The 67,591-nt window shown below is 42.0% G+C and overlaps 2 protein-coding genes across 2 annotated transcripts in view; both read right to left on the bottom strand.

The window, feature by feature from the left end:
* Positions 1-18,155: 18,155 nt before the first annotated feature.
* Positions 18,156-56,262, bottom strand: ISY1 (ISY1 spliceosome associated protein). The gene is made up of 11 exons (XM_077452147.1): positions 56,179-56,262; positions 53,991-54,013; positions 43,859-43,910; positions 43,487-43,552; positions 40,939-40,981; positions 39,374-39,486; positions 38,869-38,986; positions 30,635-30,757; positions 26,732-26,844; positions 23,085-23,171; positions 18,156-18,371 (listed from the first exon to the last, which is right to left on the bottom strand). Exons 1-11 carry the CDS (start codon positions 56,179-56,181, stop codon positions 18,264-18,266), a joined length of 849 nt encoding a protein of 282 aa, XP_077308273.1. The 5' UTR covers positions 56,182-56,262; the 3' UTR covers positions 18,156-18,263.
* A 6,381-nt stretch (positions 56,263-62,643) lies between these two features.
* Positions 62,644-67,591, bottom strand: part of LOC143926975 (uncharacterized) — a 23,241-nt gene continuing 18,293 nt past the window's right edge. The window contains exons 2-3 of the mRNA XM_077450992.1: positions 63,784-64,578; positions 62,644-62,999 (exon numbers count right to left, since the gene is read on the bottom strand). Of these exons, the coding sequence (XP_077307118.1) occupies positions 62,700-62,999; positions 63,784-64,554 (1,071 nt within the window). The 5' untranslated portion in view covers positions 64,555-64,578 and the 3' untranslated portion in view covers positions 62,644-62,699. The remainder of the gene's footprint in view (positions 63,000-63,783; positions 64,579-67,591) is intronic.

Raw genomic sequence — 67,591 nt, 5'->3', positions numbered from 1 at the left:
GAAACTGACCTGCTTTTGTAGACCTTATTCTATCTACCATATATTGATTAGAATCCTGGATTTTTTTTTTAGCTTAAGCAATATTGTACTTTAAGGCTGGGTTCACACTGCAGAGGTTACGAGAATCGGATGTGATTCGCACTGCACTGCAGTGCAAATCACATGCGATCTCTGTGCGATGCGAGTTCAGCCATACAGATAGTATGGCTGAATTGGCATCGCATCCGACCCAAACTCGCACAGGACCCTTTTTTGGTCCGCAGCAGAATCGGATCGCATGGGTGTTCACACCATGCGATCCGATTCCTGTCCGAGTTTGCAGATCGCACTGCGATATGCGAACTGATCTGGGGGTGTCATTAACATTTCACTGACACTCCCAGCAGTTCGCATAGGGCAGTGTGAAGTGCCGCTGGGAGGTATGCGATGCGGGAACCTGCTGCGGATTCACGGCGTTCCCGCATCGCTGCAGTGTGAACCCAGCCTAAAGTGCAATTACCGGTATTACCGTAAAATTATGTTTCAAAAGGCTGGGTTCACACCGGAGCGATGCGGGAATGCCGCAAATCCACGGCGGGTTCCCGCATCGCATACCTCCCAGCGCCACTTCACACTGCCCTATGCGAACTGCTGGGAGTGTCAGTGAAATGTTAATGACACCCCCAGATCAGTTCGCATATCGCAGTGCGATCTGCACACTCGCACAGGAATCTGATCGCATGGTGTGAACACCCATGCGATCCGATTCTGCTGCGGACCAAAAAAAGGGTCCTGTGCGAGTTTGGGTCGGATGCGATGCCAATTCAGCCATACTATCTGTATGGCTGAACTCGCATCGCACAGAGATCGGATGTGATTTTGCACTGCAGTGCGGTGCGAATGACATCCGGTTCTCGTAGCCACAGCAGTGTGAACCCAGCCTCAATGAGTTCTAGCACATGTAAACACAAAAGAATACCGGTACCCTTTTTTTTTTTTTTGTTAAATATAAAAGATGTTGCACCGAGTGGTGAATAGATACGGTACCAAACATACCGTACCATGCTTTAAAACGATGCCCACCTGTGGAATGGCAGCACACTACGGTAAATTTATATTATCCATAGACGGCGCCGGGGTCTGGGGAGGGGCAATGGGTGGGGCCAGGGTGGAGCTGAAGGGGGCCCCGTCAGGTAGGCTGTACGGGGCCCCATGATTTCTATCAGCGGCCCTGTCCGTGGACATCATCATCACAGCGGGACATCAGCATCATGAGGTGAGTGAAAAATCACAATGGTTACTGTATATTTAATGGGCAGGCTGTATACCGGTATGTGTCTGTGTTATCCAGAGCATTATTACAATGGGTACTGTATATTTAATGGACACAGGCAGGCTGTACGGTATATTTAATGGACACAGGCAGGCTGTACGGTATATTTAATAGACACAGGCAGGCTGTACGGTATATTTAATGGACACAGGCAGGCTGTACGGTATATTTAATGGACACAGGCAGGCTGTACGGTACCGTATATTTAATGGACACAGGCAGGCTGTACGGTATATTTAATGGACACAGGCAGGCTGTACGGTATATTTAATGGACACAGGCAGGCTGTACGGTATATTTAATGGACACAGGCAGGCTGGACTGTATATTTAATGGGCACAGGCAGGACACTGGTAGAATGTACGGTATATTACCGGTAATATGAGCCCTAACACAGGCTGCTCTTTGCAAACAGTCATGTCATCACTTTCTGTAATATCAGCCTGCATTAGGCCTCAAAAGGTACCCGAACAAGTCTTTTTTTTTTTTTATCCTGTTAGAAATGGATCCCAGTACTTCTACCGGTAATCCTGGACCAAAAGAAAAACGCAGGTCATTCGAAGCTGGTTTCAAACTTAAGGTTGTGTCAAGAGCAGAAGAAAGCAATAACAGTATTGCAAGTAGGGAATTTTGTGTTGATGAAAAACAAGTGAGGGAATGGCGGAAAAAGAAAGCTGACTTGGAAAAGATTCCAAAGGCAAAAAAAGCTCAACGTGGTTTAACAACTTCATATGGGGCTTTAGAGACTGAATTGCATAAATGGGTTATGGAGTGTCGTCAAAATGGTTACTGCGTAACACGCATGGGAATTCGCTTACGTGCCCTTCAGATGGCTAAAGATGACCTTGATGACCTTGATGAAAAAGTGATGTCATTCCATTCATTCATCATAAAACAAAGAAGGATCCATAACTATGACCTGGGAGATATTGGAAATATGGATGAAACACCTATGACCTTTGATCTTCCAAGCAACAGAACTGTGGCAAGTTTGGGAGACAAAACTATTTTTCTCAGAACCACAGGAAATGAAAAAAATCATTTCACAGTTGTTCTGTCATGTTTGGCTAATGGAACAAAGCTGCGGCCTGTCATTATTTTTAAAAGAAAGACCTTGCCTAAAAAGGTCAAATTCCCACCACGAATTACAGTGCGCGCACATGTGAAAGGCTGGATGGATGAAGACGGAACAAAAAAATGGCTGGAAGAAATTTGGAAAGAACGACCAGGAGCAGCCTTAAAGAAAAAACCATCATTGCTAGTTTGGGATATGTTCAGAGCCCACACATCTGATGGCATAAAAGAAATGGCAAAATCTTCTCAAGTTACTTTGGCCGTTATTCCAGGTGGGCTTACATCTGTATTGCAACCGCTAGATGTGTGTTTAAATAAACCTTTTAAAGACCGTGTGAGAAAGATGTGGCATGAATGGATGTCATCTGGTCAAGCCCGACTGACAAAAGGTGGAAATCTGATGAAGCCCGACATAGAATTGATAGCAAAGTGGGTTCGTGATGCATGGGAAGAGATTCCGGAGGACATGGTGCAACGCGCCTTCAAGAAATGTGGCATTAGTAATGCTATGGATGGCAGTGAAGACAGCGCTTTGTATGAGAACGACAGCAGTGATAGTGATGACTGCGAACTCAGTGATGATGACAATGTCTACGCTGATAATCTCACACCAGCTAATGCTGAAGCTCTGTTTGGACATACAGATGATGAGGAATCCAGTTTTGAAGGATTTTAACTCTTGTGTTTTAGCTTGGTTGCTGAATGAGCTAAGGTTTTTGTACTTTTAAAGTTATTGTTGATACCATATTGTTTTATTGACCCTCTTTACACTTTTATATTTTTTTACAGAGATAGTTTACTGTTTTTCTTTGAAATAAATATTCGAAAACATTATTGGTATCTATTTTTATTTTTGAAATTTACCGGTAGCTGCTGCATTTCCCACCCTAGGCTTATACTCGAGTCAATAACTTTTTCCAGTTTTTTGTGGTAAAAGTAGGTGCCTCGGCTTATATTCGGGTCGGCCTATACTCGAGTATATACGGTATATATCTTTTCTTTTTTTTTTTTTTTTTTTTTTTTTTTTATACAGGATGCTTGTAGTAAATGATGCTTTGAAAAAATAAAAACAAACTATTTAGATGTATAGTATGACAGCATTTCTCAACATTTTTCAGTCTTTGCAGAATTCTAAAGGGTGCGCTATCTCAGGGCACACCAAGAGGTGCGTCTGAGCACAAACACGCATGCGCAGTAGGGAACTGGGAAGTGAAGCCGCAAAACTTCACTTCCTGATTCCCTCACTGAGAATGGCACCAGCAGCAGCTAGGTGGACTCGCTCTTTAAAATCACGGCCAACCAAAACCCATGGTACTGAGGTACCCTGCATTTTAGCAGGTGTGAACGTATTTGCGTCATGCTGCAAAGGGCGGCACCTTTTTGTGTGGTGTGGGAAAACGCACAGTTTCTCACTTATTCCTGCACCACACCTGATGTGAACAAGGCCTGAAATGTAGTATGTGAGGCAGAGATCTGTGCTCAGCAGGTTGTGATGCAGAGTTGCCTTTTACCTGGAGAAATACACTCATTAGCCACTTTATTAGGTACACCTGTTGAATTGCTTAGTAACACAAATCACTAATGCACTAATTACAAATGCATGGCAGCAACTGCAATTAGGCATCTAGACGTGGTAAAAACACAATTTTAATGCACAACCATCTCTAGGGTTTACAGAGAATGATCCAAAAAAGAGAAACTGTCCAGCAAGCAGCGGTTGTGTGGATGAAAATGCCTTGTTGATGTCAGAGGAGAATGGGCAGACTATTTCGAGATGATAGAAAGGCAACAGTAACTCAACCACCTGTTACTACCAAGGTATGCAGAATTCCATTTCTGAACACATCAGACCTTGAAGATGGGCTACAGTAGCAGAAGACCACAGCAAGTGCCACTTCTGTCTGCTAAGAACAGGAAACTGTGGCTACAATTCGCACAGGCTCACCAAAATTGGAAAACAGAAGATTGGAAAAATGTTACCTGGTCTGCTGAGTCTCGATTTTCAGCTGTGACATTCAGATGGTGGGGTCAGAATTTGGTGTAAACAACATGAAAGCATGGATCCATCCTGCCTTGGATCAACAGTTCAGGCTGGTGGAGGATATTCTCCTGGCACACTTTGGGCCCCTTAGTACCAAATGAGCATCGTTTAAACTTCATGGCTTACCTGAGTGTTGTTGACCATGTCCATCCCTTTATGACTACAGTGTACCCAACTTCTGATGGCTCCTTCCAGCAGGATAATGCACCATGTGACAAAGATCAAACCATCTCACCACTGGTTCCTTAGACATGACAATGAGGTCACTGCACTCCAATGGCCTCCACAGTCACCAGATCTCAATCCAATAGAGCACCTTTGGGATGTGGTGAAATGGGATATTGGCATCATAGATGTGCAGCCGACAAATCTGCAACTGTGTGATGCTATTGTGTCAATATGGACTAGAATATGTAGTGTCAGTCAGTGAGCAGTATGTAATGATTGCTGTGGGTAGAGATGGGGGACACGGATTTCTGCGGGTGGGAATGGGTGGCACACAGATTTCTGCAGACAGAAATGAGTGAAGTAAACAAGACATATAGGAAAAAATAGGATTTCTATTTGATGTGCCTTTTCATGCAGTAAGTTATTTTTATTTTTTTTACTGCATGAAATGGACAAATATGAAAAGGCCTTTAAGTGCATTAATCTGTATTCACACAAATGGCCAGGGCCATCTTTAATATTGATTGGACCCTGGGCAAACATTTTCATGGGTCCCTGCCCACTCTTAGACATATAACAAATAGCAGGAAGACTCAAATTCAGTTTATTGCTGCAGATCAGGCTGTGATTGATTATCAGAGGTTACAGCATATCATTACCAGTCACTGACTGGTTGCTAGACTGACTGCACATTATTACTGCTCACTCATTAGTTGCTATAGATTACTGTTTATCATTAAACAATAATAGAAAATGCGCTGGTAGGTACACGTAAAAAAGCAGCTGGCAAAAATTGTCAAACTTTATAACAGTCGTAATTGTGCACATTGCCATGGTAATATATGATAATAAATAAACGTGACTCAAATAAGGTTAAACAATATAAAGTAAACACAAGTGCATACAGTATGTGAGGGAACAAAAAAATCAGTTGGTTTTACACTGTGGATTCTTCCATTTTGATTTTATGTGGAATTTCGTGCATTATATGGTTGCCATTAATGATACCATTGATTGGAAAAACGAGATATACTGTTGAACTCTAGCCAATCAATATGAGCCAGATTTCTGCTTGATGGGATTGTCATATACAGGCGGATTTGACTCTGTATATAAATTAAAAAAAAAATCAATCAGCGCAAACCTATTGTGAATCACACTAAATAAATAAATACAAAGTGATGAATATGAGACAAAAAAATATATATACAAAGTAGCTGCTATCACTAAAAGTGTTTTCATTCCACTCAAAATAATAAATTAATAAACAAACATTGCTCAATGAAGACACAAACTATCAAAACAATTCCAGTCCATGAACAAATGACTTATGAATAAAATTAAATGTGACAATTAAAGCGAATAATCCACCATTCTTGTGCAAATAAATCCGAAAAGTGCTTGTGCTCACCGCCACCTGTGTTTTAGGCTGCTCACCTCACTGTTTGACCCTGGTTTTAACGGGGTCAAACACAGCAGTTCCCCTCTGGGGATATCAAGAGACTGGCCTGACGCTGGCACTGGTAGCCCTCTATTTCTTACACATCGTCTGTCTGGTTCTCAAACCCTCGATGTGAATAACAATCAGCAAACATAAAAAAGAATGGCGAAATCTAGTGCTCTCCCCCGTATAAAAGCAGTTTATTTGCATAAAAAAAAATGAATAGGGGGCAAAGCCTACGTGTTGACGTCACACCGCAGCCATTCCGTATACTTTGTATCCATGCTTGTACTGCCAGCATGGCTTTTAGTGCCATTTTTGAGAGTATGTATACTCATATTTTTTTATGGGAATAAACTGCTTTTATACGGAGAGCACTAGATTTCTCCATTCTTTTTTATGTTTGCTGATCGTTATTCACATCAAGGGTTTGAGAACCAGACAGAGGATGTGTAAGAAATAGAGGGCTATCAGTGCCAGCATCACACCAGTCTCTTTTGATATCCCTAGAGGCAGGGCCGTTTTTAAGGCAGGGCAAAAGGGGCAGCTGCCCTGGGCCCTGTCATTGTTGTGGGGCCCAAAGCAGCTGCCTCATAATTTCCAACTACCCCAGGTTAAATTCCCTTGTCCCTTGAAGTTTTAGTCCTGTGCTGTGTCACGATATCTCAGTGTGAAATGCTGTTACTAATGCTGCCCAGCTCTGCCCTATTGTTGTGTACAGATGACTCACCTGCAGACCCTGTGTTTACATGTAAATAATCGTCATTAATATGTCAATAGCAGCAGCATTTTTATGTAAACATTTGAGGCTGGCGCCATTGATATGTAAATAAAGGCAGCATTCATATGTATATCATGCCCCTCTGCAGTGAGGAGATGATGTGCTGTAACCTCTAGCAACCAATCAGTGAGCAGTATTACTATGCAGTAATGTCTAGCAATCAATCAACAAGCAGCCAGGTTCTGCAACCTCTTGCAACCAGGCAGTAAGAGGTGGGGGCCAAGAAAATTTTTGCCCAGGTCCAATCATTATTAAAGACGGCCCTGCCCAGAGGGGAACTGCTGTGTTTGATCCGCTGGTAAAACAGGTCAAACGGTGAGGTGAGCAGCCTAAAACACAGATGGAGAAGAGTACGAGTACTTTCTGGATTTAATTGCACAAGAATGGTGGATCGCCTTAATTGTCACATTTAATTTTATTCATAAGTCACTTGTTCATGGACTGGAATTGTTTTGATAGTTCATGTCTTCATTGATCATTTGAGGAGCACTTGATTTAATTATTTTCATTAGTAGAGCAGCACTGTTTGTTTATTGATTTGACTCTGTATTAGTCTTCGTGCTCTGGTAGGAGTCCACTTCTTAGGGTTGGTGATGGTCTACGTAGTAATTACCAAAGTGGATTGTACACTTCCTCCCTGCAAAGTGTCACTGCAGTGTTTTGAAGACCTTATTTGGACTTTATGATTTTTTTTTTTCTCACATGTGCACATGTTTATTGTATATGGTTTAATCTTATTTGAATCAAATTTGGTTAATATCACATATTAGCACAGCAATTTACACAATTACTACTGCTTCTCATTACCGCTCACTGATTCTTTACCAGCATATAATTACTAGTCATTGATTGGTCACTAGAGGTTACTGTAGATCACTATTGTTCACCGATTGGTTGCTGGAGGATACCACACATCATTACCGCTCACTGAGCAGTGAAGCAATCCCAGATAATTGAGCAAGTAAAGCAGAAAAATAACCAAGTGATTAGATCCAGCCCTCAATACACAGCTCTTCACTATGGGTGCATTAGTCCCAATGAAACTGTCACAGATTGAGTTGTCTGGTTGCTCCAAGATTCCTCCAGTTGCCTGTTAGCATACCACTGCTGTTACTGGATACTAGCCTCTTGCATTTTTTTTTAACTGACAAAATCTAGAAAATTTACTGACATCGATATTTAAACAGTATAAACACAATATGTATAGTGCCTTGAAAAAGTTCATATCTCTTGAAATTTTCCACATTTTATCATGTTACAACCAAAACATAACTATTTTATTGGGATTTTTTTGTGACAGACCAACACCAAGTGGCACATAATTGTGAAGTGGAAGGAAAAGGATAAATGGTTTTCAACATTTTTTACAAATAAATATCTGAAAATTGTGGTGTGCATTTGTATTCAGCCCCCCTGAATCAATACTTTGTAGAACCACCTTTTGTTGCAATTACAGCTGCAAGTCTTGTTGGGGATGTCTCTACCAGCTTTGCACATCTAGAGAGAAATCTGTGCCCATTATTCTTTGCAAAATAGCTCAAGCTCTGTCAGATTGGATGGAGCACCTGCCTGGAGTTTGGCTGGGCCATTCTAACACATGAATATGCTTTGATCTAAACCCTTTCATTGTAGCTCAGCTCTGGCTGTATGTTTAGGGCCGTTGTCCTGCTGGAAGGTGAACCTTCATCCCACTCTCAAGTCTTTACAGACTAAAGGGTTTCCTTCTAAGATTATATTCCTGTATTTGGCTCCATCCATCAACTTCTGACCAGCTTCCCTGTTCCTGCTGAAGAAATGCATCCCCACAACACGATGCTGCCACCACCATGTTTCACGGTGGGGATGGTGTATTCAGGGTAATGTGCAGTGTTAGTTGTCTGCCACACATAGCGTTTTGCTTTTAGGCCAAAAAGTTCAATTTTGACCAGAGCACCCTCTTCCACATGTTTTCTCTGTCCCCCACATGGCTTCTTGCAAACAGTACCTCTTATGGCTTTCAACAATGACTTTATTCTTATTATTGCCACTCTTCCATAAAGGCCAGATTTGTGAAGTGCACGACCAATATTTGTCCTGTGGACAGATTCTACAACCTGAGCTGTGGCTCTCTGCAGCTCCTCCAGAGTTACCATGCTATCCTTGTACAGCCTGTCAGTTTAGGTGGAACGGTTATGCCTTGGTAGGGTTGCAGTTGTGCTATTTTCGGATGATGGATTGGAGAGTGCTCCATGAGATATTCAAAGCTTTGTTTTTTTATAATCTAACCTTGCTTTAAACTTCTCCACAACTTTATTAAGGTCAGGGATAGTGTGTTTCTTGGCCTTCATGATGCTGTTTGTTCACTAAGGTTCTCTAACAAACCTCTAAGGGCTTCACAGAACAGCTGTATTTATACTTAAATCACACACAGGTGGACGCCATTTACAAATTAGGTGGCTTTTGCAGGCAATTGGTTACACTAGATTTTGGTTAGGGGTATCAGAGTAAAGCGGGCTGAATACGAATGCACGCCACGCTTTTTCAATATATTTATTTCTAAAAAGTTTTGAAAATCATTTTCCTTCCACTTCACAATTATGTCCCACTTTGTGTTAGTCTATCACATAAAATACATTTACGTTTTTGGCTGTAACATGACAAAATAGGGAAAATTTCAAGGGGTATGAATACTTTAACCACTTTCAGACCGGACCAATTTGCTGGTCAAAGACCAGACCACTTTTTGCGATTCGGCACTGCGTCGCTTTAACTGACAATTGCGCGGTCGTGCGACGTGGCTCCCAAACAAATTTGACGTCCTTTTTTTCCCACAAATAGAGCTTTCTTTTGGTGGTATTTGATCACCCTGCGGTTTTTATTTTTTGCGCTATAAACAAAAATAGAGCGACAATTTTGAAAAAAAACGCATTATTTTTTACTTTGTTATAATAAATATCCCCCAAAAATATATAAAAAAACATTTTTTTCCCTCAGTTTAGGCCGATACGTATTCTTCTACATATTTTTGGTAAAAAAAAAAAAAAAATCGCAATAAGCGATTATTGATTGGTTTGCGCAAAAGTTATAGCGTTTACAAAATAGGGATAGTTTTATAGCATTTTTATTAATTTTTTATTAATTTTTTTTTTTTTTTACTAGTAATGGCGGTGATCAGCGATTTTTATTGTGACTGTGACATTGTGGGGGACCCATCGGACATTTTTGACACCATTGTCATTTATACAGTAATCACTGCTATATAAATGCAGTGATTCCTGTGTAAATGACACTGGCAGTGAAGGGGTTAACCAGTGGGTGGCAGTGAAGGGGTTAAGTGTTCCTAGGGGTGTGTTACTAACTGTGGGGGGGGGGGGGGGTTGGGCTTTCATTTAGTGAACACTGATCTCTGCTCCAATCACATGGAGCAGAGATCAGCGTCACTAGTTGCTAGGCAGAATGGAGAAATGCTGTTTACTCGGCATTTCCTCCATTCTGTCGCTCCGTGAGACGATCGCGGGGATGCCCGCAGCAATCGAGTCCGCGGGTCCCGCGACCGGACTCACGGGGGTCCCGACCAGCGCAGGAGCGCGCCGCCGGCGGCACGCTCCCGATGGCAGGGCGGCATTGAATATTGGATGTACCTGTACGCCAATATGCCTGCCCGTGCCATTCTGTCGACGTACATCGTCGTGCGCTGGTCGGGAAGTGGTTAAGGCACTGTAAACATGACAATACCCAGAACAAGCAATTGACCTGGTTTACACCTACAAAGTGAACACAGTGTGACCCTGGGATACAGTTTAAAAACAAGTTCCGCTAAGCATGCTGCAGAGAGCAGTGGGCATGACCAGATTGTGTATGAGTGGCTTCAAAGAGGGCGATTAAACAAAAACCACCCCTTGACCACCTACCTCTAAACGAACTTAGCAGCTGCTTCGTTGACTACACATTGCCATGATGTTGATGCTTAGCTTCTCAGTGACGCAATTTTAACTCAACGTGTGAAGTTTCACAAGCGCCATCCCCTTGTCCATTGAAGTCAGTCGCTGCAGCCACAAGCACAATCTTCTCCTGAATGCCTGCAAACTGCCACTACAAAGTAATCCACTGGGGATACCTTTATAGTGGAGCAGAAGGGACTGTGAAATAGGCATAGGCCTTTGTGGTAAAAGGTCCACTTTAAGCCACAAAGGGCTTGACCCGACTCTCAAATACTCAATTTATTTTGTGAACATACATTATAGCTTGTTTTGAGCCCGTGTCCCAGTATGGGAAACTGATGAGATTTTGGGGGTCGCTGCAGTCCCTGAAGCACCAAAGGGTTGTGCATATTATTTAATGATAGACATACTACAGGAGAGGGTCAGAGACTACAGACATGATACAGGAGATAACCAGAGACTGCAGATGTCCTACAGGAGAAGACCAGAGACTGCAGATGTCCTACAGGAGATGATCAACTAAGTAGCCATTTTGAAATTCTACCCATCAGCAATGAACAGCTATACAGTTGGTAAACAACAGGTCGGGGTTTAGGATAACAGTCCACAAGCAGTGTATGGGGGGAAGGACCTACCTAGACAATACCTGTAAGATAACCCTACAGGTCCAGTACTATCTTTCCACTTTCATCACTAACCATAATCTGACAGAGGTTCTGACTCTTCCATACTCTAATAAAAGTTTTGGTAGAGATTATTTAAATTCTGGGAGATGAGAACAAGTGGGGGGTGACACAGATCTCTAGAACCTTTCACATACACCAGCCCTGCTGGTAATAGGCAGATGTCAGTCAGGGCCTGTATAATATTTTCATAGGCCTGTATTGTCATAACCATTTAGAGAAAAACCAAACACATATCTAATACAATTTATTAGAAGAACAAAATTGAGTTTTTAGAAGCAGTGGGAGGGGAGGGGTCATTTCTCTGGCTTACCGTTCTCAGCGGGGAGCCTGGGAAATGATCCAACTGGTTTTCACAGAGGACAATCTGGTCTCTCCTCACCTTTATGATCTAGAAGTCCAGAAGTGACGTCATGATGTCACTTCCAGTCTAGGGTGGATGTAAACTTTTTTTTTTTTTTTTTAAAGCATCAGATGATTTTTTATTTTTTATTTTATTTGATGCTTTCAAAAGGGTAGGAGGAGAGGTGTTTCCATAAAGAGGACCTGTCATCCCTTATTTCTATCACAAGGGATGTTTGAAAAAAAATTAAAGGGGTTGTAAACCTTCACGGTTTTTCACCTTAATGCATCGAGGTAAAAAACCTCTCGTAGTGCACCAGCCCCCCCAGAAGCCCCCTTTTTCATGCCTGAGCACGATCGTTCCAGTGCCAGGGACGAGCAAACCTGCTCCAGCTGGTGTCTCAGGTCCTGATTGGCTAGATTGATAGCAGCACCGCCATTGGTCCCTGCTGCTGTCAATCAAATTCAATGACACGGTAGCCGGGGACGGAGCTGCGTCCTGCCGTCTGTGTCAATGGATGTAGCAGCAGAACATGGGAAGTGCACTTCTCTGATGGGGCACTCGAGAAGAGGAGGAGTCAGGAGCGCCGCTGAGGGACCCCAGAAGAGGAGGATCAGAGACACTCTGTGCAAAACCAACTGCACAGAGGAGGCAAGTGTTGGAATGATGACATGTTTGAGGAAAAAAAAAAAAAGCATGAACGCTTACATATCCTTTAAAAGGGACAGTGTATATTAATAAAATAAAGAAGTAAAAAAAGATTTTTATTTTTTTTTAAAGAGAAAGTAAACAGATTTTTTTTTTCTTTCCTTCCCTTCAAAGTAAAAGGCATAATTTGCTAGGATAGCACATTATGTGACACTTTCCTGCAAACAAAACCCACATCACTCCCCCCCCCCCCCGCTGGAGGCTGCATCCATCTTCCATCCAGGGCTGCGCACTCTGGCTGTGTGACTGGCCTCTGATGTAACTCCCATGCATGCGCACAATAGCCACTGGTCACAGGCTTCTGAAGAAACAGCATGGGCGGCTGTTCCTTCAGAGTGCATGTGCCGATGACATCATTGGTGTAGTATACAGTAAATATATCCTAAACGGCGCATTAGGAGATATTTATAGTACCTATAGGTAAGCCTTATTCTAGGTTTACTTCCTCTTTATGTGCCTCCATCCCTCCATGCTCGCGCACAGAAGTAAACACATACTTAGGACGCACACGCATATGTAAACCGTGTCCGCACCACTTGAGGTTTTGCCGCAAACGTTATAGTGAGCGCAATAATTCTAGCGCTAGACCTCCTCCAACTCTAAACTGGTAACCTGTAAAAAAATTTGAAGCATCGCCTATGGAGATTTTTAAATATTGTAATTCGTCGCCATTCCACGAGCGATTGCAGTTTTAAATTGTGACGTCCCATATCTATTTACTCTGTGTAACATCTTTTATATTTTACTAAAAAAAAAATGGATTATATATGGTGTTCTTTTTGCATGAATATTTATTTAACGTGTATTTGCTCTGTATTTTTTCCTTTAAATACTGCGCAAATACCGTGTGACATTAATTTTTTTTTAATAACTGCCATTTTTATCTCTAGGGTCTTTGCTTAAATACATATATTTTATGTATGGGGGTTCTAAATAATTTTGTAGCAAAAATAATAACTTTGTAGCAAATAATAATAAAAATTTTAACTTGTAAACCAAAAGTGTCAGAAGACCTGATCTTAAAGTAGTTATACAACTCCTGGCATTTAGATCAGAGAATAAACATCATAATTCAGCAATGGACAAAGACATGAACTGTGTTGATAGCCCAAGGCTGTTCTCTCCATATGTACTGAGTTACCATAATATGTCAAATAAAACGCAAAAGGTGAGCCAAAAAGAATCTCAACAGTACAGGCCCCCCAGAAGAAATGGTGGATGGAACCCGAGATGGACCAGAGAAGACAATACGAGGAGGAACTATGGGGGAAACGGCCATCATCGGAATCAAAGAGGGGAAGAAACACACTGGATACAAGACAGAAGAGCAGAAAACGCATACGAGGAAAGAGAGGAGGCCTCCAGAAAAAGAAGAAGGGAACAATAGGGGAGGGCATTTATAATTTAAGTAAGGCGGTTTTTACGGAGGAAGAACTCAGGGTGCTGGACATGGGCTTAAAGTTTGCCCCAGATAAGGGACTAGATAAATTTGAAACATATATAGACCTCCAAAGATTTGTGAGAAAACTTAACATCAAAAAATTCTTTGCAACCAAGAATCCACATACGAAGGAAGATACTAACACATTTTACCAGCACTCGCAATTAAGAAACAACTCAACCTTCAATCCCAAAGTCCAGCAGGATGAAAACATTAAGGTCTTCAAAAAGATGGTCGAACATGACCTAAGGAATATAGAGGTGAGAAAAACCAAAGGAAAAGGAATATGGGACACCATTAAATCAATTGAAAAGAGAAAGGGGATTATCATCAGACCCGCAGACAAGGGAGGCGGCCTTGTCATTTTGGATAAACAAGACTATGAGAAAGAAATGGAGAACTTGTTGAATATACCTGACACATACAAGAAGCTGAAGAAAAACCCGAAATCAGAATATGAAACTAAACTTAAGAAATATATCAAAAGAGGCAAAGACCAAGGCATTTTGAATAAAAAAGAGGTGAAATACCTATTTCCAAAGGCGGCAAAGACCCCAGTTATTTATTACGTCCCTAAGATCCACAAAAATCAAACTCACCCACCTGGGAGACCCATAATAAGTGGAATCGATTCTTTGTTTTCCAGGTTGGGGGCATATGTGGATGGTTTCCTACAGCCCCTGGTGACAAAAGGAAGGTCATACTTAAGGGACAGCAAGCAATTACTAGAGGACTTGAATGGAATCCCCATTAGTGAAAGTGACATATTGGTGACGATAGACGTGGAATCGCTATATACAAATATAAAACAAGAGGATGGCATCAGCAGTGTCGAGTGGGCATTACAACGACTATCGGATTTAAAACAGGAACAAATAAGATACATCATTGAAGGCCTAAGGATGGCAATGACTTCGAACTATTTCTGGTACAATGGAACTTTCTATACACAGACAAAAGGCGTGGCAATGGGGGCAAAGTACGCTCCAAGTGTGGCGAACTTGTTTTTGAACCGATGGGAGGAAGAACAAATTTATGGAGTGCATAGGCAAAATTTGAAATTTTACCGTCGATATATAGACGATATTGTATTGGTATGGGGAGGCACGGTAGAACAACTGCAAGACTTTTTTGGAGAAATCAATGACAATATATATCACATCAAATTCACAGGAAAGTTTAACACCCAGACTGTAGATTATCTGGACCTCCAAATTTACAAACATGAAGGAAATCTTGGCACCCGCACCTTCTTCAAGACCACAGATCGCAATGGGTACATCCCCACAAATAGCTGCCACCATTCTAGGTGGCTAGGGAACATACCCAAAGGCCAGCTTCTACGGCTATACAGGAACTGTAGCAAAATTGACGACTTTGATAAGCAGGCGGATATAGTCATCGAAAGGTTTAGGAAGAAAGGATATAAAGAAGAAAATCTCCGTAAATTAAAAAATGAAGTAAAACATATGGATAGGAAAAAATTAATTGAAGGCAAGAAAGTAAAACCAAAACAAAACCTCCATGACATTGCGTTCCTTACAGGGTATAACAGACAACATAAAGATGTAGAGCGTATTATCAAAAAACACTGGCCGATTTTACAAGCAGACAGCTCACTCCAGGCCATGTTGCCGAACAAACCACGGTTCATCTACAGGAGGGCTCCAACACTCCGAAACAAACTAGTAAAAAATGTGGTGGACCCACCAAAACAAATAAAAATTTCCGAAACCCTAAAAGGATTCTATAAGTGCGGAAATTGCCTCCCATGCAGAAATAGTAAAAAGACAGAAAAAAAGAAAACTACTTTTAATTCCACCTCTAATGGAAAAGAATATAAAATCAAAGAATTGATTACTTGTAACAGCTCCCACGTCACTTACGTCATTGAATGTCCTTGCCATAAGCAATATGTGGGAAGGACCACCAGGGAGTTAAAAGTCAGGATAAGGGAACATATTGCAAATATCAAAAAAGGCTTCCAGAAACACAGTGTTTCCAAACACTTTAGGGATTTCCACAATCGGGACCCTGGACAAATGATTTTCTACGGAATAGACAAAATAAGAGGCCACTGGAGAGGGGAAGACAAAACGATCAAAATATCCAGGAACGAAACGAAATGGATTTTTAATTTAGATACCCTCCAGCCAAGGGGAATGAACATAGAATTAGACCTCAATTGCTTCTTAACTAACTTTTAATAGTCAATTGCTTCTTAACTAACTTTTAACAGTCAAATGTTTGCCTCAGCATTAGATAATGCTGGACGAACATTCCGTAGTCGAATGTTACCCATACACATACATAACATTACAGGATCCCGATAAGACCTAACCACATATATAAGTAACCTATCTACCCCAATATTAACATCTCATGGCCCACACCTTCGGGTTCAGGTCGAATGTTATTCATTCAAAATACATTAGATGTGTCGGAATTACAACAAGACTGATCTAAATTATCTAAAAGTTCCCCTGTAGGAATCAAACATACAGTCACAAATATTACAATCACCTATAGGACGATGTTAAACAGACCTTCTTAGCACCTCCATATATATCTATTTCTTAAGAATTTTATTTTATTTAATTCCTTCCCAAAAAAACTTTCCTCTTGGAAAACTTTCCTTTGGAATAATTTCTCCATTTACATTCACATATTAGTATGCATAAAAAACTTTTTTAAACATAAAAAACCCCTTAAATAATTAAATAATATTAAAAAAACCCCTTAAATAATTTTTATAATTTTTATAATCTTTACAAATTTATGCGTTTTTTCAGTATTAATGTATACCCCCCTTTTTTATGCATGAATTTTTATGTAAGAATTTTTATATATGTATGAATTTTATATACGTGAATTTTATGTATGTATTCCTATACATACATTTATTTACTGTATTTTTAGTGTCATTTTTATTTTTATTCTCTTAATTATAAACGTCCGGTTAAATGGGAAAAACTAAAGAATGTCATCTAAACTGAGTATGGTTTATGGGTAGGCTGCAGTGCTCCAAGGCTAAGTATATCAGTCTTCCCTAAGGGCACTAGGGGGAGTAATGGCATTCATCCCCAGCAGAGTAAGGGCATCCCACACCCAAAATGGCGCTGTTATTTTAGCGCAGGCGTAGTGGAGCACTGCACCCTATTTAAGCAATAAGGTGCACCAATATGGCCGCTCCAGAGGACGTCGTAGTGACGAAACGCGTAGGGCGTGGCCACGTTGTGTGCACTCGTTTGAGACGAACGGCGGAGTTTTTCCTATATGCACATGCTTTTAATGTAAAATGTGAGTAGATTTTAATATTAATAAACGAACGATTTGGTTAAGAACGTATTACACTATGGATATGTCTTCCCTTATATAATTAACGTTGGATACCATACGGACGGAACAACGAAGCTTCACCCAGTGCACCAGCAGCAGCCAGAGAGCGACACAGTGGCTTACATTGTGAAGGTCCATCCAGCCCCACAGGGGCATTAACTCTGGTGAGAGCATTCACATACTATAGCACAGAGTGGCGCACCGGGGATGAAGTTCTCTAATTGAAAGCCCGCACTATTTGCACGAGTAAATCAAATACCCCCCATTGACTTTTTGTAACAATTACAACAATAGTCTGAAGAGGCAGCACTATCAAGCCAAATATTAATTTTGGACTTATATTGGACACAGATGCGTCTTCATGCGATTATTGGTTGAAAATATTGTCTATTCGCACATTTAGCGACTTCATGCGATTTTATGGTTAAATTATTTCTGATCCTTGGTTGTTCTGACCTTTAGTTGCTTTTTTGCACATTTTTTTGCACATGTTTGCACAATCTGTTTTACACTAACATACTGTTGAATATTAACATTATTTCCACTAATTTGCACATTTAATGAAGGTTTACATGTTTTTAGTAGGCTGATACGTATATGATAATTTAATACTCATTTTTTGTTTTTATTATAATGGAACATGAATGCTGACTCCACATTAATCACACACAATTTGTTTTGGATAAAATTGCTTTAGGATATTTTTTTTCACGGTATCACCAACAGCTTTTTTCCTTTTCTTTCTCTTTTTATATAAAAAATTAAACACTAGGATTTGATAAGTTAACTCACCTCATCACTAATAGGGTTTAGCGCCATAACCTTTTTATTTCACAAAAAGAATCTGGTTGCAATACCCAGGTCCTACTAAATGTCTAAAAAAAAAACAGACCGTCATACCAGATAATACAAAAATCAGTATATATTTTTCTCTCTCGAGTTTCTGTACAAAAAGTAACAAAACATGGGAAATATACAAGGATCTGAAGGGTTATTTTAAGTATTTACAATATTATATGCCTAAAAGTCGCTTGGCGTCTTCACTTTGTGCCATTAGGGCTTCGCTGGCATACTTCTGCAGGAGTTCCATTTTCTTTCGTCGGATCAGAGCTTCCTCAATCTGTACAAAACAAACAAGAAGGATCATTGTGAAAGACTCAATAAAAATCTCCATTTGCTACAGATTGTTACAAGAATTAAAATAAACCACAACTAGAAATAACATTTGGAAACACCACTTAAACAAGATTTATAGACAAAGCATACACATTCATTTTATAACAATAGCATTGTAACAAAAGTTATTTTTGATATTCCAATAGAAGCCTCTGTCCATTTCTTTGGTTTACTTTGATTTCTAAGGACTACATATGCTATGGCACCTTGGAACTAGAATTCCTGAACTGATTCTGCCTCCCAAAACTCCTCTCTGCCCCTCTGTAGTTCAGGCAGCTGGCTCTGTGTATGTGTGACACAAGCCATGAATAATCACAGGGCATAGTAAATACGTGTCACAGAATTCAAGTAAGTAAATTTGTGTGATTCTTCAAACCTCACAAAACTTCACCTCTTAGCGCCTCTGTAGATCAGAAGGCAGGCTCTATGAATTCTGTGACACAGCAGTGTCTACTCACAGGGCATAGTGAATGTGTGTCAGAATTCTAGGTTGTAAATGTGTGTGTGGATCTTCAATCAGATTAGGCTAGAAATAGTTGAATTACAAAGTAAGGATGAATATATGATTTTACATTTAGCCCAGAGATACATTTTAGGATTAAGGCTTTATTCACATGCCCTATGAGGTCTGAACAGTGGATTCTAGTAGCAGGAATCACGGAGGTTGTGGACAGCTGTCCGCCACAGATCACACGTATCACGTACATCCAGGCATGCAGTCATCTGTACATATAAGAATTGCTTTTAACCCCTTTCTCCATAAAAAAGGGAATGATCAGTAATCAGTTGTGCACAGGTTTTCCAACATGTTAGAAGTTCACTGTAAGTAATAGCGAGCACTTGCAACTAGAGTTGTACTGATACCACTTTAAGACAGAGTACAAGTACCGATACATTTTTTCAAGTACTCGCCGATATCGATTCCTGATAGTTTTTTTTAATGTGATGTGACAGTGGCACCAATTTGCAGCACTGATGAGGCGTGGACTGTGTCAGCCATTTTTATTTTTTACAAAGTGGATGGTGTCTTTTTTTTTTTTACAATTTTACTTTAAACTATTGATTTATTACAATGTTTCCTTTTTTATTACTTTGTTTTTAATCAGCCCTGTTGGGGGGGGGGCTTTGGTGAGATGTCTGGGGTCTAAACAGACAGACAAAGGGTGGAGGAGCACAGAGGGTGACCAGGAGGACACATGTGGGAACCGGAGCAGGACACGGAGGGGGACTGGACTGGCGCACACGGAGGACACACAGAGAAGGACTGGAGGAGGATACAGGGGACAGTCAGGGATGATTGTGGGGGGGGGGGGGGGGGGGGGAGTTACGATCACCAATCTCCCTGTGTGGCTTTTAATAAAGCAGCTACAAGTCGTGGGGGGGTCCTCCTAATGCAAATGCTGGATATCGGCACCGATATTGGTATAACCCTACTTGCAACATATTTATCTCTCCTTATGCTTTGCAATCATTTACTACTTGCTTTAACACTACTACTGCTGGACTTTAATAAATGTAGCCGTTGCTGAGATCTGCTTCATAGTTGTAACCTATACAAGAGCGCAATGAACATTTGCTGAAGGCACAAGATATTCTGATTTTCAGCTGTGATTTTTTGAGGAGTGCCTGCCCAATAGGTATATTGACACAAACCATCACTGCAATATATTTAGGCAGCTAGCCGATGGATGACATTTGCCATTAATTCGTTGTCGTGCTTCATATACCTAAAATGACTTCCAGACAATGCTGTCTTGTTTTAAAATGGTAACTGGTGGAGGGTTGATATTTGATGAATTAGGCGTTAATCATATGTCTTTCTAGGTGGTTCTGTACTAATAAAGATTTTTCAGTAAATAATTTAGTTGGATTCTTATGTTCATGGTAGTTGGTTTCAGTCAATATTTTTGCTGTCCTGCCTATGATGTCTATGTCATAGACTTTTCTTTTTACACATCTATCCCAAAAGCAACCCTTTCATAAATGCAGTCACATAATGCCTATGGAATAGGGAGATGAAGAATGCTTCATCTTCAGTTTCTGCTCAAGGATAGTGTATATATATATATATATATATATATATATATATATATATATATATATATATATATATATATATATATATATATAAAACTTGTCACTGACAGTCTCTATAGGACCAGTGATGGCGAACCTGGGCACCCCAGATGTTTTGGAACTACATTTCCCATGATGCTCATGCACTCTGTAATGTAGTTGAGCATCATGGGAAATGTAGTTCCAAAACATCTGGGGTGCCAAGGTTCGCCATCACTGCTATAGACACTGAAGCAATACGGGTTGGCTTACTAATCTGTTCAATTGTTAAAAGCTGGTTGAAATATCCTAAAAACGATCAAGTGTATAACCAGCATCAGATAAATATGCAGCCTCACAACTTTCATGGCATCAAGTGCAGACAATGTGCTAAACCCGACCAAAGATGGTTTGAATCTTGCTCAGTTCAGCAAGGACCTGTTCATTCGGACCATCTATGAGCAGGCTGAATATACCCAAGGCAATCCATCGAATGACTTGGGTACAACCAGCATGTCAGATTTTCAGCATGCGACTATTGCCAGCACCTATAGCTGTTGGCAAAAATCACTGTATTCCCGTGGCTGGGACGGCTCCCCATGTTTTCCCACCGGCAGAACACAATAGCCCCACGGGATGGATTCAAGTGAATTTCTTTCCTGCAACCAAAGACAACTGCACCATTTATGACCTAAGTTTGCTTTAATGAATTTTGAAATACTTACCTTAGAAGGAAGTCCTCCAGTGGAGCGCTGTCACCACTGACAAGGCTTCCATCTTCCTCCGCTCTCTTTCGGGTTTGAGTGATCCGAACATTTGGAGGGTGAATAAGCCCACCAGCATATATAATTTAAAACTGAAAAACGAATTTTTGCGAACCTCTTTTTGAAAATCAGTGTTTTGGCTGATTCTTGCTTCAGTACTTTCCGAGTCAACAGAACAAATTGTTCATATCTATAATTTCGAAACGCATTGGTTAACCCCACCTACTGGGAACCATCTACAGTTGTATACAGTTGATGGTGGAACTGAACAGCAAGTAGCTGGGGAATACCACTTCAATTAATCCATTATGTGCTTATATCATGGATACTTTTGTACTATATGTGATTGAAAAACATTTGAGTTTAGGAAAAAAAAAAAAAAAAAAAAAGAAGTATTGCTTTTATATTTCTCCTTTTTTAAGTGACAAAAAAGAAGATATTTTTAACATATATAAAATGTTTGAATTGCTTTAAAAATCCCATAAAATGAGGATACATACTGTGAAAGCTAGAGTATGTATACAGCGAGAGGACCTGGGGCATGTTTCCTTTATCTTTAAAGAGGAGGGCCGGTTAAAATAAAAAAATAAAAAAAAGTCAGCAGCTGCAAACACTGCAGTTGCTGACTTAATAAACACACTCACCTGTCCAGGGCGCCCGCGATGTCGGCCGCCCGAGGCCGACCCGTCCCTCGGCTCTCGGGTCCCGGCGCCGCCATTCCCTGTAAGGGAAACAGGCAGTGGAGCCTTATGGCTTCACTGCCCGTTTCCTACTGCGCATGCGCGAGTCCCGCAGCTACTGCGCATGCGCGAGTCCCGCAGCGCTTTCCGAATGGGACGCGCTGTGTTCTGGAACACACAGTTCCCAGAACACAGCGCGACTCATTACCCAGAAGACGCCGCGACGAAGACAGAAGACAGAAGATCTCCACGGAGGAGGAAGAGGAAGATTAAGATAAAGTGCCTAGCAACAGGCATTTCTGGTAAGTAAAAGAAAAAAATGTTTTCATTTTTTTTTTTATAGATTTTTTTCTAATTTTTAAAATGTTTTTGTTTTTCAGGGTGGCCCTCCACTTTAATGTTCTTTGAGTAATTGACCTAAAGGATCACCAGGATTCCCTGGCAACTAACAGTTTCAAATAATGGCAAGGATACACAGCCTACTGATTTAGATTCACATCACAGATCTAGCAAAACTATTACAATGAAAATGTACTCTCTGTTGGATACTTCATTCATGTTATATTAAAGAGGGGCTCCAGTTATTTTTGTGTTTATTACAAGTTAGTAGCTACAAAAAGTGTGGTCACCCGAACCGTTGCTTTTCTCCCTCTCCTCTCCCCGAAATTACAAATGTGGGCACACAGGCTGACCGCTTTCAGCTTCACAGCCGGGTGCGTGCTGCGCTTGCTGAATGGTCCGACAGTCTTCTGGGACCTGTGATGTATCCCGGAAGAGGATGGGAGCGAGAACTAGGCAATCCGAGTGGAAGTAGGAGCGGTACTTGGCAAAACTAGGTAACTGCTCCGGCCCCCCCCCCCCCCCAAAATAAATAAATAATAATATACCAAAATGTGGCAGGTGAGGAGGAGGAGGAGGAGTTATTTGAGCATAATTTGCCATTTTGGGTCGAGTGCCGCTTTAAAGACTACCACCACGTCTCCTCCTAAAGAATCCATACTGTATGTTTGTGTGTATAGAACAGATTAGGCATCTCATTATTGGAGACATTAAAAGATGCATTAGTAATCAGTGTATTCTGCTCATCCCTAACAGATCCATAGATTTGGGGCGAAATTACCTTATATGATAAGCTCAGTACACAAAAATACAGCTTACCTCTTTCTGAGATGGTACTGGTACATGAGCAATAAACTTCTGCTGTCCTTCATCCCTTTCATTTTCAGGGTCACTGTCTTCTCCAGACTTAGGAAAACAACAAAACAATGATCAAATTGGTGAACAATAGATTGGCATTTCAAACTTGTAATTTAAAAGGCACTGTGCTAGAAATCTCCACCTTGTCTCTAGCAATCTCTAGGGGGTGCATTATTGGGATGTTACGCTTGTCCTGCAAATAGCAGTATGGGAGGGGGGGAAAAAAAAGTCCAGTAATCAGTGCACTGATATGCTCATCCATAACAGATCCAGAGTGGCAGTCTTCTCCAGATTTACAGATTTAGAAAAACAGTATATAAGCCAATTGCAACAGCTCCATTAGGGGCTCCGCCCCCTAATCCATGCGCCCGGCCCCTAATCAACATGCAGGGCGCTGTATGCATGGATTTCAATTTTTTTTTTTAAGCACGCGATTAGAGCCGGAGGCTCTAATTGACTTAAAAAAAAGATGGGCTCAGGGCGCCCACCAGTTGTGCGACAATAGTGAATATTGGCTATGGTCTTCCTGCATATCCTCCCGGGCCAATCAGGAAGCGGTTCTTATTATCGGATTGGCCAAGAGGAGTGGTGACCATATTTGCCGCCGAGGAGGAGAGGCAGGGGGAAGCAGCCGAAGCTGCCCGCGACCTAAATGGGGCAAGTGCAGGGATTGTGTGCGGACAGGTGTGCGCTGGGAGGGATTTATTGTTTTCCGCCACTGACATAATGACATAAGAATTTCAAACTTGTGTACCATGCTAGAAATCTCCATCTTGTCTATAGCAAGATGAAGACAAACAGCAGTATGGAGGACATTTTTTTTGTTGAGAGGCCTTCCTAATAACTATCTGTAATGGAAGAACATGCACCATTTAAAACAGGAAGAACATTGGTATGTACTATTCAGGGGCTATGGAATTTCAGAGAGATTTTTGCAAAATCTTGCTGAAGGGAAACTTACAATTTAAAAAGGACACATGCATACGCACACAAATAAAAAAAACAAAAACAAAAAAAAGACAGACTTTAGTACACAATTCTGTGTTGTTCTGTCAATATGGGGTGCTGTATGTACATTATGTTGATACTAACAGGTATCAACATATATTGATCAACAAAAGCATGCAGCAATTTCATAATCAATAGGTCAGTTTGTCTTATGACATTTTGTTCTGGCCTGGTCACATTTTATTATACAGGATTTATATAGCGCCAACAGTTTACACAGCGCTTTACAACTTGAGGGTAGACAGTACAAATGCAATACACTTTAATACAGTAGGAACCAGAGGGCCCTGCTCCTTAGAGTTTACAATCCAAGAGGGAATGTCAAAAGATACAAGAGGTAATAACAGTGGGGAATGTGCCCTAGTGGAAAGCCAAAAAACTGCCCACCTGTCACAGACAGGTATTGTTCTGATTACAGCAAGTATTGCAACATACAGCATACACACTCCAAGCACAAAGAGAAAACCCCTTATGAGATTGGCCATAGCTGGGCAGATGTCCACTTTCTCATACCACACCTGAGACCTGCTGCAATCTTTTCTGACAGCATAGAATTCAGATGCAGTCATCTTCGTGTATTCAAGCAGCCACACGTGTCTCAGTTGGATGAATTCAATAGCCGACAGCAGAGATCTGAGCATTTATTATACAACAGAAAACGACATGTCCATGGCTAGGCTTAAGCTAGCCATACACTGTTCAGGTTTGAACAAAAAACTGAATAGAATACCCATCCACACAACTGAGGTGGGTAGGGCAACCCTCCTCGCTGTGCTATTATATGGCGACAGCAGGGAGCCCCCTCCACTGTCAGAATACACATATCAGCATTGCAGCCAACAAAAGTCAATTGAGAGATCAACTTATGTTCAAAATGCAGTGATCACACATGGGTCAAATTTTGCCTGTCCCTGCTGAGTCAGGCAAATTTTGATTAACTATACTGCATGGCCAGTTTTAGAGGTGCAACAAATTGGAAAAATCTCCCTGTGCTGCAATTAGCACCTCCAACTGCCTGAGACACTCCTTACTGACCTCCAGTGCATGTGTAAAAGCCTAATATTACAAAACAATTCTAAATCGAGAGTATCACTTGATTTATTTAGCCATTTATGGCCAGCCTAAATGCAAAGCTTAAATTGCTATGCAGTGTAGGCAATGGTTGGGTTGGTCTATAGGGAAAATATTAAACTTCATAAACACATTTAAAGTGAAAAACTAGTTTTTTTTTTTTTTAAAGACAGCCTTTTAAAGCTGAATTTTAATCTGCTTATAATTTGCCTTTCCTGGCTACCCCTTTCCCCCTCAACATGCCTAATGAAATGACTGAATAAAACTCTTCCATTGTAGCAATGAGCTGCCTCTTGGGAGAAGTCATGCAAATATTAAAATACTTTGATGGGTGGCTATCAGTCTGGAGGAATGGGCATTTACGCAGTCTGCGTTTTCTTTAAAACTTTAAGTAGCAATTTGTGAAAGCTGCTTTCTTTTGCTGTTTAAGTAATGCTCAGTACACAGAGGAAGTTTTCTGATCACTGTACTAACACATCCACTGTTAGTGCAGCGATCTCCCCCACTGAGGAGCTATTGTATTCTGACGGGGACTGCTGCCCCCCCCCCCCCCCGCCCCGCCAGAACAGAGTTATGAGCACTTGTAGCCATTGGCTGCAAACGCTGATCGGATAAGCCTGCTGGATTTACAGCATGCTTGTTCGACAGAAGCTGGTTATGGAGCTGTATACACAAGCTGAAAGTTGGCCGGTAACTGCCAAACCGACTGTTTTCGGCCTGTGTGTACTTAGCTGTAAGCTTGAAAAATGTGTTTTAATTGGCTACAGATACCTATGCTTCCCCTTACTTATCTTTGTTATCCTATCCCCTACATCCATACCCCTTTTTTCCCACCTTCCACTAATGTTGTTGGGTCCAGTTCTGCGAGGGAAACAGAAAATATTTTTTTCCAGAGCAAACTTAAAGTAGTTGTAAACTTTTTTTTATTTTATTTTTTAATAAAAATAAAGAAATAAATAAAAAACCATGCCTATAATTACATGTTCTGTGCAATGGTTTTGCAAAAAGCAGCCCTAATTCACCTCTTCTGGTGTCCCCTGCCCCACACCCTTCCTATTCATCGAATGCCCCCATGGAAAGCCACTTTCCTTGGGGGAAAATAAAACCTGTGTGCAGCCATGTTGCATGAGAGCCTCCTCTGCCCGGGATTCTCCCTCCTGATTGACTGAGACACAGCAGCAGGCGCCATTGGCTCCCGCTGCTGTCAAAGTCAGCCAATGAGAGAGAGGGGGCATGGCTGAGCCATGGCTCCGGGTCTGAACACACAGAGTAGGGGCTCCAGTGCCCCCATAGCAAGCTGCTTGCTGTGGGGGCACTTGACAGGGGCCAAGAACGCTGGGGAGGGACCCAAGATCTGGGCTGCTCTGTGCAAAACCACTGCCCAGAGCAGGTAAGTATAACATGTTTGGTATTCTTAAACAACAAAAAAACAAGACTCTAATATCACTTTAAAAGAGTCAAGCACCCCAAACCTACCATCATCTGTTAAGAAAAAAAAATAAAGAGACACTTTACTGACTCATTTTTACCTCATCTGCTGTCACTGCATAGATATTGACTTCCTCCTCTTCTTCGTTTTTATCACCAGATGCAAGGCGAGCTTCCTTCTCCGCTCTCCATTTTTCTATGGCCTCTGCAATGGCTGATAAAAAAGTAACATGTTTATAAGCAAAACATTTATTGTATACAAAGAATATATACTACAAAGATCAACCCAGTTTTCTTAAAATTTGCAACTAATTGGGTTGACTTTATTTTTCCCTCCACACAGCTATAAAAAAAGTAGTCTATTTCTAGGTGTATTTGCACAATAGAGAATGAATGAGAAGTCGAGTAGAGAAAGTAAGCCCCTCCCTGCAGTCTCCTAGGACACAGGTCTCGGAAGACTGCAAGACCATTCACAATGGGCAGCCCGGCTCGCATAGCGGGCACCCGGCTGTGAAACCGCAAGCTGTTACAGCCAGATGCCCACAGTTGAGATGCCGGCGCTGAGGACAGCAGCGGGGGAAAGAATCGGGAGAGCACATTTATGGATCCCGGGACAAGTGAGTTTCTGTTTATTTAAAGTTTATTTAAAGTCAGCAGCTACAGTTTTTCTAGCTGCTGACTTCTAACAAACACATAATTGACCGGAGCTCCTCTTTAAGGAGCAGCCATCTGTAGTTCATGGAGTGCTTACAAGTCTATTAAGATCTCCTTTTCTATAGGTACAGGATTTATGGCAGGGTGACTTACCAACTACTGTCTTGCATCTCTTGGAGACACAAATAACAAGGTATTCAGGGGTAGTTTTAATTGCCACCCCCATCAAAAGAGCATAATGAAAGCACCTACTCTCAACTTCATTCTAGAGGTGCACCGAATGAAAATTTGGTGCCGAAAACTGGACATTCTGGATGCCCTTAGCCGAAACCAAAAAAGACTTAATATACAAAAAGATTTAATATCAGGAATTTACATGAATACGAATTTGTTAGGGATGCACCAAAATTTTGCCCGAAAATTGTGTTTTTCGTCATATTAGCAAAAGAAAAAAAATGCAGATAATTGCGAATGCGCAGTAGCTGTGCCACCGGCTGCTGCCCATTGTGGGGCGTCATCCTGGTGGCTCAAGGCCCTATCCTCCCCTCCCTTCACCTCTCCCTGTGCCAGAGAGCTGAATTGCCCAGGCCACTACAGTAACAATGTCCTGCCTCTTGTCATAGATGACACACTGATCCAACAGCGGGACACTGAATCAGTGTGATGTGATCACAGGAGGCAGAACATTGTTACTTCGGCCCGGGCAATTCAAATCCAGCTCCCTGACACAGCAGGAGATCGCCGCTCTGATCCAGACACTGACGAGGCTGTATCTTCTGGGCACTGGCAGGCTGCATCTCACATGCACTGGCAGGGCTGCTGATACAAGAGACGGTTAGAGACCGAGGACCTGATACAAGAGACCGAGGACCTGATACAAGAGACTGTTAGAGACTAAGGACCTGATACAAGAGACGGTTAGAGACTGAGGACCTGATACAAGAGACGGTTAGAAACCGAGGACCTGATACAAGAGACGGTTAGAAACCGAGGACATGATACAAGAGATGGTTAAAGACTGCATTTTTCTTAACCACTTGCTTACTGGGCACTTAAACCCCCCTCAGTCCCAGACCAATTTTCAGCTTTCAGCGCTGATGCACTTTGAATGACAATTGCGCGGGCATACAACACTGTACCCAAATGAAATTTTTATCATTTTTTTCCCCACAAATAGAGCTTTCTTTTGGTGGTATTTAGTTACAGCTCGGAGTTTTATTTTTTGCTAAACAAACAAAAAAAGATGCAAAAAAAAAAAAAAAATCATGTTTTAATAGTTTGTTATAAAATTTTGCAAACGGGTCATTTTTCTCCTTCATTGAAGTGCGCTGATTAGGCGGCACTGATAGGCTGCATTGGTGGGCACTGATGGGCTGCATTGGTGGGCACTGATAGGCTGCACTGGTGGGCACTGATAGGCATAGTTAAGGCGGCACTAATAGGCACAGATAAGGCGGCACCGATGGGCACAGATAAGGCGGCACTGATGGGCAAAGATGGGCACAGATAAGATGGCACGGATGGGTGGCACAGATAAGTGGCACGGATGGGTGGCACGGATGGGCACTGATAGGTACCACAGATAGATGGGACTGATGGGCACTGATAGGTGGCACTGATAGGTGGCTCTGATAGGTGGCACTCCTGGGCACTGATTGGCGGCACTGCTGGGCACTGATGGGCGGCACTGATGGGCGGCACTGGGGTGCAGCACCTTTGAGGCAGATTGGGTGGCACTGTGGGTGGCACTGTGGGGTGGCACTGTGGGGTGGCACTGTGGGCATTATGGGCACAGACGGGGGGCACTTACTTTTACTTTGTTAAACTTCAGGATGGCACTGCGGGAGGCAGGTGGGCACTGGCAGGTGGCATGTGGTGACTTTCATTGCTGGCCGTGATCGGGACTGATGTCCCGATCACGGTCGCCGGTGATCGGCTTTATTTTTTTTCTCCTCGCGCTGTCAGCGCGAGGAGGAATAATAGCCGATTACCGGCTCCGTTCTATCACATGATCAGCTGTCATTGGCTGACAGCTGATCACGTGATAAGGGGTCGGGATCGACCCCTTACACGGATCGGTGATCAGGCGAGTCTCACGGACTCGCCGATCACAGGGGGCGCGCCGGCCGCTCGTAACCGGGACGACGTCAATAGACGTCGTCCCGGAAATCTAGGTCCGCGCTAATGCCGTCATTCGGCAATAGCGCGGTACCCAAGTGGTTAAGCTTTTCTTGCACTAAAAGGTGCCAATAATGGGCAATAAATTAATATTAAATTTAAATTGATATTAATTAAAAAGTCGAATACAATTATCTTTAAAAATGTAAATATAGGTTTAAAAAAAAAAAAAAAAATTTTTGGGTTTTGCAGCAAAGTGCCTTTTCAGTTTTGGTAACAAAATTTCCATTCAGTGCACCCCTAGAATTTGTTGTGGCCAAAATAAAACATCACTTAAAAAACACTGCACCAAAAAACGCACCTACCCATTGAAAAATGGAGCAAGAACGCATCAATAATGCGCTCGTGTTAAGTTTTTGATGTGGTTTTTGAGTCACATGACCTATGAAAACACACACCATAAACACAGTAAAATCAGGTGCCATTATTGGCAAAATGACAAAAACATCTTTCGCCCGGTATGTTTTGGAAGCCAAAATTAGAGGCATCTCTACTTCATTCCCCAAACATTTGCACATAAATCATGTGAAAAAGAAAGCATGACACCTTAATTTTTTAAAGGCTTCAGCAGTATGGTAGAACTAAGAATTATGTCAATAAATTATCACCACATAAGTCTGTTTAGGCCTCATGCACAATGAGCACTTGCTCAGCTCCCCTAAATACCTCTTCTCCTGGCAGGAGAAAAGCTTCTTAAAAAAATGCAGTAAGCGCTATGTTTTGCTCACATGTTGCCCATACAAGTTGGTGCGTGTTTATTATTGAAGTATTCTATTGGCCAGCATATTATATTTATTCTGGCCATTAGAATTCAAAAACACGCCTAAACATGTCTAACATGTCCATGCCCAAACGCCTCTCTCCAGAACGTGCTGGTGATTTTTTTTTATTTCAGCATGTAAACGCCTCTGTGTGCATGGACACGTGTTTACGGGCTGAAAAAATTACTAAATACCTGAACAAGTGTTTTTTTTTCTGCCCAGTGTGAGTGAGGCCTTAGCAATAACAAGACAGAGTATGATTCAGGTTTCCTGAACCAATGCAATGCAAAAATGTATTATTTTTACTTGGAGGTAACCTTTAATTATTATTATTTTTTATATATATTACCAAGATGACCAGGCACCCAGGCAATTAGATACATAGGTGCCATTAATACACTGTGATATTACCGCTTCTCTCTTCTTCTTGTTCCAAAGGTACCAGCACACCATCATCTTCATCCCGGTATCCATAATACTCAGCATCAATATCTTTCATCAGCTCAGCGCGGGTTTTCCGAGGCGGGGGAGCAGCTACAAAAATAAACATGCTGATCATTTCAGGAAAAATCATACTTCAACAAATGAGACAAATACATATATGGGGCTTTTTGAAGATGTCCCTTATTCATATTATTTAGAACAGCGTTAACAACACAAAATGGCAAACAGTAGTATATGACCAACTCTACTATCACAGTTTAGCCAGCACGGTGGTGAAAATAGATAAAATGTTACTGCCTTGGAATTAGTATGTAGCCCAGGAGTCCAAAAATGGCACGGTATCGGCAAGTAGTTGACTGAAAGTATCGGTACTCATACTCGTCAGTGTTAAAATAAATAAAAAATAAAAAAAACACACACAACACACTAATCGGTGGATCCCTACTTTTAACCATAAACAAAAAAAATTACATTACAATAACTGAATTCCATACTGGTTAAAGCGGCCTAAAAAAAAAAAAATACCACTGTGTTATAGGCTAGCGATAAATGAATAAATAGAGCCCTGCCTAATCTAGGAAAAAAAAACAAAAACAAAAAAAAAAAAAAAACATATCGCAATCTGGTGTTCTACATTAAAAGCTCAGGGGGCTGTTCTACTGCATTTATTAAAGAGTAATTGTGGGTGGGGGGTGTCAGTAATCCCTGCTACAAACTCTTCTGTAGTAACATGAATGAGCCCTTTAAATTCAGAAACCCTTCATGTAATCAACAGTCAGATCTACTTTATGCTGCAGTTGATATTTCCTGCACATAATAATGGCTCAAGCACACACATAACACCTTAAGCAGGTTAAAGCAGGGGTTGACAAATTTGCTTGGAATCTAGGAGCCAGCTAAAAAAAGTTAGGAGCCAGGTCCGTGACGGCGATCTGGACCTGTCCCTGGCCTGACATGGAGACGAGTGAGGGGAAGATAGCGCCTCCAGCCCCCCCCCACCTGTCTCCAAGTCATTGCCCATAGCTCTTAGAGGGACATTTTATTTGTTTTATTTTTTTCAAATGACGATTTTTTTTTAAATTGCATTTTAGTGTAAATATGAGATGTGAGGTCTCTCTGACCCCATATCTCATATATAAGAGGACCTGTCATGCTTTTTTCTATTACAAGGGATTTTTACATTCCTTGTAATAGGAATAAAAGTGACACACATTTTTTTTTTAAAAAGAACAGTGAAAAAAAATAAAAATAAAAGTTAAAATAAGAAAAAATTTTTTTTTTTAAATGCGCCCTGTCCCGCCAAGCTTGCGTGCAGAAGCGAACGCATATATGAAAGCGGTGTTCAAACCACATGTGAGGTATCGCTGCGATCGGTAGAGTAAGAGCAATAATTCTAGCCCTAGACCTCCTCTGTAACTCAAAACGTGCAACCTGTACAATTTTTTAAACGTCGCCTATGGAGATTTTAAAGGGTAAAAGTTTGTCGCCATTCCATGAGCGGGCGCAATTTTGAAGCATGACATGTTGGGTATCAATTTACTCGGCGTAACATTATCATTCACAATATAAAAAAAAATTGGGCTAACTTTACTGTCTTATTTTTTTTATTAAATAAATTATTTATTCTCCAAAAAAAAAGCGCGCTTGTAAGTACGCTTGTAAGTACGCTGTGCAAATATGGTGTGACAGACATTATTGCAACGACCACCATTTTACTCTCTAGGGTGTTAGAATAAAAAAGAAAAAAAAAGTGTGTGTGTGTGTGTAATGTTTAGGTGTTCTAAGTAAATGGAATGAGATCCATTGGCATTAATGGTTGTAATTCCAACGGCCACCACAAGATGGCGCCAGATTCCAGAAGGAATAGGATCACAGAAGGGAATAGCATCACAGAAGGCCTCAAAGCCGGGGGCTCAATTACCGGCCGCCGGCGGCGCGGCCCAACGCAATCACGCTGGGGGGGTCCACGGAGACAGGATACCCCCAGCTGTGCTGCCCCAGGCGCCAGTCGCTAATTCTAGTCGCCAATGCGACCTGGCGCCCGGGTTTTGTCGAGCCCTGGGTTAAAGCATAACTGCACTTTTACAGATGTACAGAACACCTCCAAAAATGTAATTTCCTGCTTGTGCGATTGTGCAGACTTCTGGGAAAATTAGTGAGCCAAAGATACAAGTCAGTTTTTAGGCATTCTCTGCAACAAAAGCTTCATTCCTGGTAAAATACTCATCTAATGGGATACCAACAATGCATTTTCTCATTAAAACAGTGCATGAGCTAATAATGAACACATTCCCATTCAGCTTCACACTGCAGACCATGGATAGCCATTTCTTCATAGCAGAAGCAGCGAGGACTCTGCAATAAAGTTTGTTTAAAGCCTAGTTAGTTAACCAATATTATCCCCTATATTTCAAAACAGGTTATTTTTAAAGTGTTATATTGTTTATTTTTCCCCCAATCCAGATTTATGACAAGTTTCCTAAAATAAAATACACACACAGTAGTCTTTGCTACAATGTAAAGTAGTGAGTGTACAGCTTCTATAACGGTGTACATTTGCTGTCCCCTCAAACTAACACACAGCCATTAATGTCTAAACTGCTGGCAAGAAAAGTGAGTACACCCCTAAGTAAAAATGTCCAAATTGGGCCCAATTAGCCATTTTCCATCCCAGATGTTGTGTAACTCATTAGTGTAACAATGTATAAGGTAAGGTATAAGGTATATAAGGTGTGAATGGTGAGCAGGTGTGCTAAATTTAGTCATCGCTCTCACTCTCTCATACTGGTCACTGGACGTTCAACATGGCACCTCATGGCAAAGAACTCTCTGAGGATCTGAAAAAAAGAATTGTTGCTCTACATGAAGATGGCCTAGGCTTTAAGAAGATTGCCAAGACCCTAAAACTGAGCTGCAGCATGGCCGACCAAAGAAGTTCAGTGCATGCGCTCAGCGTCAAATCCAGGAGGTTGTCTTTGGGAAATAGAGGTACGAGTGCTGCCAGCATTGTTGCAGAGGTTGAAGGGGTGGGGGGGTCAGCCTATCAGTGCTCAGACCATACGCCGCACACTGCATCAAATTTGTCTGCATGGATGTTGTCTCAGATGGAAGAAAGCCCACAAACAATTTTCTTAAGACAAGCAGACTAAAGAAATGGATTACTGGAACTATATCCTGTGGTCTGATGAGGCCAAGATGACCTTATTTGGTTCAGATGGTGCCAAGCGTGTGTGGCAGCAACCAGGTGAGGTGTACAAAGACAAGTGTGTCTTGCCTACAGTCAAACATGGTGGTGGGAGTGTCATGGTCTGGGGCTCCCGGCACTGGGGAGCTACAGTTCATTGAGGGAACCATGAATGCCAACATGTACTGTGACATACTGATGCAGAGCATGATCCCCTCCCTTCAGAGACTGGGCCGCAGGGCAGTATTCCAACATGATAATGACCCCAAACACACTTCCAAGACAACCACTGCCTTGCTAAAGAAGCTGAGGGTAAAGGTGATGGACTGGCCAAGCATGTCTCCAGATCTAAACCATATTGAGCATCTGTGGTGCATCCTCAAACGGAAGGTGGAGGAGCACAAAGTCTCTAACATCCACCAGCTCCGCGATGTCCTCATGGATGAGTGGAAGAGGACTTCAATGTCAACCTGCGACGCTCTGGTGAACTCCATTCCCAAGATGGTTAAGGCAGTGCTGGAAAATAATGGTGGCCACAGTAAATATTGACACTTTGGACATTTTCACTTAGGGGTGTACTCACATTAATGGCTGTGTGTTGAGTTATTTTGAGGGGACAGCAAATTTACACCGTTATAGAAGCTGTACACTCACTAATTTACATTGTAGCAAATGTAATTTCTTCAGTGTTGTCACATGAAAAGATATAATAAAATATTTACAAAAATGCGAGGGGTGTACTCACTTGTGAGAAACTGTATATACTCTAGATTTTGCTCTATTAATTGGATGCCTATGTGACTATAATGTTAATAGATTAGGAAGGCATTGAAGTTAAAGTGGAGGTCCACCCTAAAGTGGAGCTTCCGCTCATTGGAACCCTCCCCCCCTTCGGCGCCACAATTGGCACCTTTCAGGGGGGAGGGGGGGTGCAGGTACCTGTACAGTACAGGTATCTGCACCCACTTCCGGCGTAGATTCTGCAGAAGCTACTCCCCTTTCCGCAGAATCTACGCCCCTTTCTGAACGTCCCCCGCTGCCTGCTGGGAAACACACGGATCCCAGAGACAGCGGGGACCATCCTTATTGCGCAGAGCGACTTGCGCATGCGCAGTAGGGAACCGGGAAATGAAGCCGCAAGGCTCCACTTCCTGATTCCTGTATTCAAGATGGCGGCGGCAGCACACGAGAGACGACCGAGAGATCGGCTTCGGGTGCCGACATCGCGAGCGCGCTGGGCGGGTAAGTGTCATTATTTTAAAAGTCAGCAGCTGCAGTATTTGTAGTTGCTGGCTTAAAAAAAAAACAAAAAAAAAAAAACGGCGGACTCCCGCTTAAGAAAAATACTAGTAGATTGGTATGACAGTGATTGTTAGGTGGTAAAATTGTAATAGGTAAGGGTTTCTCCCAGACCTAATGTAGTATTACTGCAACAAAATAGAAATAACTAAATTAAATTAGAGTGGTAAACAAATGATTTCTCTAATACATTTAGGTAAAGAAATTGCTAAAAATCAATGAAGGTATAGTAAGTGATCAAGCACCAGATTTATATACAGACTTTGCAAAGACTCATCCAACTGAACACCATAATTAACATGTGACCATATTTAGGATTAAAGCGGTTCTGCACACATAATAATAAATTTTCCCATTCTGTTGCCTCTAGACCGTACATTTGATGCCACGTTTTTTTTATTTTTTATTAATCTACCTTTTGTAATTTGTAGTATTTGATTTTCCTCCCCTGCGGCGATGGGCGGTCTCTTGCGGGGGATCAGCATCACTTCCTGCTGAACCCCGCACTGTCTCCTGGGATCTCGTCCAAGTAATCCCAGGAGACATTGCGGCTAATGCAGCCGAAATCTCGCGAGATTTCGGCTATTACAGCTGAAATCACGCGAGATTTCGGCTGCATTAGCCGAAATCACGCGAGATTTTGGCTGCATTAGCCGAAATCACGCGAGATTTTGGCTGCATTAGCCGAAATCACGCGAGATTTTGGCTGCATTAGCCGAAATCACGCGAGATTTTGGCTGCATTAGCCGAAATCACGCGAGATTTCGGCTGCATTAGCCGCAATGTCTCCTGGGATTACTTGGACGAGATCCCAGGAGACAGTGCGGGGTTCAGCAGGAAGCGATGCTGATCCCCGCAAGAGACCGCCCATCGCCGCAGGGGAGGAAAATCAAATACTACAAATTACAAAAGGTAGATTAATAAAAAATAAAAAAAACGTGGCATCAAATGTACGGTCTAGAGGCAACAGAATGGGAAAATTTATTATTATGTGTGCAGAACCGCTTTAAATTATAATGAAGGCGATCTCTTTATGTGGATGAAGTAAACCATATACTACTGGGGTCAGGCCACACTGAATGTATATAGCATCTCCAGTTACCATAATTTCCTTAACCACTAACAATAATTTCACTGACCATGTGTTAAATAAATCTAGCTATTCATCAGAAATACAAGTTCAAGCTTGACATTTAACGAGTGATTTTTTTTTTTAATACATTTATCATGTTTTAAGTAAATGTAAAAACTCTAAATGCTAGTGTTAAAGGCCAGCTCCAAGCAGGAAAAAAAAAAAATAAGTTAAACATTCAGTTCGCTAAAAAGCCTCCGAACCCCCCATGCAGACTATCTTCATATTAGGCAAATCTTCTGCAGGGAAGTACAGCTTTTGCTGTGCTTCCAGCCCACTGGGATTTAAGCACTGCAGGTCCTCCTCCTCCAGGCCATTCACAAAAGACACAGCTCCAGACTTTTGTTTTGTGAATGTCTGGGAGGAGAGGGAGGCTTAAATGTAACTGCAAATCTGAGGCCTGCAGCACTTAGAACCTAAAGATCCGGAAATACCACGGAACACTGGCACATAAAAACAAGATTTGTCTAAGGTAGTAAGATGTTTGCAAGATGGGTTGGGGTGGCCATTTTAGGTAAAACATAATGTAAAATTGCTTTAAAAAGGATACTTTTTTTTTTTTTTTTTTTCGGAAAAGGCACATTTCTTGCAAAAAAAAAACTCCCAAAAAGTGCATTGATTATTTTTCTAAGGAGCCTGTAAAGCAGATGATCACAGGTGCAATCTCAGGCTCATGCAGACTGTCAGTGTAAGCTGTCTGCCTATAACTCATATGGGCAGGAAGTTACTGAATGACAGGAAGCATCAATAAACTATATAGAGCGCTCCCCAGCGTACTGGTAGTTCATTGAGAACTAACAAACCCTCAGCTGCAAAGGGTGTTGGTACTTGTAGTTCATTTATTTCGAAAACTCTGTGAATGAATGGCGCAGTCGTATGGACAGAGGCACGCATGGCCACGTTCTTTTCAAATTGTGACAGCGGGAGTATTTTTTTTTCACTACTGCTGCATCTCAAGCTACTGATCTCCTGCAGCCACCTCTTGTGCATGTATTCTTGTGTTGGCCTTATTGCATTTCTTAAGGTCTATTTCTTGATGGTGACAACAGCAGACTATTCCTGCATAATGCATGCTGAAACAGTCCTCTGTGGTCTTAATCAGAAGGCCTGACCACAACACAGGAGCATCACTGGGAGACTGGGACATATCAATGTCACCCAACAGGAAGTGCCTGAATAAGGAAATTAAAAGCAATATTATCAGGTTTTAGAATAATGAAAGCTGCACTTTAAAATATTACTGTTGAATATTCATTAACATGGTAAAGCTTGTGTGAGATTTTAGTGACTGGATCTACTTTGAAAAGATGTACGAAATCAGCTTCATTACAAAAAAAAAAAAAAAAAATACACTTTACATTTTCAGTGGGAAAAATGGGAAATGGTCCATTTCTTCTTTTGGCTTTTTACTGATGTTCAGGTTTGCTTGAATTTATAAAAATGACACTCCAGACAAACATAATTTATGTTTTTGACTAAGCCCAGATTCACACCGGTATGCTGCGGTTTAGGTTTATGCATGTTTTCCATTCGGTTTTGGGTGCACTCAAATTGACTTCTATTAGACGGTGTGTTTTCATGAAAGCACATCAAAGCCCTGCATGCATGCTGCATCTTTGATGCGCTTTCAGAAAATGCATGGTCATGGGGAAAGCACCTAAAGCTGAGTGTAAAACACGGATACAATCAGCTGCAACCAAACCACAAAGGAGCGGCGTGAACCTGGACTAAGAGATGGTCAGGTTTAGGAGGTCTGCATCTCTATTCAGCAGATAAACCATAGTTTCCCTCCAAATCTGGCATTGCCTGAGAGCGCTGATCAGGAGTCGGGCAGCTGCTGGTTTTCCAGTATGCACATCTGACAGAAGCCAGACAGACGGACATACACACGGGCAGAATGTAGGCCAGTATTTTTTATATTGGCAAAAGTCTCCTGACATTCTGCCCATGTGTACGAGGCTTAAATCTAATGCTAAATCCTTTGCATTTGATGTGAACAGAGAAAAATATGTTTAAAGTATAAAAAAAAAAAAAACACTTGCTTTTTATTTTTTTTTATTATAGCCCCAAAAAAAGAAAATCCATCCTTGCAGCAGTGCCCAACCCATGCCCCCACCCTCAAAACTACAAAGGTTAAATGGTCATTCATGGTTAAGCTAGGGGAACAGGATTAAGGCGAAAACGCACTTTACTCCTCACTAGACTTCCTACACCTGCTCCAGCCTCCTAGACATACAATACATGGTTTATGTCCATGCATTGTGCAAAACACTTAAGCTCCACCTATAGACTGGAGCTTTGGGCAGTAGAAGAGAGCACTGGAGGCTGTTGGAATGAAAAATCAGTCGAGTTATGAAGCCTGTTCTACAATCCCCTAGACAAAACAAGCAATTAACCATTGCAGTGAAGCAGGAGTACTACTGCAAGGCTGGATTTTTTTAAATTTACATTTTTTGAGATTTAAAGCACAGCACTATTGAGGTAATTTAATTGTTTATAACAGCACCATTAGGATTTATCTGCTTTCCGCATGTGAAAAATAGTCATCAAAACAGTGAAGAAACCCACACATCAGAAAATACTTACGTTCTTTTTCAAACAGCTCACGGACGCCTGGCAAATCTTTGGCTGCTCCAAAATACTTGTAACCACGGTTTCCTGGGACCTCTTTCCCTTCATGGTCCAGCATTTTGGGACCTATACGCTGAAATCATATAGAGGGGACAGTTTACGAATTTTCTAGCACAGGAGTAAAGACCACTCAAATGTAATGAAAATGTATATGTTAAGCCAATTAAACATAAGATACAAGATAATTTACACATAAATAAAATCGACAAGATTGTTATTGACACTGAATCTAAATTACTGCCCCAGCAGTATATGTATGAGAGGAATTGAGCTCAGTTACAGCTAACAGAAAAAAAAAAAAAAAAAGGAAGGCAGAGGGGACTGGATAAGTATGCATGTAAAAAATAAGAAATCCCCTTTAAAGAACCCATCAACCCGCAGAAGAACTTCATGCCATACCCACAAAAGACATTTATAAATGCTGTAGAATACTCCACGTACAAAACAAGACATTACTTACTCCATAATCTGGACCCCCTAGTTCTTTAATGCGGATCTCCCAATGCCCCTTTTCTCGGATTAACTTATTTATTTCATCATTTAAATCTCGGATCCTAAACTCTCCAAGGCCAGCTGAAACCAAAGACAAATTTAACAGTGAGACAACAAGACCAATCAGACCAAAAAGACAGCAATATTAAATACAGTAAATCTGAACTGAGGTATAAAATTCTATTACTTTTGCAAAAAGAACAAGGATTAGAACCCTAAGCCCAGCCATAGGTGGTTCAGCAGGAACCGGCCGAGATTCGAACCATGTATGGGCAGGCTGAATGTGCCAAGTTGATCGACTAACTTGGGTACAACTAGCCTGACTGATTTTACTTACTGATCACTAGCGGCTGGTATAGTCGCCAGCAATAATCACCATCTTTTCCTGGCGGGGACGGCTTCCCCCGGTCCAGAGGATAAAATGGCTCGGCAGGAGGGATTCCCCTATCAACACCGACTGTGTTGATGGGGGAAGCAAGCAAATTCCTTTCAGAAATTCGCTCAATGTATGAGCTGCTTAAGAGTCGACACTGGCAAAACACGTTCCCCACTGTTAGAATACAAAGACTCAGTGGGGGAAGATTCCCCCATACACCTTGAATGTGTGGATGGGGGAAATCAATTAATGTTCTTTCCTTCAACCCGCTGGTTGAACTAGAAATATATGTCTCATGTATGGCCAGCCTGTGGCTGCAGGAAATAAATTTGCACTGTCTATGGCTGGCCTAAGTTATTGCTGGTGTGAGAGATAACCCTTTGATCACTGAGCTGTTTTATTCACTAATCACCTTATATTGCAAAAAGACTGGATGTTAATCTGCATTTAAGATGAGATAATTAAGAAGCAACTCTTAAAAAAAAAAAAAAAGTTACAAGAAGGGAGGGGGACAAGCACCACTTAAGTGTTCCTAAATAATAGCATGTGACCAAACACTACTCACCTTCTTGACATCCCAGTGCAGGCCCACAAATCCCATTACCATCCATTTCTGCCAGTCTCTTCTGGGATAGATGATGGCCTGCCTCATTTTACCCAGTTTTTTTGTGAACCCAGGCCATCAAGGAGGTGTGCCCTCATACAGTCTGAGGTCAGAGCACCTCTGGACTAAGTGGTGTTCATGTCACTACATAGAGGGCTACAAAATCAAGGAGGAAGGAACAGCCACCATTAAGAAAAGAGGAGCAAGGTACCGTGACATTACTGGACCAGCCTAAAGACTGCAGGGAAAAAGTTAGGTATAGGGTGTGTTTAGCACTGTAATTTTTTCTTTTAAAAATCAGATTGGATTAGATAGTTCTACATGCAAAGTACACAGCTGGCAAAACACAAACAGTCTTCGAGGGCCAAACATTTTACAAAAAAAAAAAAACCTTCACCTTGACAATTACAATCACAAAACATCTATGGGGAAACAAGGAATGTATCTGTACCAGTAAATGTAAAAGATTCAGTTTAGCGACTTGAATTGGTTTTATTCCTGCAAGGTTATTTTAGTGTCACTTTAGTTGTGGTTTTAACACAGCCAAACTTACCATTTTGAATCTGTGCTACTTTCTTTGAAATTTCACCAATAATCTGTTTCAAAAAAAGTTAACATCTTTTTAATTCAGTTTCAAGACAACTTTCATAAAAATCCCTATAGATATTCATATTTTATTCCAGCGTACAAGATAAATGTGTTAGCAGAATAAATGATCAGAAACGCAAAACAAAATTCTATCTACATTTAAAACATTACATTGCTAACCTCATAAAAAAAATAAAAAAAGGGGCAGTTTCTCAAGCCTTGAAGTCCACTATACAACTCTAAGACAGCCCATACATTCAACATTTTATTTTTTTCATTCAACCAGTGGTTTGGAAGAAAAAAAAAAAAAAAAAAAGAAGAAGAAGAAGAGATTCGATTCCCCCATCCACACATGTTTTGACAGCAGGGAACATGTGCACTAGAAGCGTTGAAATAACATATTAGCCATATGAGCAGTGCCTTGTCCATTACTCAATAGAATTACAGATTTATATTGTGAGAAGGAGCAATAAGGAATAACTTTTGTGTAGTACTGAAAAGCACAAAACAGCATGTGTATGTAAGGTGTAAATATGGCTGCCCTCATGTAGCAATACAATTACAAATAACGCACAGAAAGCAGGCTTAAAACGAATACAAGTTGATAAAATTATTGACATCAAACTGATCTCTTCAGCAAGTACACCAATCAGCCATAGCTTTATGATCACTGACAGAAAATTAATAACATGGATAATCTCACTACAACTGCATCTGAAAGTGCATGGAATCAGGGGCGTTGCTATGTCTGCAAAAGATCTGGGGCTAGAGCCCCTAGCAGCGGTCACCAACCTTTTTGCATGCCCGCGGGGGGAATCATGGAACCATGGTTGATATGGTGTCAAGGTGATTTAAGTGCATTATTTATATTGTTACATTTTAATATATAATGAAGTGGTTCAATTCACCATACTGCAGAATCAGTAGGAGCTCTGGGCATATCACTTGCCACATCTCCTGCCACCAGATGCAGCGCGTCACTTTCCCCCATCGCCTGTCACCAGATGCAGCGTGTTACTTGCCACCACCAACTGCCACTAGATGTGGATTGTCACTTGCCATGTCGCCTGCCACCAGATGTGGACTGTCACTTGCCACTTTCACCTGGCAGCAGATGTGGATTGTCACTTGCCATGTCACCTGCCACCATTTGCATATTGTCACCATTTGCAGATTGACACGTCACCGGCCTCCAGATGTGGGTTGTCACTTGCCAACTGATGTGGATTTGCAACAAATGTGCATTGACACTGCATTGGTGGCAGGCTGACAGTACTGATCCATTTAGTGAGACCGGTGATGCAGATGAGCAGTGAGAGATGATGCCGCCGCACCTCCGACAGTGAAGCAAGTCTTGGCTGCAAAATGGACCTCCACGATGACAGGAAGCACGTGACCTCCACTCCACCGTGCTGTGAGGTCAGAAGAGCGCTCATGTGTGGCGGGCAGTGAGAGATGATGTTATCTCTCTGCTGCTCGCCACACCTTGTTCCCAAATTGAAGAGGCCTGGCTGTGAAGAGCACTGATATGAAGCAGGTGGAGAGAGATGTCATCTTTGCTCGTCCATCCGCTAGCGTCTCTCCTCTGCCTCTCTAATTTAGCCAGCCCACCCGCTGGTTAGGCAGGGACCCTGCGGCAAGAGACTCAGGGCTATGGGCCCCAGATTCAGGGCTTTAGCCCTAATAGCCACCTCCTAGCAATGCCCCTGCATGGAATATATTAGGCAACAAGTTAACATGTGGTCTCTGAAGTTGATGAGTTGAAAGAAAAAAAAAAAAAGAAAAAATGGACAAACATTAAGGACTTGGGCAAAATTGTAATGGCTAGAAGACTGGGTTAGAGCAAAACTGCAGCTCTTGTGGGATGTTCCCAGTCTGCAGTGGTCAGGATTTACCAAAAGTGGTCCAAGGAAAGAAAACGAGCAAACTGTCAACAGGGACATGGATAGCAAAAGGCTCATTGATGCACATGGGGAGCACAGGCTGGCCTGTGTAGTCCAATCCAATAGAAGAGCTATTGTAGCTCAAATTACTGAAAACGTTAATGCTGGTTTCAGACATAAGGGTGCCAGAACATGTAGTCCAACGCAGTTTGTTGTGCATGGGACTGCGTAACCGCAGAGCGGTCAGGGTGCCCATGCCAACCCATGTTCACAGCCAAAAGCGCCTACAAGCATCAAAGCTGGACCATGGAGCAATGTAAGAAGGTAGCCTGGTCTGATGAATTTAAGAATAACTTGAGAAACACAATAATGAATCTTCAGATCTGAGTCCATTGAGCATTATAGGATTTGTTGGAAAAACAAGTCCAATCCATGGAGGCCCAACTTCTCACCTTACGGGACCTAAAGTATCTGCTACTGACAGCCTAGTGCCAGATACCACAGAATACCTTCAGAAGTCTAGTGGAGTTCATGCCTCAATGCTTTATAGTGGGTGGTCATAATGTTATGGCTAATTTGTGTACATTTAAAAATGCACTAAAAACTCTATAAATTTTCTTTACATATTACCTGTCTTCTCCACTTCTCCGCTTTTGGCAGTTCATTACATTCAGAAGCAAGAAACGGCCTTCGTTCCTAAATGAGGAAAAAAAAATGTCAAAGTTGTATATTGTTTAGGAATGGACAAATCACAGAAGGGAGACCTATATTGCTCCTCTGATTGGGACTGCCAGAGCCATTGTTGCATTATTTTGCACACATTTTAAAGAATAATTTAAAGCCTGAAGATGAGTTAAAATTTCCAAAACAATAATTTTCTAAAGATATAAAAATACAGGGAGGACTGAACATTCTCACCACCAACGTAGATTGAAATTATACAGCTCAAAACCTTTTCACAAATGCAAAAGTTAATAAAGCTTCATCTTACTGACATCTTACCTTGACTTTGCCATCTTCAAGCTGGGCCTGGCGAAATCTCGCCAAGGCCGTCCTAAGAGAATAAGAAAGAAGGATCAATTGACAAAAAGGGCTATAGGTATTCAATATATTAGTAGTCCCTAAACATGGATTATAACCTGATAGTGCAAAAATCCCTTAAAAAATCCAAACAACTATGTAGTAAGAAAGACTACCTGACAAACAAATTCAACTTATGTCCAAAAACAGGTAAGCCCTTACATTATACAGTTCTTGGTAAATCTCAAGGGGATTGTACAGACTGTAGTATGTAGGTAAGATATGTCGGCACCCCAAACTGATTCATCCATCAGCTTCGCGTGCAGGCATTGGAAGTATGACCCTGCCGTCTTCTGGGACGCACACAGGTCCCAGAAGGCAGCGAGGGGGAGCTGGACGTGATGCAGATCACAGTGTGGTGATTTTACCAGGAAGTGGAAGTGGGAGTGGGTACCTGTCAAAACTAAGTACTTGCTCCCCCCCCCCCCCCCCAAAAAAAGTGTCAAATGTGGCAGCGGAGAGTGCGAACAAGCAGAGCATACCCTTTTGGGTGTAGCTCCGCTTTAAAGTGGTTGTAAACTAGAGGTCGACCGATATATCGGCCGATATTTGCCGTTTTTGAAATAATCGGCATCAGCTGATTGAGCCGATTTAGAACTACAGAGGGACTTTGAAATGACTTCTGTATAGAAGTCAGTGCAAGTTGACTGAGTCGTCATAGCAACCCTTTCCTCCTCTCTGGGCAGGCTGCCAAGAAAAGAACAAAATGATACAATGTTTACACTTCAATGAATGAAGTCATCTCTGTGTGTAGAAGTTCTCAGTTTAACCATTTAAAGACTAAATCTTTTCTGACACTTGTTGCTTACAAGTAAAAATCCTGTATTTTCTGCCAGAAAATCACTTAGACCCCCCAAAAATGATATATATTTTTTTAGCAGAGATCCTAGGGAATAAAATAGCGGTTGTTGCAACATTTTATGTCACACGGCATTTGCACAGAGGTCTTTCAAATGCATTTTTTGGAAAAAAAATACACCATTTAAAAAATAAAAATAAAATAAAAAAACAGTAAAGTTAGCCCATTTTTTTTTTTTTGTCCAAAAGTTTTGACTACCTGTTTTTATTTAATATATAGTTTTTTTTTTTTTTTTTTATCTAAATCATACATACAAGTAAACTGATTGGAGGTTTGTTTTGTTTAATAAATGTTTAAGTGTAAGAAATTTTCTGTATCACTTATGAAGACTGCTTTCACACTGGAGCGGGCAGGCGTTGATGGTAAAACGCAAGTTTTAGCGGCTCTTTACCATCATTTTAGCGGTGCTATTTGGCTGCTAGTGGGGCACATATAACCCAGCTAGCGGCCAAGGAAGAGGTTAAATGCGCCCATGAAGCACCGCTGCCAAATCGCATTGCATGCGCTTCGGCAGTGGTGCCCATTCATATCAATGGGCAGGAGTGGTGGAGGAGCGGTATACACCACTCCAAACATGCTGCTTGCAGGACTTTTTTTTTTTAAGATCCTGCCAGCGCATCGCCTCAGTGTGAAAGCACTCTGTCTTTTACACAGACTGCAGGGGAGCCATTTTGCAGGCACTTTACAGGCGCTATTTTTAGCCCAAAAGAGCCTGAAAAACGCCCCAGTGGGAAAGGTGTGTTAGATCAAGGGGGATTAAAAATAAATAAATAAAATAAAATCGGCCTAACATATTGGCCCAAAAAAAAAATCGTCATCATATATCGGCTATCGGCCGCCATGATTTCTAAATATCGGCATCGGCCAGAGAAAAACCCATATCGGTCGACCTCTATTGTAAACCCTTACAAACCACTTTGACCTACAGGTAAGCCTAGATTAAGGCTTACCTGTAGGTCCAAGCAATATCTCCTAAAGACAAAATAAACAATCAATATCTAAGCAATAAGAATAAAATTGTAGCTAAAAGGTGACTATATCACTGTGCAATATATAAAACATAGGTGAAAGGTTCATAAAGTGACTGATATGCAAACGAATAAAATTGACTCAAAATGTATAGATAACGTATACACAGAAAATTTCAATCATCTAACTACACAAATATACAGTGCGGTATTGGATTTTAGTCCTTGATCCAGTGTGCAAATATTGGTGCAAACGTGCAAAGTGTTTCGCTGGAACACTGTGTATAACGATCTTAGCATTAAAGTGACACTGTGCCTTTAAGTGCAGAAAATAGGTTAAATCTTCATTGTCGTTGGCACCCGTGGAAAAAGTACCAGTTACTTACCGGTAACTGTCTTTCTGGGAAATCTTCCAGGACGGCACACCTGAGAGATGAGAGGCTCCTCCCTACAGGAAACACAATCAATCGACAGCTGTTTTAAGTCCCCACCCTTCCCCTTGATCCTCAGTTTGTAGAGAAGTAACTCCTGAACCAGGTTCACAAGGGAAATCATTCCTCATAGGTACTCACCTTCTAGTGTTCTAGAATTTTCCCTCCTCCAACGGGCGGGAAGTAGGCCTGCCGTCCTGGAAGATTTCCCAGAAAGACAGTTACCGGTAAGTAACTGGTACTTTTCTCAAGTCATCTTCCAGGACGGCACACCTGAGAGGATAAACAAGTACCTCAGGCCTACCTTAGGGTGGGGCCACTGCAAAACCCTCTTGGCGAACCTTGGCTCTGCAGTGAGCTTTACCTCCACTCCATACGCTCATATGCTTGATGAAGGCATCTTAGCTGGATCATGCGGCTGATCTGCAGGTCTGCTCCACAGATGTTCCTGCCTTTTCCGCTTCAGATGCAGTATCTAGGTGAAATGGCCTCTTAAAAATGGAATCAGAAAACATGTTAAACTTGTAGGTTAGCAATGTTGCCTATCTCACACATCTAACAACCATGGCCTATTATACCTGTAGGTGCTACTTAGAACCACTAAAAAGATAAATAAGAGACCCGTGTAAGACAAGGACACTACATTAATCAATAAGAGGGCCTGTCTTAACACTATCCTGTTGAGGGAAATAAAACTGCTTCCTTTTTATCTTTATGTCAGCAAAAGACTAAAGGGAAGCCTACTTAAGGGAAATAGATTAACAGAAGCTTGAACCCTGGGTTTAAGGCACGCCCAATCTATGTCCTTACTTACGCCTGAGAGCCTACTTCAGGAGATTAAAGTCCCTAGCAGGAGTAGACTACCCATATTGCTATGTCTAGTTTTGCTAAAAGGGCAAAATGAAGGCCATGCACCGAGCCGAAACCTATTCGATCGGGTATACATCTTTATACTTCATCCTTAGGCCCTAATACTCCTCTCAACAGAACTCTCCAAGTTCTTACTAAACAGGGCGATTCATTATCCCCTTCCTCCAGTGTCCCATAACCCTACAGGGCTTCAACCCTAGGAAATGGTTCTGGCATCCCTGAATGCAAGTGGTCAAGGTTTTCTGACATGTGGCAGCTGCAGCCCGAACTCCTGGCCCCTCCATGGAAAAGAAGGCTGAAATACAAAAAGGTGATACATGCATTATTAATATCACAAATAAAATGATCATAGATTGTGGGCACGGCACAATAGATTTAGACAGAAAGGACACAAGCATAGACAACAATGTTGTGTGTCTGAGTGTGACTAGCTAAACCAATATATCAAATATGGGAAGAGACCCAAATCTGAACCTCAACGTAGATAAACAGTCCTCATAGTCTGGTTTTCTGATGTGCTGCCAAGACGTAAAAACATTAAGACACAAGCAAACCCTAAATGCTGCGTATTTCTTTAGTGCAGCTAGCTAGGTCATAACTGATATATAAATACGGAAAGGACAGGAACCCCCTTTACGGTTGTGTTTTACCTATGTACAGCAAAACAAGGCTATGAAGACAGAAAGACCCAAACTTCTATGTTGTGTATTTCTGACAAACCACCACAGTTATGAGATTAATATGAACACCAACTCCCGTGTTGTGCATTTCTGCTATGCCACAGGGAAAAATATGGAACACAAGACAATCCTTTTTGTCATGCACTTCTGTAGTGTAGTTCAGATAGAACCAACACTGAGAAAGGACACAAGCAACCTGCAGCATTGTGTTTTTCTGAAACAGAAAGCACCAACAAGCTTCAATCTTGAGTATTTCTGCTGTGCAACAACATAAAAGTAGACACTGAGGAAAAAGACAGACAGCCTTTACAGCTGCAATCTTTCTGGTCTGCTGCAAAATAAAACAATAACGTCATGATGAGTATTCCTGCTGTGTAGCAAAACCTCAATCAGAAGGGACAGATAAGTTTAGGGTTCCCACACCCGTGCGACCCAACCTGCGACTTGGGACTGCAAGACGCATGAGAAGTCATATACTATGGCTTCCAATGGGTACCATTTGTGTCTGTGCGACACCAGCAGTCCCTGATTCCTGGATCTACAGACCTCAAGATTACACAGGTCGCAGGGAAAAAAAAACAAATAGCAATTTTCAGGTCGAACAAGTAAGGGGTCCCCAATGCTGTGACTCCCTGGAGGATTGCAGCCAACAAACCCCTGCTGTGTATCCCTAAGATGCAGAAAGGTAGATCCATGAGAAACACTGCTTAGCCTGATATACAAACGATAAGGCAGTAAATATAGGACATACAGGACACAAACATTCAATCTTTGTGTATGTCTGATGTGTAGTAATATACCAATACTGAGCAGAGAGGCCACCATCCTCAATGTGTCTCTCAGCTGAGCAGCAAAAACAAAATCAGAAAAAGACAAGCAATCTTCACTGCTGTGTCCTTTCTGATATGCAGCCAATAAGGCAGTATATGCAAGACATAAAAGGACAGACAACCTTCAATCTTGCATATGTCTGATGTGCAACAATATAACAATTCTGAATAGAGATAGCACATCCATATTGAAGCGATTTGGCCTTGCGACTCAACCTTCAAACAATCAATTATGTAGCTCTTGCATAGGTTTGCACAGAAAATCCTCAATTAAAAGGATGTAGGGAGCGATCTATGGTGAATCGCCTTTAGATCTGCCACTGAGTGGATTGTAGCCCAAACCAATAAAAAAAGTTTCTTCTTACCTCCTACACTATAATATAAACACAGTGTAAAGGTGGAGTGGGAGGTTGGAGCTTATGAAAGTTAACTATAGCAGGCAACCCCCAAAAGGAGGATCTGTGACAAGGGAACCCCTACTGTGCCACACAGTAGCTTGGTCTCTGCCCATCCTTGAATGTTAGGTCAGCTTTTAAACATTGTGAAGCAACTTCAGATTCCTAGCAGCTGGGCTAATAGGGCCGGTAACCTAGTGCACCTGCTGACCAGGGGAGCTTCTGAATCCACCAACCACTGCCCAATTAATAACCTGTTCAGTGGTATACCTGGCCTGTAAGTAACTTTGTATCTACCAGGTCCCCTCTGTACGCTATATTCATCCCTACTAAATGTACCACAACTGGGCATGTAGGGAGAGGCTGGCAACCTACTGCTGCGATAACCACAGTGTCTCTGCTGTAAGAGGGAGCTGTGGCTGGTGGTTTTAGCAGTGGCGTCTGCGCTATTTGTATCCCGACCCCAAGTTCTGCACTGCACCAGTCAGTATATACACGGGGAAGGGGGAGCAATGGCCTACCTACCTCTTTCTCATCTGAGGTGGTTTAGGCACACTCGTTCCTCTGCACCACCTGTCCACCATACAGCTTCTCTGATGTAAGAGGGGCTGCAGCTGGTGTTTTTAGCAGAAGCTTAAGGGCTATTTGAATCCAGACCCCAGGTGAGATCTCAAATGCCCAGAAACCCTCTGGCTGGAATTGGGGATTTTGCAGCTAATTTCCCACGGCAAAAGGAAAGTAAAGTACTCACCGTTGTCGTCTTCCTCTTTTTGCCACAGCCAGCGGGCTTGCTTTTCCATCCTTATGGTCCACACGCAAGGAGGATAGCCGCCAAAGTGCTCCCCCCCCCCAACTGCTGTCCCCATAGGGAGGTGCTAGGTTAGGCTGTGTCCTGCACTGTACCAGTCAGTCAGTCTATATACATGGGGGGGGGGGGGGGCAATGCCTTCCATTCCTCATTCCCATCTTCATATCTGAGGTGGTTAAGGCAGACATCCACCGTAGTAAACTGGTGCCTCCTCGCTCTAGAGAAAGGAGGATGTGGGCGCCTGCTCCTACTGACTCTCAGCCTTCCCTCCTGGGTAAGAACGCCGCTGCCATTTTCCCGAAGTTTGAAAATGACGCGGGTGCTTGTTGCCACGCCCTCTCCGGCAGCCCACGCGAGCTACCGGGGACCCAGGAGTCGGGGACAAGATCCCCCTGGAAAGAACCGATGGCCAGCACCCCCGTCTGAACAGCCACCTGTACAGGTAAGGAGGGGGAGACAGGATAATGGCCCCTGAAGTTCTGGGTACACCACTGTACCCAGGGTCCTTCAGCTCTCAGGGGGGCTCTTCCAATTTCTGCTGCCCGCCCTGAGGAAAAGATAGGGGAACCCCCCAGGAAGGACAAGAATATCCTACCAGACCCAGAGGCTTCCCAGGCTTGTGGTCCGGCTCCCAGGGGGAGACCACCAGCCCCAGGCTTCGGGTCATTTGGAAAAAAAACAAACAGTTTCGCTGTGTAGGGAGAAACACAATCAAAAACTGAGGATCAAGGGGAAGGGTGGGGACTTAAAACAGCTGTCGATTGATTGTGTTTCCTGTAGGGAGGAGCCTCTCATCTCTCAGGTGTGCCGTCCTGGAAGATGACTTGAGAAAAATGGGTGATTACCTTACTGCTGTAAGGTTTACAGCGTGTAGCAGAGTAATCTCTAGAAGGAGGGGGGGGTCCCTTCAGCTTGGTATAATCCTGGACGTTCGTTCACTTTTAAGTGGAGCAAGGGGGATGGGGGGGGAGAGGGGTAGGAGTAATCCTTTTCTTCCTCTCTTTCACTGGGTGCCTCGGATCATAGCATTCTCAGTATGCATTTAAAAGAGATAAAATAGGCCCACCATGGTGTAGTATTTTAAATGAAAAAGGAATTTTTATTTACATCTGTTTAAAACACTCACATTTCTGTAGAATGAAAAATAGGGTTGTATAAACGAGCGCCGAGCTCGTATCTCGATGCCTGAGCGTCTGTTCTGGTGTCTTAGTTAGCCTCGGGTCCTACGCGTCCTATGTGGTTGAAGTCACGTGCCGTGACGTAACGCGTAGGACCCGAGGCTAACTAAGACACCAGAACAGACGCTCAGGCATCGAGATACGAGCTCGGCGCTCGTTTATACAACCCTATTTTTCATTCTACAGAAATGTGAGTATTTTAAACAGATGTAAATAAAAATTCCTTTTTCATTTAAAATACTACACCATGGTGGGCCTATTTTATCTCTTTTAAATGCATACTGAGAATGCTATGATCCGAGGCACCCAGTGAAAGAGAGGAAGAAAAGGATTACTCCTACCCCTCTCCCCCCCCATCCCCCTGGCTCCACTTAAAAGTGAACCAACGTCCAGGATTATACCAAGCTGAAGGGACCCCCCCCTCCTCCTAGAGATTACTCTGCTACACGCTGTAAACCTTACAGCAGTAAGGTAATCACCCATTTTTTCCACGGGTGCCAACGACAATGAAGATTTAACCTATTTTCTGCACTTAAAGGCACAGTGTCACTTTAATGCCAAGATAGTTATACACAGTGTTCCAGCGAAACACTTTGCACGTTTGCACCAATATTTGCACACTGGATCAAGGACTAAAATCCAATACCGCACTGTATATTTGTGTAGTTAGATGATTGAAATTTTCTGTGTATACCTTATCTATACATTTTGAGTCAATTTTATTCGTTTGCATATCAGTCACTTTATGAACCATTCACCTATGTTTTATATATTGCACAGTGATATAGTCACCTTTTAGCTACAATTTTATTCTTATTGCTTAGATATTGATTGTTTATTTTGTCTTTTGCTGTTTTAAAACTATTATGTTTTTCTAACACACCTGTTAAGTAATTTAAGATTATTCACTGATTTTGCACTTAATGCACTTTATCGTCAATTGTTGGATATATAACTTATACTCTGCAATACCGTGGTAATATACCAAAAAATATACTAGAGGAAGCGCAACACCACCCCCCTCCCTTCACAAATTACACAAAGTTGGACACGAGTTTGGTCCATACGGTGGATGCAGCACCCATTACTTTATATACATCACAAATTCCTTTTAGCGCAGGAGTACCCACCCTACAATATCTCCTAAACCTATATGGTTTAGGAGATATATGCCCGAAAACAGGCACTACAGCATGCGCCGTAGACAGCGGCGTGCAGGCGCACTGAACGCGGCATTCTCAGCGACGGAGCTGCCGCGCGCGTCGGCTCCCGTGCGCATGCGCGGGAGTGACGTCATCGCGGCTTCGCCGAATGACAGCGGCGTAGCTGCGAGACCCCACCAACAAGATGGATGCGGCGGACTACAGGGGACAGCGGCGACCTCGCTGGCTCCTGTGTAAGGTAAGTGACACATAATGGGATACTATGCGATGCATAGTAGTCCATTATGCTTTGCCTTTGCAGGGAATGAAAGAGGAAGTAAACTCATCAGGGTTTACTTCCTCTTTAAGACTACAGTAGCTATCAGGGTTCCGCTGATACTGTTTTATCGGTGAGTACAAGTACCGATACTTTCGCAGATACCGAGTACCAATACTTTGCGGTTCAATTTGTCACAATACAAAAAAATTGCACAAATCACACTGCAAAGAATCGCATACAATTTTAAAAGGAATGCACTGTGATTCCCGTTTGAATCGCATGCCATTTCCCCTACTGCTCCTGTGTGTGTGCCTATTAAGGATGAGCTCAGGCGTGTTCGCGAGTTCATCCTTGGTGCACCATCTAGTGGGCAGTTTAAAAATGTTAGAACTCACGGTACATATCTGGCCACATGCAAAATAATCTAAATTATTGTACTGATGCAAAACGAACCGCAAAGTATCTGGAAGATTTGGGCAAGTGCAAATGCCTTGTATTGGTGCATAGCTATGCTTGGGTTCATGACTATGGGTAAGTGTCATAAACCAAGACAATATGGACAATCTATAAACAGAAAGCACAGGAACTTTTACACTCTAATTTCACTATCACAGGAAAGGAGGACAAATGACTGGCAAATGAAGTAGACATTCAGCTGAGAACTAGCAGGCACATATTGGTAGACAGGGTATCTGAATTCGGCCTTCAGTCATTCACTGCCTGCATTGCGCTCCTTTATGCTGTATGAATGTAACTTGAATCAAAAACATTTACATGTAATTTTTCTAGTTTTGGTTTACAAAGCTAAATCCTATGGAGCAAAAAGGAACAGCGTGGATCAGCTCACAGCATATAATACAGCCGTGTTCAGACCTGTATATAATACCGGTCTGAGCTCAGAGTACTATACATCCCTGTTCATTTGCCCTAATTGCCAGTTTACACCAGGTGTAATGGGACTGTGTTAAGCGGCTATTCCAGTACAAATTTCGATGGTGTGCAGGCTTTTTTCCTGTACAGCGCATTCTGAGGCAATCCATCACCTCGCACTGTGTAGCGGCCAAAAAAACTTTAATGAAAGGTCACAGTGTGATATTTCAATAAACTTAAAAAAGCGAACAGTGCATTGCGCCAGCATCGGCATTGTAGTTATCCAGCCGGACAGATGTGAAAAAACCCCAAGGCCTTGTGCGTGGCATGTAAACAACCCCTTAAGCTGCAATACGCAGCAGTCAGGGCTGTTTACATGCCAGGGCTGCAATGCTTCCCTTTGCGCCCATGGCAAAGTTAACCTGACTTGTAGTAATTGGAAAGCTGCAAGCCCCCAAACACTACAGATTCAAGTCGATGGGGAAGCGCCGCAAATGCCTCGCAACTGTGTGCAAAGCACACATTTGTTACACGTTTGTTGGCAAAAATTAGGTTAAAACAGACGGTGTGGAGGCTTCACATCGCTTCCTCACCACCTGTCAGTTGCCTCTGGAGCACAATCCAAGCACGTTTCGAGCTTCAGAGGCAAGGGAGATTTAGACACATGTCCAAATCTATCCTAAAAGTACTGACTGACGTATTCAAAATAATCTGCATATAAACAAGAAATTGTTGACACTTACATAGCCTTCTCCGCATTACGAGCCTGTTAAAGGAAACAGAAAATAATTTTTCGTTACAAAATTTTACATATTCAGGTTCTAGTACAAATATGAACATCCATGGAGGATCTGACTGGTAAAGCTGCTGTGCAGTTGAATGGGCCCCTCTCATGTACTGAAACTGCTTACTCTCTAAATTGTTTACTACACATTAGGTCCATGTTGTGTTCTGTAATTCGGGCTGTCCCGATACCACTTTAAGACTGACTACAAGTACTGATACTTTTTATCAAGTACTCGTCAATACAGATTCTCAATACATTTTTTTAATGTCATGTGACAGTGGCACTAATATGCAGCAGTCAGTAACTTATTTTTTTTTTTTTTTTTTTTACAGAGATTTTTTTGGGGGGAGTGGACAGTCAGTGTCTATTTATTTTTACACTTTTACTTTACTATGTTTCCTTTTTCTACATTTTTAATTATTCAATCTTAGGGTAGAGGGACTTTGGTGAGCTATCAGAGGTCTAAACAAACCCCGGACATTTCCCCTTTGAGAAATGGAAAGGGACTAAGGATAGATATTCCCCAGTCCCATTCTCAGCAGCCTTAGCTGCACTGAAGATGAACGAAGAGGAGACAGGGGCTCCTCTCCACTCGTAAACTGAAGCATCGCAATTTAGTGCGGTTGCCACTTTTTTGTACAGTTGGATGAATTGGGTGCAGGGACACACTGGATGCCTTTGATGCCATTGTTCTCTTGCTGGGCATCACGTGCGCCTCTGTGCCTTGCAGGAAGGGTGGGCTCCCTCCAGACATACCTGCCTGTAATCCAGTGATGGCGAACCTTGGCACCCCAGATGTTTTGGAACTACATTTCCCATGAAGCTCATGCACTCTGCAGCGTAATTAAGCATAATGGGAAACGTAGTTCCAAAACATCTGGGGTGCCAAGGTTCGCCATCACTGCTGTAACCTATCCATTATTATATGTGCTCCTACTATGGAGACACTAGAAATTTATAGGACCACAGTATATACAGAGGTCCCTTGGTGCGGGGACTGCAACTTATGCAATGTGTGAAAACCGTCAGACAGGGTAAATTTGGTTGTTTTGCAGGCTGGCAAGAGTTCTGGGAAATCTTTTGTTTGTTTGTTAGTGAGGAGCTGGGCCAGCAGACTGGAAATAGAATCTCCCAGAAGAGGAAAGAGCTATGACGTGCAGGAAGGAAGGGGCTATCCCAGGGAATTGACTCTCCTGGAGTAGTCCCATTTTCTGTGCTTTTATCTGAAATGTTTGCAGCTGGTGACAGGGTCTCTTTAAGGGCTAGTTTACACTTGCCTCAAAACAAGGCTGCGGACATGCTTTGTTAAAGCTCTCTGAATGGCAGCCAAAGCCCCTGTCACTAAATAAAATGGTTAGCTTACAGTCCTGTTTACACCTTGCGTTTGCTTCAAAAATGATACCCCATGTCGCTTTAGTGGTGCTTCAAAGCCTCCATAGAACTCTATGATGAAGCTCACTTGAAGCACCTGCGGCTTCTGAGAGGCTTTAATTCAGCTTTAGCTTCACTTTGTTTTGCAGAAATTGCAGGTATATGGTCAGGGGTGTTTCTCTCAAACCTAAGGTTGCCACTTCATCCCTTTAAAACCGAACACATTATTTACACGGGTTCTGTGGCTGATTGAGGTGGTAATTAAACTCACTCAGTGCCTTAGCTGCATTAAATTAGCCTTGGAACCTGTGTAATTCATGCGTTTTTTTGGGGTTTAAATGGGTGAGGTGGTAACTCTACTCAACCCTCTTAAATGCTGCACATGCAGGGCAGCGTGTTCTGTTGAAATACAACAGACTTACTGGCTGGATCACCAGGTGAAAATAAAGGAAAGCGTGCCTAAAAAAGAAACAAATGCTGCCATCACGTGTAAGACTTGGTCAGCTGTAATATAAGTGATTGTTTTGGGTTTATTATCACTTAAAAGCTGAGAGACAGGATGCAAAGAGATCTGACAATGATATACAACCACTAATAGTAATCAGATGTCAGCAGTGTAGTGGGTGAGAGTCGCAGAGCTGTGTACTATAGCTGGAGGCTGCAGTACCTCGCCTGTAATCCGCTTACAGTGTGTAGAAAGCAGTGTATGTGAGCAGGTTTGTTCCCTGACACCCTGCACTCATTATAAAGTATTCTATGTCTCTGTATCTCACCATCTCCGGCAATGTGTCACTTCCCAGCCACCAACTATAGAACGAATCTTCCACCACCGGCCGGCGCACCGGAAATGACCTCAACAAAAGATGCCTCGACAGGAAAAATCATTAAAGTTCCACGTGCGCCACCTGCTGATCACACGATAGTAGTACAGTCGTGTATAGCAGTTCAACAGAAAGGAAAAGTTGCTTCTGCTGCATGTTATATACAATGGCTTTCCTTCTTTTATTTCCATTTTTTAAATGCACAAAGCTTATGTGCTGCACACTTGACAACCTCATATTACCTAAAATAAACTAATATTACTGTGATAGGCTGGGTTATTCTTTAAAGTGGTAGTAAACGCTTTTTTTTTTTTTTTATTTGTACCTACAGGGAAGCGTATATTAAAGCTTACCTATAGGTATAAGGAGTATCTCCTAAACACACACAGACATCCAAACCAACCTGCAAAAACTAATTTCAGGGAGGTGGGTAGTATCTGCAGCAGAGGAGTGCGGAGTGTATGTAGGTGGGTATAATGTGCCTGTGAGGAGTGTGGAGTGTACAGGGGTAAGTAGGGATGAGCTCAGGCATGTTTGCATACTCCATGTGCTCAGTCTACCAGAAAGTCGGTTGCAGCGCTGCGCTAATCACAGGCAGTTTCAGAGACATTTCCAGATCTCTGCAGCCACACATCGGGGGAAATGAAATGTCTCACTGCCTGTGATTAGCGCAGTGCTGCGCCGACTTCCTGGCGAGCTCTGCACATGGACCAATGCGAACACGCCTGAGCTCATCCTTAGCAGTAAGTAGTATGTGCAGGCTGGTGTCAGTAGGGCAGCGGACGGTGTCAGTAGTTCTTTATATTATTATATCTATTTATATTCTTGAGGCTGGGTTCACACTGCTGCGGGGGGAGATCCGGATGTGATTCGCACCGCACTGCAGTGCAAATCACATCCGATCTCCGTAGCGATGCGAGTTCAGCCATACAGATAGTATGGCTGAATTCGCATCGCTCCCGCAGCAAACTCGCACGGGACCCTTTTTTTGGTCCGCAACAGAATCGGATCGCATGGGTGTTCACACCATGCGATCCGATTCCTGTGCGAGTCGGCAGATCGCACTGCGATATGCGGACGGATCTGGGGGTGTCATTAACCTATCATTGACACTCCCAGCCGTTCGCATAGGGCAGTGTGAACTGCCGGCGGGAGTAATGCGATGAATGGGGGGGGGGGGGGGGTAGTGGAAAGTGTCAGTAGAGCAGTGTGTCAGTAGTTTTTTGTTTTTATTATTTTCAATTTTTTTTACAATTTCGTTATTTATTATTTTCTTTAACCCCTTCCGGTTTTACGTCCTCACTTTGAAGGAGGATATCGTTGTTATGACAGCAGCTAGCTGCCATAACCCCTGTAGCCTCGTATTCAGCGGGCAGTCCGCTACAAGATAAAAGTGGTCTCCACAGCAGATTCGCCACGAGATCACTTTTATCGGAAGCAGGAGAGGTGCCCCACCCCTCCCGCCGTGATCCGTTGCCCTCTGCCACTTATCGGAGCTGTGGACAGCAGCGGAGGTGATCGCGTCTGTCCCCTGTCTGGGTATGGAGACAAGTGAGGGGAAGATGGCGCCCCACCTGTCTTCATATTACTACAGGGGGAAGTGACCTCAAAACGTCACTTCCGCTCATAGTTCTCAAAGGTCCTTTTTTTTTCATATTTTTAACCACTTCCTGCCCGACCTATAGCAGAATGATGGCCGGGAATCGGTTCTGTTATCCTGACTGGGCGTCATATGACCTCCAGCAGGATAACATGCTGGCGCAGACCCATGAGGACGTGCAGCGCGGTGAGTGTGGCGTGTCAGTCTGACACCCCGCATCTCTGATCGTGATAAGACGCCTCTGTCAAAGGCTTCTTACCATGTGATCAGCTGTGACCAATCACAGGTTATCACAGCGTGAACTAGGAAGTGCCGGTAAACGTCATTCCTTGGTTCGCACTGACAGGGAGATTTGATTTTAAGCACAGCCCCCTCAGGTGTGCAAAAAAGGCTACCAATCAGTGCCCAGTTTTCCCCCAATAAGAAAGCCTTCAAGTGCCCACCACAGTGCCAATCAGTGTCCACCACAGTGCCAAACAGTGCCCACCACAGTGCCAATCAGTGCCACCTATCAGTGCCAATCAGTGCTGCCTGTCAGTGCCCATCACAGCCGCTTATCAGTGCCCATCACAGCCGCCTGTCAGTGCCACAATTAGTGCCGCCTATTGCTGCCCATCAGTGTTGCATATCAGTGCCCATCAATTCTACATATCAGTGCCTCCTCATCAGTGCCAATTAGTGCCACCTTATCAGTGTCAACTCATCAGTGCCCATCAGTACTGCCTCATTAGTGCCCGTCAGTGAAGGGGAAAACAACATTTTATGACAAAAACTAAGAAAAACTTTTGTTTATGAAGAAAATAAAAACCCAGAGGTGATCAAATACCACCAAAAGAAAGCTCTGTTTGTGGGAAGAAAATGATAAAAATTTTGTTTGGGTACAGTGTTACATGACCGCACAATTTTCATTCAAAGTGTGACCGCGCTGAAAGCTGAAAATTGTCCTGGACAGGAAGGGGTGAAAGTGCCTGGTATTGAAATGGTATTGAAATGGTTAAATGACATATTTTTTATTTTTTTTTGTTATTGCATTTTAATGTAGATATGAGATCTGAGGTCTTTTGAGGTTCTTTTTGAGGTTCTGTCATGCTTTTTTCTATTATAAGAGATGTTTACAATTCTTGTAATGGGAATCAAAGTGACACCATTAAAAAAAAAAAAAAAAACTGTGTAAAAGTGTAAAAAAAAAGGTAAAATAAATCTTTTTTTTTTAAATGCGCCCGTCCTGATGAGTTCGCATGCAGAAGCGAACACATACGTGACTAGCACCTGCATATAAAAAGGGTGTTCAAACCACACATATGAGGTAACTGCCACGAACAGTAGAGCCAGAGCAATAATTCTAGCCCTAGACTTCCTCTGTAACTTAAAACATGCAACCTGTAGAATTTTTTAAACGTCGCCTATGGAGATTTTTAAGGGTAAAAGTTTGTCACCATTCCACGAGCGGGCGCAATTTTGAAGTGTGGCATGTTGGGTATCAATGTACAATGTATCAATGCGTAACATTATCTTTTACAGTATAAAAAAAAAAAATGGGCTAACTTTACTGTTATCTTATTTTTTTTATTCAAAAAACTGTATTTTTTCCCAAAAAAGTGCGCTTGTAAGACTACTGCGCAAATACGGTGTGACAGAAAGTATTGCAACGACCACCATTTTATTCTCTAGGGTGTTATATATAATAATAATTTATAATAATAAATAATGTTTGGGGGTTCTAAGTAATTTTCTAGCAAAAAAAAATGTTTTTAACTTGTAAACAACAAATCCCAGAAAGAGGTTTGGCCTTTAAGTGGTTAAATCATTTTTTTAAATATTTTTTTTCACAGTGCTTCTGGGGAAGGGGTGGGGAGTATGTGGCAGTGAGTGTCAGTAGGGCAGTGGATGGTGTCAGTAGTTTTTATTTTTACATATTTTTTTTATAATCATTTTTAATTTTTATTTTTTTTTAATTCACAATGCTTTTTGAGGGGAGGGAGTTGGGGCAGTGGACGGTGGTAGTAGGGCAGGGGGTGGTGTCAGTAGTTTTTTATTTTGTATTAGGACTGTTACTGATTAAAATTTTCAAGTTCGATTAATCGTTTTTTTAATCGATTAATCGACTAATTTAGATTAATTATAACGCACATACAAAGCCAACTACTTTTAGCTGATCTCCTTGCATTGCAACTCTGCATTAGTCAGTGGTAAATGTGGTATACACTATATACAATCACCCAACACTAGTTAGTTTCCAGCATTGAAGATGAATGGACAGAAGACAGCGGCTCCTGTCCATTCATAAACTGAGCTAGTAACACTCTGCTCAGTTTTTCACAGGACACAGGAGTGATCTCGCTCAATGTGTCCAATTCAGAAAAGGAAGGGGCCAGTAAACGAGTGATCACTCCCTCTGCTGTCCATCCTGACAGATCCCCACAGCCAGCGGCAGAGGAGAAGAGGGAAGCCTGCTGTGAGGGATAAAGTGAGGGGGGGGGGGGCGGAGGAGGAGGACAGGGAGCTGGAGAAGAAGGGGGGGTGAAGGACACGGAGGGGAGCCATAGAAAAATGAGGTCTGGAGGAGGAGGATACAGGGAACAGATAATTGGTGCGATGGGAGGGACAGCTGTGATCACAAATCTCCCTGTATAGATTTTTAGCTGACAGCCACAGGAGGGAGAGAAGGGGAAGCGGCTGTCAGCTATACAGGGAGATTGGTGATCAGAGCTGTCCCTCTTCCTGCACCGATCATCCCTGAACCAGGGGACCATCCAGGATCAGCCCCGCAGCCAGTATATTGGGCAGCACTTGCGGTTGTCCGGGAGCCACCCCCTGAAATGTGGGAGGTTCGCACACCTCGCGGGAGAGACTTGAGATGTCTGCATACACTGTTTAGGAGATATTCTCTAGCTCTGCAGCCAGTCATAGGCGCATGCACCCCACCCTCTGAGAGGACAACATACTGAGTATGAACATAAATGAAAAAAATTTAATTGTTACCATGGATCTACCTCCAAAGAAAATAGATCTAGGTGGAATATATATTCCAGTACTAAAAAGTTATTAAATAGTTAATGGTCCTCAATAAGCGGTTCTGCTCTGAATAAGATCAATGTGACATTCCAGGGGTCAATCAAATTAACCCTTATATATAGCCATATAAGTACGCAATGTGGGGCAGTCCTGGAATAGTCTCAGAATGCCTGTGAGAGACTATTTCCTAGAATTGTGATGCCAAATAATTATTTTACATTATATGCATGCATGTGGATCAATGAATGACTGTGGTAGCTACCTGTGTCCTTTGACCATGTTGTCATATTTAAACTTTTTGTTATGGTGGAGGTGACGTTTATTATACTTTGAAATTTCTAATAAAGCCTTTTGTATTTTTCCAATACTGGTTGATCCTCTTTGATGAATTTCTTGTGGACCTTTAGTCCATTTATTTTTATACTGACCATTCAAACGGCCACAGCCTGTGAACCCGGAAGTAAGACCATGTGAAGATAGAAGCCCTGTCAGCAGTGACAGCATGCCACTAGGGCCTTCATTTTGGGGTAAGTCTTTCATAATGTGCTAGTATGCAATACAAAGGCAAAACTTTTTTTTTTTTTTTTTTTTTTAGTTTTGGATAGACTGGACTGGACCTGTCAGGTTTTAATTGCTATCTGTGCCCCTGTTAGTGAGATTCATCCTATTAGTCCTGTTTACCATTATCATTGAAAGTGAAGGTAAAACAAAATCTTGGGTTGTCCCCAGAACAGGAATAAATGGAAAATCTCCCAATGGGGGCATTGGTTCTGGAGCCCCTGATGACACCCCAGGATTCCCTCACTTTAGAGGAATTTCCTCTCACTTTCTTTTTTAGTTATTGGACAAGAAGTGAGGGAAAATCTCCTCAACGGGACGCAGATGGCAAAAATAAATTTGACAGGGGTTATTACCCTCCAAAATGAAAAAAAAAAAAAAAAATAATTTTGCCTTGAGATCTATTTTAAAGGCATATTTCACCTTTTGCAAACAATTAATAAATTCATCCACATCGAATACATTTTTGTTTTATTATTTTTATTATTTTTCCACATGTGAGCCTAAAAAGCTAAACCTAACAATCAATGAATTGCATGCTCTGGCTCCAGCCACCATAATATAACTACACTCAATTTTTGCTGCAGGGACCTATGCATGTCTCAGGCCCCTGTCTATCTGAAGTGTCCCTCATTCTCAGGTTCTAAAGTTGGGAGGTATGAAATATTATTATAAACACTTTTTGCTGGGTTGCCAAAACTAAATCTAAACTAATGTGTTTGCAGTGGAAAACATAGCAAAATGTATTTCGTTTAGGTTCATTTTAAGTGTACCTCTGAGCCTGATGTTGTATTAAAACATTTATGAAGCTAAAGTTTTTTGTTTTTTTAATAATAAACATGTACTTTCCTGCTCTGTGCAAAATACTGCACAGAGCATCCCTGAACCCTTTCTTCTGAGGTTCCTGTCCAGCGCTCCAAGCTCCTCCTGTTCTCAGTGCACCACCATAGAAAGCTGCTTCCTATGGTGCAACATCTACGGGCTTGCTCCTGAGCCAGGGTAAGTTCATCTATAGACATGCACATCGCGGCTCAACCCCACCCCCTGCTGTCTGGTCACAGGATTTGATTTACAGCAGTAGGAGCCAGTGTTGGGGGACAGAGAAAAACAAAAGTAGCTAGAGTTTGAAATAGATAACCTTAACAAGCAAATGAAGCCAGTGGGTATGTCAGTCAATTGATACTAAATAAAGAAACTATTAAAATCTTGCATTTGTTTAAAACACTGTTTTATTAACCCCCAGCGTTGTTTTTTTTAAAAAGTTAAGTAAATTAATATATACCATAAACTCATAAAACTCTTACAAGATGACACAGATCTTGGATGAGTTTCGATCTGCTTGACTATTTTCTTCTGGGTATTCATTCTCTATGCAGATGGGCTCAAATTCATGCTGTGAGTTTTTCAAAGTCAGGCTTCTCGGTTGGCATATGTTTGTTCTTTCATCTATGGCTCTCTCCATCTTCTGCTGTAAAATCCTTCTGGATTTAATGAGTTCCTCTGTTAGGAAAAAAATGTCTTCCTCTTTTTTCACATTTTCCCTGTGAAGTTCTGCTATCTCCTCCTTTAAGTACTCAATGGTTGTCTCGGCTTCCCAAAGCTGAAGGGTAAACATAACATTATGTCTCGTTAGGATGTAATAATTCATGCCCTAGTTTACACTGTTCTGTATGAGTTCAGAGGTAAGACTACAAGACACAGTACTTGGGTACAAAGCCTGAAAAGAAGTTACATTATTTTTAATACAACAGCAGGAAAAAAGGAGTGACATAAAGACAAAACTATGGAACACATGCAAATAGCTGGTGTATAATAACATCTTTGACCTACTGTAAAACAAGGGGATATATATATATATATATATATATATATATATATATATATATCTTTTTTTTATTTATTTTTTCATAATTTCAGATTAATTGAAAGCAACAAATATATATCCTTTACCATGCGTAGCTTAACTACCCTGTCTGCTTAAGGTCAATCAATAATCAATCGTAGTTGTAGTGTGGGTAGAGCCAGGACCCTAACTGAAGCACTTAGCCAATCTCAGTTGTAATTCGAGAGTTGGTGACCTCTCAAATGGAGTCCTAGAAAATTTTGATCAGTAGGGCCCATTCACCTCTATGCCAGATAGTGCTAAACTTACAAGACAGTACAAAAAGTAAACCTAATATACATAATGTTGTAATGAATTACAATTAATCAGTTTTTCGTTCACTGTAGTAAAAGATTTCTGATTGACAGATTAGACACCTCCGTACATCATATCTTGCCCTACTAAATGAGTTCCTGTGCTGGCAACCTTAGCTGATGTTAGCTAAAGAATCTTGAATGACTGATGTGGATTATGGGATGATTTAGAAACTCATAACACTTACTCTGTGACCCAGTTTAATAGAGCCAACTCTTAGTTCTTCCATTTGTTCCAGCTTGTAGTGACATTGAGTAAGAAGGTCAATCAGAAATAAATGATGGGCTTCTTCATCATTGTTGGTTTTTTCCACTGTAGACTCTGGGAACTTGCAATCACTTTCATCAGAGCTAGAAGAGGAGTCATTATTGCATTCCAATCCTGGTTTATCCAGAGCAAGTTGGTGACTGTTGTATTTCAGCTTCAGATCAAGTAGTCTGAGGTTCTTCAGAGTCTTTTTAAGTGGGAGATAAATTCGGGTATTACTATGTGACGGTTTCATCTCTTCTGGGAGATGTGAAATTGTATGATCAACATCCAACTGTGTATCATTTAAATTAGATGGAAGCTCTTCCTCGCACTGAAGCTCTTCCTCGCAGTGAAACTCTCCTCCACCACCCGTCCAATATGTGGCAGTCTTTTCATTACACATTTTGGGTTCTTCAATGAAATGTTTTTGTTCCTCATCTTTCCTTTCTGTGCTCACATAGACATTTTCAGAAATGACAAAGTCTTGCCCTGTAGTATCAAGATTCATCATCTCCCTCATCTTCAATTCAAGTGAACTTTCAAATATTTGACTTCCTTCAGTCTGAAAACTTTGACTTTCAACCTCCTGGTCAGTAACTACTTCATCATCTCTTATGAAAAGTTGTGGGGGGCTGTATCCATGTATTAACACATCCCCATCCACGTGACTTTCTGTGCTCCCTTCCCACAGCACAACTGAGCTTTCCATCTTGGATAAAGTATGTTTCCTAACCTGAAAAACAAAAAAATATTTGTGTATAAAAATGTACAGACATACTGTACTGTATACTGGGAAATGTGCAAGCATGCTTAAACTATGTTTGGTTTTATTATTATTGTTAGTGTCTTTTCTTTCTTGCAGACCTTTAAATACTGTAAGGCGGTATACTTACAACTCTTTTTTTGTTATTCCATGACTGGGCATTAGTCCTACTCACACTTGGAATTGGAGATAAATGATGTGCGTGCAATTACACAATAGTCTGTTGGTGGAGCACTAACAATTATAATAAAAGGAGGTTTCATGGGTTGAACATTTTACTAAATCTTAAGGTTTGTGCCACCTTTCCTAATTGGAGATACAATGAAAGTTTTCCTTCTTGGTATCTAGAAGCTTAAAGAATATGTTACCCCAACATTTCATATTCCTGATATGCGTCTGGTATCCCCTGGGCTCTATCTGACTTTTTCCATCGGAAATCCTGACGGAAAAAGTTTGAGAGCCAGATCTAAAATTTTCCGACAACAAAATCCGATCTGACTTTTTCTGATCATTTGTAGAGAATTCCCGAAGGACAAAGTGCCAGGCATGCTCAGATTAAAATTACTAGACCAAAGCTATTGGCTACTAGCCTCTACTTAGTCCCGTCGTACACAACGAATGTCACCTCGTTCCGAACGATCGGATTTTCCGACAACTTTGTCCGACCGTGTGTATGCAAGACAAGTTTGGCACAAAGTCCGTCGGAAAAAATCTGATTTGTACAAGGCATTATGCAGCTGAGAACAGAGATTATATAATCACCTATAAAAAAATAAAGGTTTTTATCATGTTTTTCATGTATACACAATATTGCAATATTGCAGCCAGAAGTGCAATTTATTCAGCTTAAAGTGGATGTAAATCTGATTCATGAAATTTAACCTAGGCACATATATCTGTAGCTTTTTCTTATCGCTCTCCAAAGCCCTAAGTCCTGTGTCTTTCTGCTGCTCGGTTTTTCTGTTATCAGCTTGATAACTTCTGACAAGTTCTCCAACAACCGTGATAAAATCAGCCTGAAATTTGTATCGGGGTGGATGCTATAAATAGATTAGCAGAGAGCTGGTCTATTCACAGCACATTCCTTCCTCTGCCTATGTGAAGAGGGGGTGTGTGTCCAATCAGCGGTCACACAGTGTATGCCAATAATCCACACCCACAGGTGAACAGGAATAAAAAATCTCTAACACCATGTGCACTTTCTAAAGAATATAGCAAGCTGAAGACAGCAGATATACATGTAAAACTTATGTAGGGAGATTTGTTTCATACCCTGGTGCCGTCATTGTGATATTAAACTCTGGCCAACTATAGTACTAGACCAGAGTTGGGTGTTGCTACCTAGATCCCCTTGGTGTTTTGAAGATTTTCCTTCCTCTTTAAAAATGCCCAAGCTTAGTGTGCCTATGACCCTGCCTGTGTTTTCAGCTTATCTTTATGGATAAGTAGTCCTCTTTGGAATCTCCGCTGTTCCCCATACTGGGTAACCCACGTTTCACTCCAGGTCTTTGAGAAGGAGCTTTGCTACACCGGGAGCTTGGCCCTCATTACAGGCCCTCATGGACCATATTGACCCTTTTCGCCTAGATTTTTGGAGAGCATTGCAATTACATTTTATAAAGACCTTTTCTGCCCCTGGCAACTTCTGCCGCAACCTGACTACACTTGAAGAGTACTGCTCTGGGGGTGAACCATTCCCTAATGCCCTTTCATCAATGTACACTCTATTGATCACACTGCCTGACAACTTTCTGTTATCCTACTTAGCAAAATGGGAATCAGACCTGGATAGAACATTCTCAAAGGCACAACGTTCCAATATAACCTGATTTGCCCTTAAATCCTCACTCTGCACGGTGTGCAGGAAAACTATTTCACGATCCTTCCGCTCTGTTACCACACCCCTCCTCTTCTTCATAAGTGCTTCTCAAGCACCTCTGCTCTTTGCTGGTGGTGTCAGGAGAAACATGGGACGCTATTACATATCTTCTGGTCTTTTCCGAAGCTGGATCTCGTATTTTTCTTGTTGCACGCTTACTCAATCCCCGCCAGGGTCTATAAAAAAAGAAAAACAATTTTCCGCCACCTTCTGAACCCAGCTAAGTTTTTCATTCCCCTCTCCTGAAAACACAGCCTCCAACAATTGGGCTGTGGTTGAGGAGGGATGAGGAGTTGAACCTGATGGAGGACCTGGTTTTGACCGCCCAGCAAAAACAAGAGGCTTACATGCACACCTGGACATTATGGAACATGTTTATCTATTCTGAGGAAGGGAAGGCTCTTGTCAAGGTGACTTATACTGGTTGATGATGCCCGTACATCTTACAGCAGACTGTCTGACTCAACTACTTCTGTTTTCTACTCTCTAGATTTTTTAAAGAAACTGGACAGTTTTCTACTATATATTGCGCTCACTGGGAAGTAACCCTATTTTGGGGTTACCTTAAAATGACATTCCAATAGGCCAGTTTGCTACCTCTAGGGGATGTTCTCTCCCGCTCCCTTTATAAGCTCTGGTTTTCATTGAGGCTGTTATGTATTGTAATTTACTGTTGTTGGATCTTTTGTACACTTCCTATCGTGTATATGTATGTCTATTTGGAAGCTGCCTTTCTTTCTTAAATAAAAAAAAAAAATTGTGTTTCCTGTTGAGAGGCTGGGGAGGAGCCATGCTGGGAGCTCATACTTAAATGCCCAGGTGTGGGGGCACACTCTCTAAAGCTGAGACACAGACATGAGAGGTAAGCACATAGCCAAAGCATAAAACATTACTGTATATTCATGACAGTACCCCCCTCTTACGAGGCCTCCTCCTCCCCCCACTTGGAACCAGGCTTAGAGGGGAACTTCAAATGAAACCTCCTCAGAAGACGAGGCACAAAAGACATCAGATGCAGGAATCCAAGACTTCTCCTCAGGACCAAAACGTTTCCAATCCATGAGATATTGAAGAACACCTTTACAGAAGTGAGAATCCAAAATT

Source organism: Lithobates pipiens, unplaced genomic scaffold (assembly GCF_037356315.1).
Source record: "Lithobates pipiens isolate NorthernLeopardFrog02 unplaced genomic scaffold, aLitPip1_a1.2 Scaffold_23, whole genome shotgun sequence".
NCBI classification, from domain to species: domain Eukaryota; kingdom Metazoa; phylum Chordata; class Amphibia; order Anura; family Ranidae; genus Lithobates; species Lithobates pipiens.
This window is presented reverse-complemented; position numbering and strand designations above follow the sequence as displayed.

Excerpts from the sequence above, each read along its gene's own strand:
- ISY1 (XM_077452147.1), bottom strand. Across the intron at positions 40,982-43,486 it reads CGGAGAAGTGGAGAAGACAG|ATTATTGGTGAAATTTCAAA; the intron begins GTAATATGTAAA and ends TTTTTGAAACAG. Across the intron at positions 39,487-40,938 it reads AGTAGCACAGATTCAAAATG|CTGGCCTTGGAGAGTTTAGG; the intron begins GTAAGTTTGGCT and ends CTTTGGTTTCAG.